At 25.1% G+C, this 51,333-nt stretch overlaps 4 protein-coding genes across 9 annotated transcripts in view; 1 reads left to right on the forward strand and 3 right to left on the reverse strand.

Moving 5' to 3' along the window:
* The window catches only part of LOC126899312 (7-methylguanosine phosphate-specific 5'-nucleotidase), a 15,930-nt gene extending 13,991 nt beyond the window's left edge, over window positions 1-1,939 (reverse strand). The window contains exon 1 of the mRNA XM_050674096.1: window positions 1,915-1,939. Coding sequence (XP_050530053.1) covers window positions 1,915-1,917 — 3 coding nt within the window. The 5' untranslated portion in view covers window positions 1,918-1,939. The remainder of the gene's footprint in view (window positions 1-1,914) is intronic.
* Window positions 1,940-4,020: 2,081 nt separating this feature from the next.
* On the reverse strand, window positions 4,021-23,256 carry LOC126899301 (uncharacterized). 2 transcript variants are annotated; one of them, XM_050674067.1, is made up of 3 exons: window positions 23,090-23,256; window positions 7,043-7,194; window positions 4,021-6,214 (listed from the first exon to the last, which is right to left on the reverse strand). In XM_050674067.1, exon 3 carries the CDS (start codon window positions 6,210-6,212, stop codon window positions 4,569-4,571), a length of 1,644 nt encoding a protein of 547 aa, XP_050530024.1. In that variant the 5' UTR covers window positions 6,213-6,214; window positions 7,043-7,194; window positions 23,090-23,256; the 3' UTR covers window positions 4,021-4,568. The 2 variants fall into 2 exon arrangements, with proteins under 2 accessions (XP_050530024.1, XP_050530022.1); XM_050674065.1 differs by having other exon boundaries at window positions 23,076-23,256.
* A 1,847-nt stretch (window positions 23,257-25,103) lies between these two features.
* On the forward strand, window positions 25,104-35,073 carry LOC126899295 (leucine-rich repeats and immunoglobulin-like domains protein 3). Its single transcript, XM_050674052.1, has 14 exons — window positions 25,104-25,575; window positions 25,894-25,965; window positions 26,051-26,122; window positions 26,185-26,322; window positions 26,395-26,538; window positions 26,725-26,868; window positions 27,179-27,319; window positions 27,632-27,775; window positions 28,133-28,524; window positions 28,608-28,928; window positions 29,027-29,308; window positions 29,923-30,198; window positions 32,563-32,790; window positions 34,232-35,073. Exons 1-14 carry the CDS (start codon window positions 25,406-25,408, stop codon window positions 34,558-34,560), a joined length of 2,853 nt encoding a protein of 950 aa, XP_050530009.1. The 5' UTR covers window positions 25,104-25,405; the 3' UTR covers window positions 34,561-35,073.
* Window positions 35,074-35,650: 577 nt separating this feature from the next.
* On the reverse strand, window positions 35,651-46,129 carry LOC126899316 (uncharacterized). 5 transcript variants are annotated; one of them, XM_050674103.1, is made up of 7 exons: window positions 45,931-46,121; window positions 44,707-44,732; window positions 44,548-44,647; window positions 39,874-39,984; window positions 38,242-38,601; window positions 38,065-38,088; window positions 35,663-36,018 (listed from the first exon to the last, which is right to left on the reverse strand). In XM_050674103.1, exons 4-7 carry the CDS (start codon window positions 39,964-39,966, stop codon window positions 35,887-35,889), a joined length of 609 nt encoding a protein of 202 aa, XP_050530060.1. In that variant the 5' UTR covers window positions 39,967-39,984; window positions 44,548-44,647; window positions 44,707-44,732; window positions 45,931-46,121; the 3' UTR covers window positions 35,663-35,886. The 5 variants fall into 5 exon arrangements, with proteins under 5 accessions (XP_050530061.1, XP_050530063.1, XP_050530062.1 ...); XM_050674104.1 differs by lacking the exon at window positions 44,707-44,732 and having other exon boundaries at window positions 35,651-36,018; window positions 38,257-38,601; window positions 45,931-46,129; XM_050674106.1 differs by lacking the exon at window positions 39,874-39,984 and having other exon boundaries at window positions 35,662-36,018; window positions 45,931-46,120.
* Window positions 46,130-51,333: the final 5,204 nt, after the last annotated feature.

Consider the following 51,333-nt stretch of genomic DNA (forward strand, 5'->3'; position numbering starts at 1 on the left):
CGCAAATGGCTACCATATTGAAAAATATACTATTTTTGTATGATAATTATGGGTTTTGTATTTTATTTTAATAGAAGTTGATGTTGCTTTTGCAATTATCCATCAATTTTTTAAAATTAAACACTATCTACAGATTTGCATCGAAGCGTTTCTTATGATAGTGATTTTAATCACTGTCAGATTAAATCTATACTGGACCCTACTATGCAATGTCTCTACTATGCCGCGACCCCACTGTGCTACCGTTTTTTTTAATTAAAACTGCCATAACATTTTGAAAAATATGTGGATTAATACAATTTTCTTTTTTCATAGATTCATGAGATATTTATCTATCATCTTGTATATTTTTTTATGAATTTAACCCTTTACCTGCCCACAGGGGGGGGATTGAAAATTTCAACTATTTTACAAAAAATTAACTTTTTCAACTTAACTTTTGAAAGTGTTCTGGAAACTGATACTTTGATATATATCTTAAATTAAAGCTAATGTAATGTACTTTATTATGGAAAAAAAAAATTTCGGACTTTATTTTATCTTCATGATGAAAATGGCTACCAAATGCTATTATTGTGTGAAAATTTTCGATTTTGTATTTTACATTTTTAACTTTATAACGTTATAAATTTTTGAAAAGTGTATGGATCAACACAATTTTTTTATGAGAAATAATATTTTTTAATAATCCCTTTTTCATTCGACATACTTTATATTAATAAGGAACTAGCAGATCATGTAGTTTTTGGAATAATCCGCCAATTTTTTAAAATTAAACACTATCTAAAGATTTGCATCGAAGCGTTTTTTTTTTATAGTGATTTTAATCACTGTCAGATATTATTATACTTGATCCAACTATGCCACGTTTAACTGTGCCGTGACCCCCCTGTGCTGGGTTTTTTTTTTATATACAAATACTTATTTTTTAATAATAAGTAATAATATTAACACTTAGAAGTAATAGAAAAAGTTTAATGGCACATTTGAAAACATCGCGAAAAGTTGATTTACAAAAGTATATATTTGTTTTTGATGAAAGTTCCTTTTAGTCTAGTGTATTTATTCATAAGTAACAAAAATTTTTTATTAAAAAGTATTGCATCAATCTCTTTAAATTTTTATACGCCTTAAATGTATATGATTATACAACCTCTTTTTATCTTTATAATATCTCCGTAAAAATTACAATATTATATTATTGAATATCAATTTCATACTAAATTTAATTACTATAATTATTATGTATTCATATATTATAATTATAAATCGGGATAAAATTAAGGAAATAAGAGTTATGGTTGCTTTTGAAATAATCTACCAACCTCTTAACATTAACACTATCTATAGATTTGCATCGAAGCGTTTCTTGTGATTTTAATCACTGTCAGATTAAATCTATTCTGGCCCAACTATGCCTCATCCCCACTGTGCTGGGTTTTTTGTTAACATAAATAAATTTAGCTATATATTTACTGAAAATGGAGTTTCATAGTAATTTGCATATTATTTTATTTTAATTATATAATTGTACTATATTCTCCTCCTCAGAACCCCGCTGCTTTGTATGCCTCACACAAGACACCGCAAAATTACCTTATGAACAAAGAAAAAAAAGTTCTTTTTTACGATAAAAATATATTGAAATCCTCTAAAGATTATCTTGATTGTTGTTGGTTAATAGTCCATACTGTGCCGCGACTCTACTGTGCTACCTTTTTTTTGTAGTTATTTTTCGTTTTTGTTTATTATGTGTTATTCGTTTTTACTGCAATTTATGCATTTTTGTTGCATAAAAAAGAAGCTATATTTTAAAAGTTATCTAATAATTTTTGCAACTTAATTAGTGATTATTCAATAGTAAACAGTATTTTTCGAACATTTAAATAAATATTAACAAGCTCAGTGATGTACCATATTCTCATTAGTGATTAATTTCGGGAAAGAGTAGTGTGCCAATTACATTAAAATAATTATTTCTCATTATCCTTTTGTAATAAAGTTTAAAATATCCATTTCAATCTTGTGATTGTTTTATTTTCCCGACCTAAAAAGAAAAAAAATTATAATTTTATAATAGTTTTAATGATAAAAATTATAATCGTTTTGAATAATTAATAAAAGACGAAATAAACTCGTGAAATTAAAAAAATATCACATTATCTGTGGGTTTTTCTATTTTTTCTCGTTATGTTATCGTTTAAACTAAAAATAAACTTCATCACACTTCCAGTAAAATTTCAATATTAATTGATGAGTCACACTAAAGTGACATTTTTTTCAATTTTTAACCCAAAGTTCAGGAGAGGGCACGAAAGTTACAAAAAATCGAGTGACCACTCAATTTATATGAGAATTTCTCGGAAAATACCGTAGTGATGTTTATTTTTGATCAAAATAAAATTTAAAGTGGAGGAACCGGAAAACTCCCAATTTTGGAGATAGGAAATTTTAGTTTTTGATTTCGCTATTTTTAGATCCTACTGAATATCACCTTACTACTCGTGACAAAGCATTTTCTAATACTCTGTATATATATATATTTAATTGATGACACGCACGCGTGTACGGGTTCGAAAACCAAAAATAAAATTATACAGGAAAATATTGTTATCGTCGAGTGGTGGTGGGGTGGGGTGAATGCGTTACGACAGTCTAGTCTCAAGGCCATAGACGACGGGATAGGCGAGAATAATAACACGTGGCGCGTGGAGAGTACACACAACAAACATTGATGTGAAACTAATATAAGCGTGTTAAAAAGCCCGTTTTGTTTTATTTTTATGCAATTAATGCAGTTATAAAAAGTATATTAAAATTAGGGAAGGAAGGAAGAAATAAATAAATATAATTGAAGGTTATAATTTACATTGTTAAAGGATTTTAAAATCTAAATTTCTGATTTATAGTGGTAACCTAAAGTCAAAATGTTTTAGGTCATGAGTTTCAGTCTTTCTAAGAACTCCTTATATAAAATTAATGTAAATACTATGTTCTACGTTAAGGCTACGTTTAATATAGCCATAAGAAGGTAGTTCTTATTAGTTTTAATTATAGTGACCTTTAAAATTTAGTCAAGTCACATTCATATCCAGATTAACACTAAAATACTTTTTTTTGATTAATTACTTTAAATAAGTCTTTATAATAAAGAAACTTAAATAAATAAGAAAAAATACATTAATTTCAAAAAATTGAAAAAGTCTAAATCAAATTGAAGTAATATTAAAATAATTTAACATAATTATACATTGTTATTTTTTAATTTAAAATATAATTAAATATAAAACTGTACAAAATAATACAATTACAATAAAATATCTGGTTAATAACTGATGTACAGTTATCAATCATAACTTGAAAGTATATTAAAAAAAAACAAATACATTTAAAATTTATATAAATTTACGTATATATATAAACTATCTAACTTTTTTTTATGTTTACTGCTCATAATTTTTTATTTAGTAAAAAGTAAATTTATTATAATAAGTTGCAAATATTTACGGTTTGTAAACTATATATAAGGTTCGCTTAATTAATAGATATTATTGCAGTTTAGAGTTACTATGCTGAGTTAAATTAAACAAAAATATGAGTTAAAGTTGAAAAAAGTTAATTTTTTAAGGGTAACATAAAAAACAGATAAAATTAATGTTTCCTTGAGAATTAAGGTATTCCATAATATAATTTTTTTTTCTATATTAAAGAAAAAAAGTTATATTATTTCATAATTAATAAATACAGTTATATTTTATACATTTTTAAGATATTATTTTGTCATATTTAGTTATGATGTTTAAATACTTTAAAAGCAATTAAAATACTTAAATCAATAGTAAAAGTATAAAAACTAATGCGTGATTTTATAATAAAGTATTAAATTATTAACTGGTTCATTAATGTCATTAATTACGAATTAAAATTCATATGGATTTTCATATATGACTGTTAAACTGAATTTATTAAATTATTTTAAACTAAAATGATTTTATGTTTTAGCTAATATATATTAAATATTGATGTAAAAATTAAATTGTAGAACAAATTAGGGTTAAGTAAAATTTTTTTTTTGATTATAGTTGACAATAATGAACATTATCTAAGTATTAGTAAAATGATAATAATTAATGTTTCCACAAAAATTACTTTTATGCAATTTGAATTAGGTAAAATTTAGAAAGGTATTTGAATGGTAGAAATTTGGAATATTATTACTATATTTTGTTAATCGCATTAAAATGTTTTTGTGAAGTAACAAAATCAGTATCATTAACCAGAAATAACCGAGTTTATTATGATAAAAAATATGTCCTCTTATTCAATTAAAATCAAAAATATTACTACATTTATGACTATCGCTTAAAAAGCTTTTGATTAGTAATTATTAGTTTTTATAATTTTGAACTATATTTTGAAGTTATGAGCAGTAACTTTATCACAAACATTTCAGACTTTAATTTTTATTAATTAATTTTAATAACCTTTATGTTTTTATTTTCAAAAAGTCACAGTAATGTATTACATTCGTTTTATTGATTCAAATGAATGTATGTGAATATAGTGAATCATACTGCAGGGAAAAAACCCAATGACGATAAAGTATTGGAAACTCTCGAAACTAGCTTGTTTTTGTACCTCCATATGGTAGTATCAATGACACTATTTTGACGAAATTCAGTACAAGTCTTTTTAAGCGTCTTAACACAATCAGCTCGATAGTGTTGAAGCTGAGCATCGGAAGTCTCTATAGCGTAAGAAGTGCAACCCTGACTTAAACACGCCAGTGGGAAGTGATTATGTAAAGTGAGCGCCCGTTCAGGGTTATGAAAGCATTTAACATATTGATTAGGCTTTGTGTAGTTCTTACTACGATACACGTGCTGCATCATATGCATGTACTTAGGTATAGTTTTAAACCAACCATGTGTATGTATGAGATCGTCAAGAAAGTATACATTGCGAACATTGTATGATGCCCTAGTTTCGTTGCGGATAGCTAATGCTTTTGGAAGTACTGTATTCATCAATTGTCTCCACGTTGTTGATTTAAGAGGCATTATAACTTCATCAATGTCAAGTAAAGCAATGTATTCATACGTGTACAGATTTCTGTATAGGCAGTCGTTGTATGGTATAAGTTCGTTCTGTCGCTTGTGGTTCACTTTTTTAGTGAGGTAAAGATGTTGAAACCCAGGCACGTTTGGTTGACCACCAGGTAATGTCAGTGGTGTCACGTGTACTTTTCCGGTAGTTTCATAATAATTTAAAACTTTACTAATGTTGGGATGGACTTGTAATTGATAAAAAAATATTTTTTCAGCACCAAGCAAGTGCAGAAGTTCAATCCACTCGATAAGCCTAACAGACAAATCCTCGTATAAAAAGTCTAGTCCCTTAACGCACACTGCAAATCCCTTCTTAGTAGTTTGACGATCGTAGACCACTCGTAAATTGTTTGTAGCTTTATCACACACATTTTCCACTAATGACACTGAAGCGGGTACCATTCGATGGTGTGATTTAGGTATCTGACAAGCAATCAGGTATGGTTGGAATATACCTTGCTTATAGTTACCCCATTTTTTATACCATATGTATTTGTACTCCATTGTCTTGACAATTACTGGTTGTCTAAGCCCATCAAACCACAATTGGCAATGGGTCTTCACTACGGGTTCAATTCTATTAATCATTCCTAGTATCCGAATGGCTGGTCCAATTTTACTTAGTTTTCGAACATCATAATAAGCGCTGTATAAGTAGAATGTTCCGTTAGATGTTTGCAGTGATTGCCAGTAAACGTTATTGAATTCAAGATCGTAAATGCTAGGAAATTTTGCGCAACTTTCGTTTTTGTAGAACATGGCTTTATTTTTATTTTGATTCCAATAACTAACCGGTAAATTGGGCAATCGTTTTTGCACCTGATCCATGATAAGTTGTTCAGACTGCAACGATAACTTATCTATCCAAGGTTCTAATGTCAGGAGACTTTCATAAGGTGGCGTTGTGGTCCGAACACCATGAATATCTAACATGTAATTTTGGAATAACATACCGGCGTTGGCAGTTCCAGATTTAATAGCTATCGACTTGTCAGATTTCCAAAAAGTTATCAATAGCTGCGTAAAACATAACAATATTGCAGCCCAAAATATTAGACGAAATAGCAATTGCCTCATCACTCCTATACCAATAAAAGCTGCCATGCCTGTAATATATTTTTTGATCATTTACCGATTTAATTAAGTAACAAAACTTTATAACTTTATAGTGGCGTAACTATGAATTTGCAAAGGGTCAACTTGCGACTTTTGACTAAATGATAGTGTATTAAAAGTATACTTTTGAGATCCTTATATTTTTATACACATAGATTCAGCTGTTATAATTAAGTCAGAAATAAATTGTAACTTAGAATTTCATACGTGATTTATTTAAAAAAAAAAAGGGTATACATTGATACAGCCTTCGGGGATTGATGGACAGTAATCGATAGAGTATGTGAAATAATTTGAAATGAAGAGGCACAGTACAGTATTAAATCCCGCGACTTAAGGCGTCGTAAAGACAAACCATGCCATTTGGCCACCGTATAATTGTGATTCAGATTTTGATACACTTCTATATAGGTTGATGTGCAACTGAAGGACACATACTACCGTGTCAAAATGTATGATTTGAATATAGATATTTTCTCTTGAAATTATAAATTTTATAAATAGTAAAGTGGGATATTTGTTGTAACTATTTAATTATTATGTATTTTTTGAGCCAAAAATGTATGAAGAACGCTAGTGAAGTAAGAAATTTTTTTAGAGCATTATTCGTGTTTTGTATACTATGAAATATAAATAAATTTATATAGTATTGAGGAGTGGAAGATTCAGAAACGTCTACTGTATCGCACAAAAAAATTAAAAATTGTGAGGAGCCTATAAAATTATACCAAAGTATGCCACTGTAACTTAGAATATTAATACTTTTCTATAAAAAAAATTTTAAAGAAAAATGAAATTCACAATTTTAATAATTATACCTATTTTAATTTAACTTGTGCTACCGCTTGTGCAAACCTCCCATGTAATGACGGAGGAGTATTCCGTCTAAATGGGATGGTTTCTTTGACAAAGTATTGGTCATGGCTTTAAATTGAACTATTTTCACCTTGCCATAGGTAAACGTTTTTCTCTGAAAAATAAGAAAAACAAAACTGTACAAGTATATATAAATTATTTAAAAATACAAAAGGTATTATTTCTAAAAATAACTTAATGTTTAAAAAATTATATACTGTCCACAAAATCAAATATCTCTGCTCAATAAATAATTGATTAGACCATATTTTATAATTTCTTTTTTTAAATCAACCAAGTTTGTAAACAATGGAAATTAACACATTTTTATAAGAAGAGCTAGAATGTAAAGTATTTACTTTAATATAACACAATTTTATAAAAATAACTATAAACAAATTAAAATCTAGAGGCAAATTTGGTGGTTAAATGATTTTACTATTAGAAGAAATAAAAACCCTTTCTATAAAAAAACATCTTTGTGGATGTTTTGTTCATTCAGCCTAAAGATTTTAGCTTCGATGCGAAACTGAGAAGGTATTGGTTTTACTATGATGTGTTTTTTTTTTATGTCTGTTGCCACTTTTTCTCAGCTCTCACTAGACCGATTTCTTTCAAAAATACGTCCAGAAATCACAAATCGTATTTATTTGAAGACATTTTCTTAAAAATTGAAAAAATTCCCTCGTTCTCCGAAAATGGGGGAAATATACAAAAAAATAACAAATTTAAAAATCGATAAATTCTGTCATTTTTTTTTACTTTTTTTTCTTAAAACTTCCATAACTTTTCCAAAAATCAACAAATCAACATAATTTTTTTTTATACTAAAACCTTAGATATTTCCCTTTCATTTGATATCATTTTTTTGAAAATTTATCACTTAACCTGCTCATTGGAGGGGATTTAAAATAACTTTTTCACAAAAAATTAATTTTTTCAACTTGACTTTTGAAAATGTTCCGGAAACTGATACTTTGATATATATCTTAAATTAAAGCTAATGTAATGTACTTTATTATGGAAAAAAAAATTTCGGACTTTATTTTGTCTTCACGGTGAAAATGGCTACCGAATGCTATTTCTGTGTGAAAATTTTCGATTTTTTATTTTACATTTTTAATTTTATAATGCTATAACTTATTGAAAAGTGTATGGATCAACACAATTTTTTTATGAGAAATAATATTTTTTAATAATCCCTTTTTCATTCGACATACTTTATCTTAATCAAGATATTAATAAGGAACTAGCAGATCATGTAGCTTTTGGAATAATCCACCAATTTTTTAAAATTAAAAACTATCTAAAGATTTGCATCGAAGCGTTTTTTTTTTATAGTGATTTTAATCACTGTCAGATATCATTATACTTGATCCAACTATACCACGGCACCACTGTGCCTCAACCCCCTGTGCTGGGTTTTTTTTTTATACAAATACTTATTTTTTAATAATAAGTAATAATGAATGTGTTAAAACTTTCATGGATTGTTTTGTTGTTTGAAGTGCTTGAGGATATATCCATGTTTACAGTTGAGTTCTGACGTTTCGGACTCAACTGTAAACATGGATATATCCTCAAGCACTTCAAGCAATAAGTAATAATATTAACACTTAGAAGTAAAAGAAAAAGTTTAATGGCACATTTGAAAACATCACGAAAAGTTTTTATTGTATAAATCTGCTTTTGAAATCAAAGTATGTGTATAAATTAAATGATAATTGTGCTTGTTTTGAATATTGAATGGTCAATTTTTTTAATTTTTAAAAAGACTGTAAAAATTATGTCTATACCTGTTTTTATAATTTTTAATAAACCTTAAAAAATGGTGTTTTTCCTAGAAATTTAATATTTTATCACTCTTAAAAACTGGAATTAATAAACGTTAAAAAAAAACCTTTGACTCGTTTAATTATAAACATTCAATAAAAAAACTTTACTATACTGGTATCAGAGTTAATGTATTAAAATTATTTGTATCTTATTTAAATGACAAAACGGAATCTGTTAAGTTATGATGTAACTATGTTGCTCAGCGTGAAGTTCCGCAAGATACGGTATTAGTGCTACTGTTATTTTTAATTTATACGAATTGTATTTTTGGACTGAATTTGGAAGCTAATTGAGTTTCTATTGTTGATGGTGCGTTAGTATTAATTGAATGAAGGAGATACAATTAGTTTAGTATATAATAGTTTTAATTGTGCTTAATCATCTAAAAATATGTTTTGACAATAACTTTATGGCATCGATTTCTAATAAATCTATTTTTTAAATATTATAGTAAAATTAATTATGCAGTAACTGAATCACCATTGTTCATTTATTTAAGTAAATGTAATGTTAATTATAATATATGGTTTATAACATTTTAAAAAATGTGGATTTTATTAAATATTTAGGCTTTTTTTGAGGTGGGAGATACATTTGAAAAATTTGATTATCATTAGAAAATTTTAAAACAATTTTAAGGTATTAAAAGGTATTGTAAGTCTCAATGGTTTAAAAACTATATACTTGGCTGTAGTATAGTCAATTATTATATATGGTATCATTATTTAGGGTAATGCTGCTAGAGTAAAATTGAAGAGTTTAACGATCATAAACTTCTTATTAAGATTTATTTTAAATATATGTTCTAAATTTAAATATATTCTATCAATTTCATGTTTAATGATTTATATTAACTTTAAAATATCAAGAATATTAATGGTTTATATTTGCATGATATTTTAAAATTTATTTTTAATCTTAATTTAGAAAAACATATTAGATATAAAAGTAATATCAAATTAAATATCCTACAGCTAATAAATATTTTATTTTATTTAGTTAAATTTTGATTTAAGAAATATTTGTATAATAATATAATATTTGTATTAAGCTTTGTACTATGTTAATATGAATCTCGTTTTATTTTGTAATATTACTTGTAGACTCAAAGTGTTTGTTAATTATGTATATAAATATCTAATTGTGTACGGTCAATGTACTTCTAGCTTTCTTACAAACTTCAACATTTTGGTTATAGTATTGACTTGTTTAGGTTTTTTTATTATTTTAATACTATATCCTTTAATGTCTTGACCACAATAACATTTAATTATTATTGTATGTGATTAATAATATAAGACTTAAAAATTTATAAGATTAATTTATTCATATAGTTATGCTCAATAACTTTTAAATTGAATGTATAAGTATATAAATTTTAATATCGTGACAATTTTATGAAATTATACAGAATATGTAAATATTGTTTGGTGATCTATCCACTTAATATCTTCCCATTTGTTCACCACTGATTCTGTATTAGAAACTACAAAATATTTGTTTTCAAATTTTAAATAATAATTTCATTTAAATTCATTGTGTACAAATGTATAAATGTTATCCCTTTTTTAAATTTTTATTCACTGTGCATGGGTCTAGTATTTTTTTATAATTATACATTTATTAATTTTATTAATTATATTAGACTTCTTCGTACGAGTTTCTAACAGCTAATTATAAATTATAATTGTTAATAATATTACCTAAGTTTAATAATACATCTTTTAATTAAAAGTTTGACTATATACATAGTAAAGAAAAACTTTTAAATAATTTTATAAATTACATACGACCCAAATCTTTAGTGCGTATTGTGTAGCATTTCTAACTTATTAATACAATCATCTATTTTACTTTAAGTGGTTTGAAATAAAAATAATGCTATGTGTAATTATGTGTTTGGCTATTAAAATGTTAAAAAAAAAATACTTTTACAGTTAATCATTAATCATTTTAATAGGGGACATTTGTTTTGGTTATTTCAAAAATTTTAACTTAAAAATTCCTATTATAATTCTTGATAACACAATAAAACAGCAACATTATAATAATTTAATGAAATGATTTTTTACATTGTATTTACTAACACTAAAAGGCTAAAGAGTTGACGAAGGTATAGATAATATGTATAAATATATATTATTGTTATTAGAGAATCTTATAATTTTTATAAAAATGGTTGTGTTTAATTAGTGTAATTTAATAACATTATTTAAAATAATACCAGGAATATATAAACAATTCCTGTTATTTTTAAACACAATTTAACACAAATTGAAAAACGCTTAAAGTACATTTTATCATTTCATAAATTATTTGTTTATTGGATAATTTTGTTTGACAATCGTTTTTTTAAATGTTTCAATATTATTTTTATTAAACTTTTATTATATATAATTTATAAATTATATAAATTGTTTAAAAATCTTAAAAAGAAAATACAAATTTTTATTACTTTTGTTTTGTAATACAAGCATAATTATAGTTTACTTAACAATTATAATTATTGCAACTATCGATAACGCAGTTATATAAATAAATAAAATTAGTAAACCATGTACTAAAAGAAAGTTATTATTATATTAAAAATAATTGTATACGAGAAAAAACTTTTATTTACTATTAAATTATGATACACAAACTCAACTACTAATGCTAACTAGCTTTAAATTACCATATTATTCCAACCATAATAAATTATTCAGAGAAGTTTCTTTTTGATCTATAAAAAATTAAATTCTTGTCTTTATGAATATAAATATTATTATGTTAAACCTAATTAGTTTTCACTGCTAAATAATTACAAGGATACTTATATAGAAAAAAATAATAAAATGATAGTATAAATTTATTGCGAGTACAGCGTTATGATGCTCTATGTCCATGACTATTCCTTGACATTATTTGAGAATTTTTACTGTGAACAATTTTCCTACAAATAATACTTAAGATTTAAAAAGTTAAATAAATCATAATTTATCTATATTTAAATTAAATACCAACACATGTACTTATATGAAATAGTAATACTTAATTGTACTTAATAAAGAAATACGTAGTATTCAAAAAAGGGATTTAGCCTTGAGATATGAGTGAACAATTTGAAATGATTGAATCAGACTAAACAATTACATTTAGCTCGTTTTAATGTAAAGTTTTTTAATAATTTATTCTAAGCTATAATTAAAAATTAACAATAGAAATTCGTTAAATTTTGATTTTTTCCACATTATGATTTTGAAAAAATATTTATTTATTTATTGACTTATACAATTGTATTTTAACTAGTCTTCTGTAAAATTTGTTTTTATATCATAATAAATGATGTTTGTAAAGAAATATTTTTTTATTAATTGTGTAGTATTTTGCTGTCCTAAAATGATGCACATTTACTCAGCCTTCAAACCTCATCGAATAATGTCACTACTAACAACTATATTTTAAATCTAATAGATCTCTGGTACTATCTTTTTCAAAAATTATAATACCTCGGGAGCAATAATTTTTTTTCTCTAATTATATTACTTAACGTTATAGAAGTTTTACGATTGTGCTTGTATGATAAAATTTTTAGAATAAAACTATTTTATAATAATTTGGTAGGCTATTAACTAATAACATTTATTAATGTAAATGTTTCCATATATAAATTTAATTAAATCTTTCTGTTAATACAAATATGGCATTATTTTTATTTTAAAAAAGTTTATAAAAATGCTGAAAGGGAAATTTAATATCATACTCTGTTTAAATATCTTTTAAAACTAAATTAACGCAATAAAGCAGGGGAAACTTGAATATAATGAGTCACTTAAATATTTCATTTGAAACGAACTCATCTTAGATCCAAATTTTGAACTTAAGGATGCCTAAGTTCCTTAGGTTAAAAAAAAAATTTCTCGTTTTGCTCCAAATTATATATTTTTTATATAATAAAAATAAAATATAATTTTAAATTAAAACATTTTTAATTTTATAATGTAATTTTTTTAGATTATATTTTATTTTTATTTAGTAAACGATAACATAATATAAATATTTGTCTATACAGTAATATTTCAACTATAATTGCTAAAAACCAAATGTATATTAACACGTTTAGAGTAAAATATATATTTCTACACACTCGCAATATTACAGAACAGAAATGTATTTAATGAAGGACACTGGGGATTTGTGTCTTGGGCATTGAAATTTCTGATGATGTTTTTTGGGTTTGACTGTGAAGAAAAATTATAATGACTACTATAGTAAATGTATAAAAAATTAAGTCACCTATATATATATATATATATATATATCTCAGTGTTGGGAAAGTTCCTTTTTAAATGGAATTCGTTCCGTTCCCCGTTCATTTTCTAAAATATGAACTCGTTCCAGATCCTAATTCTTTATATTAAGAAGGAACTTGTTCCAGATCCAGTTCCTCCAAAATAAGAACTCGTTCCACTCTTCGTTCCTTTTATAAGTTATTTAAAAAATTGTGGCAATGAAATCATGATAACGGTCATCAATGATTTTCATCAGCAGTCGAATACAAAACAAATTTGTAGTATTCCTTATCTAAAAGTATTCGAAAATTATATTTATAAGCAGGTAGTAAATGCTAACGACTTGTGTCAACGCGACCAATGTCTATTGTCTACATATAAGTTAGAAATAATAAATCAGAAAACCCAAAACCTTTAACATAAATTAGTTAACAAGAAACGACGATAATATTCGGTGCATTATTTAATATATGTACACATATATTAAATATTTACTGTATACCTACATGTGATAATAACTCTATCTATAATCAATTGATTCATTTAAACAGCCTACGATCTCGGCTGGGTATATAGGGGACTTCCATTGTCAAAAGTCAACTAAAAATACCATAATATTTTAATGTCTAGATACGAAGAAAACTACACTAAAACATGTTTATAAAAAATTTTAGGAACTGTAATTTCCGTTCACGTTCCTTAAAAAATGGAATTTGTTCATTTTCCTCGTTCCTTTATTTTAAAAGGAAGCAGTTCCTAGCATCGTTCCTTCAAAAAGAACTCGTTCCAGGAATCCATTCCTTTTGGAACTAGTTCCTTCTCAACACTGATATATATGATAAACGTATTTTTATATACAAAATACTTAGATCTAATCATATGATATCCTTTTATTTAGCTTTGATGCGAAGTTGAGAAGGTATTAATTTTACCATGATGTGTTTTTATTTATTTTTATTTTTTGTGTCTGTCACTACTTTTTCCAGCTCTCACTGGACCGATTATTCTCAACGAATACAATTTTTAAATCGGTAAATTTCGACTTATATTTTTTTTTAAATTGACATAACTTTTTGAAAAGTGAACAAATCAAAATATTTTTTTTTATATTGAAGACTTAGATATTACTTTTTATTTTAAATACATTTTTTGAAAACCTGACACTTAACCTGCCTACAGGAAGGGATTTTAAATATCAATTTCTAAACAAAAACTTAATTTCAATTGTGAAAAAGTTCTGGGAAAATTAGCATACAGTGGTCATTTTCACCGTGATGACAGAATGATGTCTGAATTTTTTTTCAATAATAAAGTATATTACATTAGCTTTAATTTAATATATATATATAAAAGTGTCAGTATTTCCAGAACACTTTCAAAAGTAATATTGATAAAGTTAATATTTTAACTAAAATAACCAATAAAAAAAAAAAAAAATCATAGTGAAATTCGCATCGAAGCTAAAAAATATATCATATGATAGACAAGGATATCATGCATCTATAAAAAAAAAATTATATTGATTTGATTATTTTTGAATAAATTATTTTAAAAAGCTATGGCAAATTTAACATAAATAAACTTTATTTGTTTTTAAAAAATGAATTTAGAGTAGTGTGAACATAATGATAAAGTATTTGAAGTATAATAATTTTGAACTGAATTAAAATATATTGTGAATATTTTACTGAGTCTAATATGTACTTTTTTTACAAAAGTCGGACTAATCTGAAAAATCCTATTAAAAGAACTTTTAGAACTTAGAATTTAGAAGATAATTTTAGTGCTAATTTTAGAACTTTTTAATTTTTTCAAGTTATAGAAGTAATTATGCTATTATTATTTATTTAAAAGTATAGTATGTATTTGTTTGATGAGAATATTAGAATTATACTTATTTCTAAAATTAACTGCATTATGAATCAAAATGCTCGATCTTCTCTGACATAAAGATGTGTAATAATTGAGGGTTTCCACAATAAGGTTCTTCCCCTGTCTAACGCTTTAACGGGTGCCCAAACTCATAGAGTTGGTTTATATTTTATTAAATTATATCTTTAAAGGAATAATGTCGCCGAATTGGTCTCGTAGCTACCGTTATAATCAAATTACTATCTATCTTAATATATATTATAATAATCGTATATATTATAATGAATTCTTAATTTATTTTAAGTAATTAGTTAATATCCTTTTTAATGCAGAAGAATGTAAAGAAACATTATTTATAGGTTTATAACACTTGACCGTGAACATTTCAAACGACAAAATAGCTTTAAAAAATAAATGTAATCATAAGAAAGATCACGTTTACATGAAGGTTATACAATCTTTCCCAGATTTGACGGTCACATATCATACTTGTGCGAACAGATAGAATAATAAATTAGTGGGTTTTAGCAAGCTGCTTTAAACTGTTACGTGAAATACAATTAACCTCAGGGCTGCCAAATTACTATATTTTCTTTATTAAATAATATTTGTAATTTTCAATTATTTCTGCATTTGTTAACTTAAGTTTGAAGTACCTAATTTTTTTTTTATAAAAAAAAGCCAATAATTTGTGGTGGATCATTAGTACTGGGGAATTTATATAATAGTTTCTTGAACATGAATATATTTGTCCTTGTTCACTTCGTAGAAGTTACCTAATAACCTAAACTCGTAAAATTGAAATTTACTCTCAAAAGAGGTAACTGCACATTATTGAACATTGTACAACTTTGTTTAATTCCATTAATGTCTCATAATATTGTACACAAAATTGTTCATTGTCTATTGTCTTCGATAACTTATTGGATAATATTTTTTATAAATATACATTTGCAATGTTACTATTTCAATCTCATTAAAAGTGAACGCTTATGAAAAGATTTACTAGAGCTGTTTAATTGGAATGTGCATATGATGTGTATTTTAATATTCAACCATTTATTTAAACTAGCTAGACATTAAATTAATAACCATTAAGTAATAACATAAGTGTTATAAGAAAACAAACTATATATAAAAATAAATAAAATTTTCATCATTTTTGAAGAGCTATGATTTATTTGGAAAAGTTAATTCCTCCAAATTTTGTCTATAAGTAATAAACCCAATTTTAAGACAAGAAGTTTTAAACATTTGGTAAAGATTAACTAATTAATCGTATTATTTTAGTTGTATCATTTTTCAATAATTGAATGAAATAATTCTAGTGGCATAATAAAGGGTACCGTCGTGAGGCGATTTATATATAAGACATTTTTATTACCCTCTCCAAACGAAAAAAATTGTATCATAGCTATCTAATTATTTTGGTCATAGGGGATATGAAATGCGTATACATCGCGTTATTACTCCGTTGAATAATTCTGTGACTTATATCCAAAAGTTGATAATTCATTATAATACATTTTTTTAATTGTTAATTGAATTTTATCGAGGTTTGTATTTTGTTCTTCAAAAATGACAATTTCAACCAACATTGAAATTTTAAAATAATTTTACTTTTCTTTAGAGATTTTTTAAATTGACGTATCAATTTTTGCCAAAAAGCGACGCAAAATTAGTCAAATTATTAAAATGATTTTTAACTATGGCACATATTGCAATAACAAAATATCCTAATTTGTTTTAATTGAAATTCCTTTTATGTAAAAATAAAAAAGACTACATAATATATTTATCTTTCTTAAATACTATAAAAAATTAAATAAACATGTTAGTATACAAAGGAAAATTCTGTTTCCTTTGTAATGTGAGCACATATTTATTTTTACATTCAATAACTGAATGTGGAATAAACGGTATTAATTATTGGTTCTATTATACACAGTTTTAATATTTTTTCTTTGGTTTTAAATTCTTGGAGGTTTGCAACAAAGAAATGTCAACGTCTTTTTGAATATTCAGATGATGAAGTATTTATAACGTCATTTCAGTCCAAATGCGTGAATTACAGTTGAAGACAGTTGCAGAAATAAATTATACAGCCATCGAGAAAAATTAACACATTTTGAGTAACAATATATTAACTCGAAGCAGACCTTAATATCTTATTCGAATTTATACATAAAATATTGTTTAAATAGACCAATATAATAATGGAAGTGGCGGACCTGATCGCTAAGAAGCGGAAAAACTCCAGATGGCGAAGATGCTGATGTTTATATCAAAAAGTGCATTATGTCCATTTTTATTCATAAATTTTTAACGGTTATGTGATGCAAACACTTTTTGAAATGACATAAATTCACGACCATGTAGCTGCAATTTTTGCGTACTGTTACTTGATTAACCGCACGATTTACTTACCAGCAGTAATATAACGGTCAAAATGTGGATGGCAGATATTTATTATTATTATTAATTCCTAAAGAAGTCAAATTATTTTTTTTCGGTCCACTTACCTAGGTATAGACATTCAAATGTAATAAAACGGACGACTTCATGAAAAAAACCTGAGCTAGTATTAGACATTATTACTAACACAAAATTCAATTTTGTTTGAAGAATTATAAAAGATTGATTTGATTAAATATGCTTCAAATACAGCCAAAATTGCTACACGTATGTGATGTTTACTGTGACTGGCCAATTTCTCTGTATTTTTTTCATATTCATAACAATTTACTTTATATACATATGTTTCCTAATTTTCAAATTAAGTTTAATTGTTGTAAAATAATTCAATAATAGTAACAGTTGTAATCAGAATTGTAGTAGAGTATAATACAATTATCTCGTGTGATATTAAAGTAGAGTGCTAAATGAAAGTTATATATTCAGCAAAAATATTTTGATATAACAGATATTACAGATTTTTATCATCCCCATTGATACATTTGTATTATAGCACCTATATACAGACTGTACTTTTTGAGAGGATAATGAAAGACAAAGTAATTTAGTCAAAAAACTCCTTGTTTATACTATAACTAAATATACTTAAGTAAAAAGTCATATCATATTTTTTGAAGATACATTTTTTAAAATTTAACAAATACCTTTTTTCTCTTTAAAATTTTATCTAAAAAATAATTATATATTTTAAATATAATTATTCAAATTTGTTTAAATTATATTAATTAAATGTTTACTAATGTACAATATCACTACAAATATATGTTCTAGTAGTATTTGAAATAATATCGAAAATGATTTTGAATTCAACTATTTTTTCATTAAGAAATGTTTATTTATTTTAATTCTCAAATTTGTTAAAAATTAAAACAATTATGATTAGGACAATAAGTTATTTTTATTGTGATACACGAAAGAAAAAAAGAAATATGAAATATATTTTTATAGGTTTCTTTTAAATTACTTTTTTATTAACAGATGTTCTAGGTTTAGAAAGTTAAATTGATTACACTAGCTTTGCCAGAAGAAAATGATTTATCAACATTTTAGTATGATATACCTATTGTCTTAGAGTTAATATCCATCTGTTATATTATTGACAGTAATTATTTCCATGTACAGAGGTTACTATTTTCTACTGATTTTATGAAACTAAAAAGAGAAATATAAGAATAACATTCCCTAAAAGTTAAATTTTTGTTCTTATAAGTTATCAATACTTTAATTATCAACTATAAAATCTATGGGGTAATTGTATTTTATTTAAATAAATTATTGATAAATATGCAATTAATTTAATATAAATTATAATTAATAAAACTGAGAAAATTATTTAACTCAAAAACCCATAAAAACACATACTATTATGTGTTTAGCGTTGATAATGGTAACACTGATCCCATAATACGTATCCACGAATTATTTGGCTTTATTTTTATATTTTTTAGTTTTAAATTAATATTTGTATTATATAATAAAATTAATTTCGCTTAAAGAACATTGATATTGTGTAGTTGATAATTTTCCTGCAATGTAAGATAAATATTTTACATTATTTAACTTACATTATTACTGTACTATGATAGTACAGTTTGATAGACTACTATCAAACTTTTATGAAATTATTATGAATCTAGCAGCATTTTTAAAATGAATTTAAAAGGGTTAAGGTTTTTGTAGGTAAATCAACATTTTAAGTAAAAATAACCTAAAAGGTCACTAACATATTTTTTTTGATATAGACCCATTAAAAACCCCTGGTATTCCATTGTAAGAATGGAATTAACAAAATCATGTTTTGTTATTATAAACAATTGTGTCCATTGATTTTTTAAAAGATTTTAGTATACTTTCAAAATTTTTACTCGTATTGAATTACATCACCAGGAAATATTTACAAGATTGTAGAATGCGAAGTGGAAAATTGATTTTATCTGTTAAGACTACTAAGAAAGCTAAAATTGTATTAAAAATTAACATGGCTCTGATGATGACTGATTAACATAGTTTTTTGCGAATACTTCATAATTTGAAATTATTAGCTTGTATTAAATCTATTTGATTTTTAATAGTTACTGTTTTATTTCTTTATAGTTATAACTTTTTTCCAATGCATCTATTCTAGATATCCATCATTTTTTAGCACTCTGTAGTAATTTAATGACATCATAACTGTTTAACAATAAGTCTTTAAATATTAATTCAATATCTCTTTATTATTTGATAAATACATTTATCTGTGCCATATAAAAATTGCATTTAAAATTATCGTTGTATTATTTATAATTAATAACATTATTATTAATATTTCATAAAATTACAGCTGTTGTCCAACCGCTGTGCACAACTTATAGCTTTATAATTATCATTTTACAGATTGCATTCGAAACAGTTTTCTACGGTTCGATTAAAATATATTTTTTTAAGAATATATTTTCTCTCTAAGAACATATAAAGAATATTCTAGTTCTACATAGGTAACAGTTATTTTAAAATAACCGTTGTTGGCTTGTTACTTCCAAGATTGTAAAATCATATTTTTTTTAGGACTTCAAGTTTACTAAGACCGTCAGACAAACAGTAAATTTGATTTTAAATATTAATACATTATACTTATGTTGTACTACGTATCAATATCGACATTAATAATAACATTTCTATCATGATTATTGTTTTATAATCAATCTCACTATGATTTCATTATTTATAAACAATAAATCATACATTTTCAAAGAAATTCTGCAATAGATTTCTGACAAAATAATTCTATTATTAAAAAAAAATCGTTTGACATAGATTTTTAATTGTTTATCATCCAAATGCGATATGTTTTTGTGTTTATAAATTTTAACGGAACTACCAACAACGTTTACTATTAATCTAATAATCACCTTTAATAAAGATTAAAGATATTTTAATTAAATCTGTACATTATTAAAATGTCATTTGAATAAATAAAAAACTAGTTTGGTTGTCTTCAGCAACATTATCAAGGGTTATCTTACACTAATGTATTAAAAATGGTTAATTCGATTTAATAATTTTAACAATACAAATATCTAAATGCTATTTGGTAAGATAATATTAAAAACTAACGTTGCAAATTTATTTCTATGTTAGATAATAAGATAATTACATGAACACAATTGCAATTCCTTTAAATGAATAATTGTAATTCGTACTCAGAAAAGACAAAGTAATATACTTTTAAAAAACGGTTTAGGATTGTTGTGGGCACTATAAATATAGTTACGATTGCGTTTTCAATGTTAATTAAAATAAATATTTCAATACACACTTCAAATTTAGAATACCTCACCAAGGTTCCATTTAATTTTAATAATAATTTTTTACACCATACATTGTGTTAACGTAGCGGTCATGTATTAAAAATGGCCATCTCCATTTGTTCATTATTTAGTACATAGGTACAATTTGAACAAAATTTTCGAGATATCAAAATTTAATTTTTACCGGTTTAAAAAAATATTTTATATCTTAGCACACATATTTGATACATTGATGGGGGTTAAATAGATATTGAAGGTTAAGTTCCCATTTCAATTTATAAAATGAATGACTGGAGAAACCAAAACTACTATGAAATGGTTTTTAAAATTTTAACTTAAAATTTGACCATATAAAGTTTAAAAAACAAAATCAACTGTTGTATATTTTTCAAGTTAATTACGATTTTTAAACTTTTTTATATTCAAATTTAAAGTTCAATAAGGGTTTCGAAGCAAGTCTCGTAATATTTTTGATTTTTGTAATCTTTTTGCAACATTTACTTAAACAAAATTCTATAAAGAAAAATGTCCAAAAACCGAAATTATTTTGATTTTTAGCCCTGTTTCCAAGTTCAATTTTGTGTTTTTGGTTTTTTATTGAAGAAATATATATAACAAATAAAGAAATTTCAACAGTAATTTTATACTCGATAAAAAATATATCAATTGAGTTTACTTTAAAATCAAATATTCCAGGAAAATATTTTTAAACATAATTTTAGACTATTTAAAGAATTTAATGTCATAAACTCTAATTAGTAAAATATTCCTCTAACAATTATCTTATGCATTAAAACTATAGGCAAAAAATTGATTTTATCGAGGGAATTAACCCTTAACTACCGATGTGTGTTCTATCAGATCGCATCAAATTTTTGTTCACAATTTACTATTTATACATTGTTGTTAATTGTATTTTCTTTTAATGTACCTTTAAATGGTTGACACCTAGTTATTAATTATATGAAGTACAAGAGTACAAGAGGCAATCTGGTAGACCGCACGTCAGTATTTATGTCATTTATTTACACATCGGTAAGGGTTAATTATTGTAAATCTTTAACAATATTCAGCCAAATAAAATAAAATAATACTTTCATATTTACGATATTTTCTTTTAATTAAAACTTTTAAATAATTGTAGACCAACAATAAATTAATAATATTTGATAAAATGTCTTTCCAAAATTTAGTGGAAATACGAACCAAATTTTAAATCAAGATATATAATTTTTAAAGTAGCCAAGTATATTTCAGTTTAGAGGAGGAACTTGCATCCGAATAATTTTTGATATGACTAAAAGTATACATAATTTCCTCTGAATTGAACCAGTAATTGACAAAATATTTTTTTATTCTTATCATCTATTTTTATTTACCTTATTTTATTATTATTTCTTATCTATTTATTATTTAACTACTATTCACTATTTTTAATGGAATGTAAAATTCTATAAGAATATTTATAATAAATATATATATATATATATTATTAATATTATTTAAATCATTTAAATAAATATAAATTCTTTATATTAACCCAAAAAGTTTTTTTCACGTAAAAAATTGACGAAGTATTAAAAAAGTTAAATCAAAATTCCCTATATCATCACGTAGTTACAGTGGTGTAGCTTGAAGGGTAAAGAAGTTCTGTTCCTAACAGTCAACGGCAATATTCATCTCTTAACTAAAGTTATCAGTAAAAAAAAAAGGTTAAAAATATAGAATTTTGTAAATATTTCAGTGGCCCCCCTATTGTGAAATCCTGGCTATCACATTGACATAGTATACTAAATCTATCTATTCGTTTTTATAAAAGCTAACAAAAATAATATTTTTTAAAAATAATTATTCAAAAACTATTTTTTATAAATATAAATGAGAATAAGAGCTATCTGAAATCGTTATAAAACGTCCACATATGCCACACTTGTCACGTTTATTTGGTATATTATTTTTTCAAGTAGAATTGCTCAAGACAATATTGCCACCTTTAAAAATGCACATAACTCATTGGGATTTTATAGATAGTCCTCACTTATCGCATGTATAAATATTTTAGTAATGCAATAGTCTTCGCAGAATTATCGGATTAATTGCATAAATCAGTCCATTTCCATGGTGACAATATTATATTATTACTGTATACCTTTGATTAGAACCGGAAAATAATTAATACTTCCTTAAGAAATCCTTAATTTGCGAAATTCAATTAAACTACCCTAATATTTTTCTTGATAATTAAAACTTACCAAAATTAGTATACCTTTAAACGATGATCAGATATCCAATGTACACACTCAAAAGACCAAAAAAGATAACAAGTATAATAAAAACATTAGTTCGTGGTCTTCACAGTTGATGAAGAACACACGGTACACGTAAACTGCGCAAGAGCGGTACCGATGTAACTGGCCTGCGTGCCCGTCGTCTGTTGTTGCCACGGGCTGGTTGGTATTGGTCGGAGGTTAGTGGCGGGTCTCTCCTACCCAAACAACCGCCACCGACACAAAATAAAATCGGCACCGGTGTATGGACTGCCGCCGTGCATGAATTGCTTTCCTTCGTTATTGCGTCCAGTCTCCGGCATTATTCTCCTCAAACGAGTTTTATTTTCTTTTCTTGTCTGATGTGCGTCCGGTATGACGTATACTTAAATGGACGTATCGTAAGCATGACATTGTCCCACGATGAATTCTCCATTCAATCACCTCCTACGACGTATGATGATTTATAATTAGAAAATATTTTCTAAATATTTAAACTCTAGTATAAATGTCAAAATAAAAAATGTATAAAATAAAATGAATTCAATAATACTCGAATCATACTAATATAATTATAAATTAGTCACTTTCTATAACTATATAGTCTAAAGGGGAAACAATTTCAAATTGTTCAAATCCAATCCGGCTTATATGGTGGATGCACTGCACAGATGCATCGTCCGTTAAGGGAATGTCGGTGCAATTATCGTTACTAGCCGTAAAATACTAAAATATATCGTAATGTAAAGCAGATGGTGCACTCATATGTTATCGAATAACTAAAGACTATCGTGTTCGGTTAATAAATTGTTAGTTAGGTATTTAGTACTCAAATGATTTTAAAAGTCGATGGACTTGTTTCAATTTATTGAATTTTGTATCTAAACAACAATATTAAAAAATACTGTTGTTTTCTTCATTTTCCTCTCGTCCTTGATTACAAGCTGAATTAAATTGAATGCGACCAAATTAGCATTGATCCAATACAAATATTTAATTAACAGTTGATGGGAGTCAGAGATGAACGGGGCGACTATGTACTCCCCATTCCCCGTAATATTTAATTCAAAAATGGAGTGATGAGCAAAATAAGATCGTCAAAATGCTTAAGTTTCTTTTTCATTCCAACCAACAGAGTATACGAGTATTTGTGGTTTCAAAGTGACACGGCCCGCGTCGCTAAGACGTAAGTCGTGTCAAAAGTAAATCATTTACAAATGATTTTTAATTCATTTTAACTATTTTAACTCATAGTGTATTTTTAACTATTTTCCCGTTAGTAATAGCACAGCTAGACTATAGCCCCCCGTTACTCACCCATGAGTGCTCTTACTAGTAAACTTTGAACCCTTAAAAAACATCTATATTTTTCTGTATTATAATTAGACCTACACTTTTGATTATTTAAAATTGAGTTTATCCGCCATAATAATTTTTTAGACAATCAAACTAAAAATCAATGTCATCTTGACCCATTCTGTTGCTCGTCAATCACCGGAGTTTTCAAGTATTTTATAATATACCCATAGTTCTATGTTTTTAGAAGGTGCATTATTTCTGTGGTGTTTGAGTTACAGGGATCAAGTTAAAAAAAATAATCATTTTATAGCTCTTTTTACCACCAAATAGATTATTTCTTTTTAAATATTACGATGAATACACGATTTTTGAACTTAAGCTTCTTTCCAGAGTACCACAAATTTTAGTACGCGTAAAAACTCTGAGGGTACAGTCAATTTTCATACTTCTGTTGAATTAGTTATGACAACAATAATAAAAATAATTTTAATGAATAACAATATTGGTTGAGGGATATTTTACAAAGATAAATTATAAATTTACATTAGGATTATTCCTTTACCGAAAATTATTCATTTCGTAACTTTATTGTAGTATAATCTCCTTGAAAACTCAACAACTGAAATTAGAAGGATTTGTTGTTTGTTTGTTATCCTTATCATAATTAGATAAACCCAACCATGATAACTTACGTTTTTGTTGTTATTCCGTCATAATTTCTGGCATCTGAACTCAAAATGTAAATAAATAAAGAGTCAAAAAATTATTATTTTTTTTTACAGAACATGGTACATTTTGTAATTTTCATTACTCTGTATAATATAAATGTAACTACGAATGAAAAACATTTCTTAGTTCATGTGAATATGTAGAATAACTTTTTTTGATATCTATAATTACCCGTTAAAAATGATTTATTTTAGTTTTTACATTCAAAAAATATACTAAGTTGTTCCGCTCAGACTAATTTTATGACTGTGATAATGTGAGATTTTTATTTTTAAAGAAGGATAATCATGTCAATTGTATATTTGTTGTTCTTATTAATATTTTTACAAGAAAACACAGTATGCAATTGCAAAAATGAATGCCCTAAAAAATGTGAGTGTCTTGATACTTATGTAGATTGTAGCGGAAAAAAGTTAAACAAATTTCCTGAACCTTTACCTCTATGGACGGAATCATTGTAAGTTATTTTAAATAATAATAATACAATATTTAAGTTTTAAAAACATTTCTTTTATTTGTTCAATCAAATAAAAAATTGGATGATTAAATAAGTGACATACTTAAAACTATTCACAAAGAACTTTTTTTTATAACATATGCATTATAATAGCAATTATATAAACCTCATTGTTGAAAATGGATTTATAATTTTCTTAAATCTTATTTTTTAAATTTAAAAAAAATATTTTTTTAAATGTTACTTCAATTTCAAAATTATGCAAAATTTAAATCTATAAAATCAATTTAAATGTATTAATATCTTAATCTTTTTCAGAGATTTAAGCTCCAATAAAATTAGTGGGATTATTAAAATAACGATTGATAGCTACTTTCGTCTATTAAATTTGTAAGTATTGTTTTAAGTTTTCTATTATTGTATTACAATACTTAATGATAATAATTGATTTTTACTGTGTAATTTTGTATATTAGAAAATTGAATAAAAATTCAATTATCACCTTTCCATTCTTTATGAATAAAACAAGGATCAATATCCTCAATTTGTGAGTAATGTTTTATTTAAATATTATCTCCAGTTTAATTCTATGCTAGATCTTATTTCCAGAGCACATAACAAAATTGATAAATTAGATTATGAAACACTGAAAAACTTACCAAATTTAACAACTTTAGATTTGAATCAAAATAAGTTAACAGTTTTGAATAACAATATTTTCCCATCTTCCAATCAGTTACGGGCACTGTATGTATAACACTTAAAAATATTTTCAAATATTATAAACATTATACTATTTTAAACATTATGATATTTTAGCAATCTAAACAACAATTATATATCAAGTATTAATGTAAACACATTTGACTCATTAGTACATCTGTTAGAGTTAAAGTTATCCCACAATAAATTGAAAAATTTACCAATTGGACTATTCAAAAAATTAGATAATTTGTTGTTTTTGTAAGTTAAGAGTTTTGTCTAAATAGTAATATATTAGTTTAATATTAAATATTTAATTTAGTTTTAAATTTTTTTGTGTTTAATTAATTTATTGTACTCTATGTCTGATAAGTGTTTATTATTCATAAATATATAAAAATTAGCAAAAATATGAATATTATAATAATTTAGAAATTATTTTTTTAGAGATTTAAGTAAAAATCATATAACAGTTATAGAAGGGTTATTATTCAAAGATTTAGGAAATCTTAAAACCGTTATTTTACGACAGAACAATATTGAAGATTTATTGGATGGATCGTTTTATGGTTTATCAAGTTTAAAAGCTTTGTATGTGTAACTGAAATGAATAATATCTATTTTAAGAAAAAAAAATGTCTTTCTAAAAATTAAAGGTTCAATAATAATGTAGCTTTATTTTTCAAAAATTCTTATGAAAAATATAGAGGTTATTGTATAGAATGTAACTGAAAAGTATTATTCTATATCTTATTTCTAATAAATTTATTGAATATTTTTCGTTTTCATAAAAATAAATCTTATTTTTCTCACCAAATTACATTTTTAAACCCTAGAGAAAATCAAATAATGATAAAATGTTTTGATTTAAATTTTTCATTTGTTTTTCTTATTTATCTAGACACTTAGAAAGTAATAGTTTAAGCAAAGTTTCCAAAGGATGGCTTTATGGACTTAATTCACTTGTCTATTTAAATATTAGTCACAATAAAATAGACGAATTAAAAAATGGATGGGAGTATTGTCCTACATTGGAAGAGCTGTAAGTAATATAAAGTAATATTACTCACATTTATGTGTAGACTAGTCAGGTAGGTAAATGGCAATCGTAATCTAAATTTTCTAGAATTGTTATAATTTGGTTATACTGTATTATAAAGGATCAATAAAACGATGAGTAAAAAAAAAAATTCTTCAAAATATTACTAAGTGAATCTTTAGAAAACTTGTAAGATTACAAGTAACTTGTACCCTTGTAAGACTTAGGATCTTGATTTGTTCATATATTGATGAAAAAATTATACTTAAATTATTTTTTAACTTCAATGATTAATTATTATTGTGTCTTCAATAGAGATCTATCAAACAACAAGTTACAATCTATTGAAGAGAATAGTTTAGAAAATTTAGGGAAATTACAAAAGTTATATTTGGATATCAACAGAATATCTTTTATTGAAGAAGGCTCTTTTAACAATACACCATCTTTGCAAATGTTGTAAGTTGATATATTTTGTATTAAATTAAATTGTTGTCAGCTTCACTACAGATATTTATAAGTTATTATTTGAAGCAAACATTTTTTTCTCAGAAGGTTTCCTTTTCTGTCTTACCTAACTGAGTGATTTGCAATACCATTTAGTTATTATTTTAGGAAGGAACATATGATATTATAATATGTTAAATTATAATTTCATTCATTTAATAATTTTATAAAAATTACTTATAGTTTTGTAATGAAGATGATGATGATAATTCTTACAAAATAATATTTCAGTTAACTTATATAAGACATACAAATAATTTACTTTCTTCTAAACGTTTTCGTTATACATGGTGTATTTAATTTTTTTAGAAATATGGATAATAATCATTTAGCTTGGATGGTTGAAGATGTTAGAGGACCCTTTAATGGACTTAAATACTTGAAAAAATTAAGTTTAGCTGCAAACAATATATTGTACATTAAAAAAGATGCTTTTTATGGTTTGGAAAATCTGATTGAATTAAATTTACTTCACAATAATATTGTGGAAATTCAAGAAAGTTCTTTTAAATATTTGCCTCGTCTTGTTTATTTATATCTCAACACATCATCTCTTGTATGTGACTGTTCATTGTTATGGCTCAAACAACCTTCGATTAATGAACCATTATCAATAAATTTTATCAATGCTTTTTGTGGATTTCCTGAAAAAAATAAAGGGAAAAGCTTAGGTCAAATACCAGTGACTGACTTTTTATGTTGTAAGTATTACAAGATCTTATTTATATAAATTACATCTAAGATTAAAAAAAAAATTGATTGTAAAAATTCTACTTTATTTTAGTAAGTGAAAGTCCAAAACCATCAGTTGTGCTTCATCCAGAATCAAAGATGGCCCTAGAAGGCCAAAATATTACTTTGAAATGTGGAGTGAACTCATCTTCATCAGAAAAAATGCATTTTATTTGGAAAAAAGATAATCATGATTTAGATTCTTTGTCTATTAATCATTTTCATTATTCTTCTTTTGAATACAATGGAGTTACTCAATATTCTATTCTTACTTTAACAAATATTTCTATGTCTCAAAGTGGGAAATATCAATGTGTTGCATCTAATGAATTTGGAATTGCATATTCAAATCGTTCTTTGTTATCAATTGTTGGTATGTTTATTATTTATAATTTATTAATCATTAATTATTTTAAGTTTTATGATTGAAATTATAATTTAATTTTATATTGAAATAATTTTATTTTTTAGTATTTCCATTTTTTATCAAAGTACCTGATAATAGTTCAGTTAAAACGGGTTGTATTGCTAGATTAGAATGTGCAGCAAATGGCTATCCTATTCCACAAATATCATGGCAAAAAGATGGCGGAAATGATTTTCCTGCAGCTCAGGAGCGTCGTATGAAAGTTATGGCCAAAGATGATGTGTTTTTCATTGTTGATGTTAAATTAGTTGACATGGGTGTGTACAGTTGCACAGCTAAAAATATAGCTGGAACAACTGCAGCAAATGCAACATTAACAGTTCTAGGTACTAATTTATGATAAAATTATACTAAATAAATTGTTTTATCACTTATTGTCTATGGGCTTGTTAGAAATCTAATTACAACCCAGTAGTTACTATACCATAAGATATCAAAATGTTTTCCTTGAGCATATTAGCTATCTTAATTTTGCTATAATAAAAAGTGATAGGAAACACATTGTGTGTCCAGATTTGAATACTCATCAACTTATTCAAGAGCCAACAGAAATAATGTAGCTCAAAATCAGTATGATAATATTTTGGCCGATTCCCTTTACCATGCTACATCCTTAAAATCAATTTATTTCTATTATTATTTAATTAGTACTTAAAGTCCTCTTGTTATAGAGAAACTATACAAGAGAATGTAACTCAATGGCTGAATGGTAAGATAGATAAGCCCTATATTATCTAACAGTCATTTGCGTTTCTCTTGACCCTCAATATGGAAATTCTATATAATAAAGTGCAATGAAAATAAAATTATATAACCATGTAATGGTAAATAAAATAAAATATTTACTTAGGCTTATAATTATAAATATTTTTTCATGTAGACTTATATTAGTAATCTTCTATTGTTAATTATCATTATTTTTTTACAAAATTTTATTTAGAACCTCCATCATTTGGAAGTATAATGTATGATAAACGAGTGAAAGTTGGAGAAGAAATAGTTTTAGAATGTTTCAGCAAAGGATCTCCAAAACCAAAAATAAAATGGATGAAAAATGGAATTTCCCTCAATTCAAGTAACAGGCATTTTTTCACTGCCGATGATCAACTCTTAGTTATTATGGAAACAAATGTAGAAGATTCTGGTAATTATCAATGCGAAATAGCAAATTCCTTAGGGATAAAAATACAAGAAGCTGAAATTATAATTATGCCTTGTAAGTAATATTTTATTTATTGAATCATATGAGTAGCTAATATTCTTATTTTCTATTTATGGCCAATTTTATCTATTATCAGTTTTATGTCTAGTTTTGGTTAAGTATTATTTGTGTTAAAGATATTTGAATGTAAAAAATAGTGCAATGATATTGGATGGATATTCCTTGTATTATGCACAATAAGAAGCTATGTATTCAATTGCATTCAGCTTATACAGGACATTATATAATTTTTACTAATAAAAAATCAAGGGGATATTAAAATTTGTCACTCACACGGTGGATCACTTGCTATAAATCTTAATTAAAATAATTTATTTACTTGACAAAATTTATTAACCCAACAAATATTTAATATTTTCATAAAAATCTCTGTATTTTTATAGTTTTCAAATGTTAAAAACTAATAAAGCAAAAATATTTTTGTGAATAAAACATTTTTAGTTATGCAACATTTATACAGGTAATTGATTTATTATTGATCACTAAATTTCTCATGAAATAAAAACTAATTTTAAGAATTTTTGGATTTGTTAAGGGTTAAGGGTGGGTATGCTTGTTTTTTTTATTTTAATTTTTTTTTTCAATAACAATATAAATATTTAACTGTTTTAAATGTTAAAAAATTATTTAAACCAAGAAATGGCTGGTCGAACACAACTTATTAATTGATAAATAAATATTGTTCAATGAAGCTAAAAATATTTTTTTATCATTATTATTTTAGGAGAAATCTAGTGGTCAATGATAAATCAATCACTCTGAATAAGATCAAGAACTAATTTGTTTAAATAAGCTGATATTGTTTAACTTCTTAAACATGTAAAACTTCATGTTGATACAGATATTATCTCCATTTATAACTATTTGTCTTTGGTTTATTCAGGAAATATCATTATCTTTTATTCTAAACTCAAACTTCTTATACTTTCACATTTAAAATTATGTTTTATTTCCTACAATATTAGTGAATATCAGAATCTGATCTATAAGTTAAATAAGTTATAATATGTGAATCTAACAAATTCAGAGATTCTCTTTTTAACTTTCTTCCAATTAGGAAGAACTCCCAATCCCTACATTAACTAAAAAATGCAAAAATGACTGGATATAAAAAAAAGAAGAAGATTTACAAATACATTTAACTTTTGCTCTAACTCTATTCTATAATTTTTTTTGTGAATAAATAAATAAAGTTATTTAGTTACTAAAATGGATGGTGCACAGTTTAAGGTCATAACAGAAGTAAAATACATATAGGTAAAGGCAGGGTTTTATGTGAACCTTGTCATTAAATAGGTCTAGTTGTAAAATTCTGACCCTGTCATATATTAATATATATGTATATTTATCTAAATAACTATTGTATAAGTTATTTACAATATTGGTATATCATTGTGTAAATAAAAAATTTATTAATATTATTTTTATTTTTCGATTAAGTGGTTCATAATAATTAAATCACCTTGAATATTAAATAAAAAAAAGTTTTTTTTTTTGCTAATACTCCACTCTTACTGGTCTGATTTTGCTCAACAATATGTCAAAAGAATACAAAACATATCTAGTTGAAGCTATCAGTTCCATTATTTCAAAAAATTTCCCATAATCTTAGTAGTAATGAGAAATGTCTCAAAAAATTACTATTATTATGACAATGTTAATGTTAAAATTTTTAGTTTTGACTTTTTGTCAATTCAACATTTTGAATATTGGCCGTATAATTTGCAAGTTTCTATTGACAATATTGAGACTTTAACCTTGCTGACAAAATGCTTATTTTAAAATTTCAATCGTTAACTAAAAGTACTGTGGGATTTTAAAAATCATGAAAAAATTTTTTTTTAAGATAATGTACCAAAAATCAGATATTTTCAATCTTACATTAAATTAAAGCTAGTACAATGTACTTGAATTGTATTAAACACGAAAAGAAAAAATATCCGAAATTTCGATTTCTAAGAGTTGTTGTGTAATAAATCCAAAAATCGGTAAAAACGGCCAATTTTGTAATTTTTTTAAAAAGCAAAATATTCTAATCATTCTAAATTATTTAAAATTAAAGATAATTTAATGTAATATATGATTAAAAAAAGGAAGATATCCTAACGACTTATCTTTTATGAGTAATCGTCTTCTAAAAACAATAATCTTGTAATTTTTTGTGATCATTATAATTTTTTTTTTAATTTGTTATGCATAAAATATGCATTGAAGCATTTTACGACATAGAATTTAATCACTGCCAAATTTCAATCAATATTAATCTAAAAAAATACTGCAACTCCATTACATTGGGTCCTAGCTATACTTAACTTTTATATAAAATTATTAAATATCTAATTACATTTTATATTTTAGATTATCGAAGTTTAATCCATGACTATGCTCTTGGATTGGTTATTATTGCAGTAATTGTGTGTATTGTTATTACTTCTGCTATTTGGGTACTATTCATTTATCGTACTAGACGCTCATCCAGCTTAATAAATAATAGTTCTGACAACAAATCAATTAACTCTATGAATAGCAAAGATAGTGGCACAGGTGAATCACCAAAAAGAAGTGAAGAACAACTTTACACAGAATGTAAGTTATATTATAATTAACTATTGTTTTTAACTATTAGTTAATGTTTACATATTGCCAATTTTTCCTTAAAAATTATCTTTTTATAATAATTTAAAAAATAACCTGAACGATATTTTAAAATAACAAATTATTTGTTATAATATATAAAACAAAAGTACAAGTTAAGTAGAAAATATGAGGACATTAACTTAATCTTTCAAATATCATTATACATTTTTAATTAGCTTACATGATACTTTATAATCACTCAAGAAACTAGTATTTTGAAAGTTGTATACTAATAAATTGTTCATATTATTAACGGGGCTGCTACAAATCTTAACAAAACAGGTAATGGCAGAGAATTTTATGAAAGTACCTGGAATTTAAAAAAATAGTTTTATAGTGTAGAACAGGGATGTTGACTCGCAAATTAACAGACGAGGGGGTATAATAACTATGGTTATAGCTGTGGTGGTACAGCTTGCTCTAAAAAATTTGGCTATTGCTCCTTATAAAAATGTGATGAGCAAAAAGAAAAAGATCAAAAATGAATGCTACGAACGATATTATGCTAATTATAGAGGCTCTCATCACTCTATAGGCATCAGTCTAGGGGACTATTGCCCTCTTGCCCCTGTGACCAACTTTCTTCTAGTGTAGTGGATTTTTGTTAAAATTTAATAAAACATTGAACTATTTTAATTTAGAAGATATAGAATAGGTGAAATTGTTACCATTATTGTGATAATACTTTATTATTTCCATGAGTACTCTTTTTCATTTTTATTTATTTAAATAAATAAGTGTATTATCTAATATTTTCTTACACTATTAACTACAGTACTAAATTTTACATTATTAGGTGAGGTTATTTTAAAGAACCTTTTTTTTGTGTGTTGCCTCCTTGGAAAAGTCTCTGAAAAGTAAAGGAATTTTAAAATTGTGACAACTCTGATTAAACAACTTAAGTAACCCTATTTTTTTTTTAATTATTCAGTGATCTTTAAGGTGTCAAATAAATACATTAAAAAAGCAATTACTGAGGATTTGTGGTGTTTATGTTAGGTATAAGTTATACATATGATGTGGAATTATGTGCATCTATAAATTTTGTTTCTGTCACTATAAAAAGTTCCATGTTTGTGCAACTTCGTTTAGGATAATATAGTAGTGATATATAAAAATATTTTTCGTTTAGGGGTAAAGCCCCCTAATACTATAACCTCAATAAAAACATATTACTAAGCTCATGTCTATTAATAAAAATTGTGTACTGTATAATGATTTGTTTGGAATAACTTAACAAAAAATGCATATAATTTTGCGCTCTACTTATAAAAACAAAAATATAATCTGCTTTTAATTATCAATACTACAATCTATAATAATTATTTATAAATGTTCTTTTGAGAGAATTTAATTATAATTAATGTACTGTTTTCTATAATAATTGTAGGTTTAAATTCATGTTCCAAATCGAATAATGGTAAAAGCGACTTAACTCCTGAAATAACGATACCATTATTACCTAGTGGTACCGTTGTATTGGGTGATAATTCAGTTAAATACTGCACGAATAATGAATTAGCCATGCCTGTGCAATTACCAATTCAAGAATGTAATCATGATGATCGTAAATGTGGCAAAATTTATTGTTTTAATACTTCACCAAATCGTCCATGTTCTATTCCTATTTATCCTGCTAATGCACCTCAGTATTCTTCATCATTCGTTCAACAACCAAATTCTTATGTTTGTCTATATGTTCCAACAGAAAAAAACTAAGTAATATTGTTCTTACGTAATATAGTTTATAATTTATTATTGCTGACTAGTATTATAACAAATATTTTTAAATTACTATATTTTATCCTATTTAAAGTAACTTAAATATGTATAGTATCGAAATGGTTCCTGTTTTATATATTTTTTTAAACGTATTTTTTATATAATTTTTGTATTATTATTTGTATTGAACAAATAAGTATTCATTAACTTTTTTTTTTATGGAAGCATATTTTTTTTTTTTTTTTTTTTGGTCCTATAAATATACATTTTATTAAGTGTTAATCATTAATTGAATTTATTTCTAAAAAAATCCCATGTTATTTAAAAGTTCTTAAATTTTCAGTATTTTATTGTTATCCCTCAAATTGTTTTAATTAGTTAATTAATTTGCTTCAAAAACTGATAACAAAATATGTTCATAAAAATTTTTTTAATTGACGTTATTACTAGATGCACTATTCAGTAATTTATTTTTTTATTTTTTTATAGCCTAAAATATATTGTTAAGTAATTTGAATTTTTTCAAGTTTTAACTATATAACTATTTTTGAAGTAATAAATATATTTATAATTATTACATCTTGATTTTTCTAAATTAATTCAATGAAATCTTGTGATGTTAATAATATTTTAAAGTATACAGATATAATTATGATTACACGAAGATTAATTATATATATTTACATATTAAAAATGGATTAAAATATTTTTCGCAGTAATTTTTTAAAGGAATTGTTATAAAATTATGTATTTTTTCATTATAAAATGGTGATAAAGTTTATAGTATAGTACATACTCAATATACAATTGAGTATGTTCTATATTATAATACTCATTTGTATTTTGTATTATTGAAGTGAAATTTCTTTTTTTTATAACTATGACTAATTTTTTTCTTTAATTGAATTTTAATTATTTATCATATTAAACTTGAGATTTTCAAAAAAATGTCGATGTTTTATTTAAGATTCTATTATATTATATTTTTGGTAAATTTATAAGTAATAAAATTTTTAATTTGTTTTACATCATTTTGAAACTGAGCTTCTTTAAATCAATTAAAATAAAAAGGCTAAAATATTTCTAGTGATATGAACAATAACCATGTAATTAACTAAATAAAAATATACATTATTCAATTATTATATGTTTAGCAATATATACAATTTACACAAATGTTAAATCTAATAATTTTTGTTTTTAATCATTATCACAATATTATTTATATTCAAAAAATAGCCTTAATAGTGAAATAAAATAGGTCGTTTATATGTACAAACAAACTGTAATCATACTAATTTTAAATAAAATTTGAGTTTCATTTCAAAGAATAGATGAATCAATAGGTCTATACATCCATTCGGTAGATTTAATAAATTCTAGCTCCTTTTGAAGTTCTTTTAATCTCTTTTCATGTTCCTCTTCATTAATCAATTCATTGACAATTGAATTCACCTAAAATAAAATTAGTTATTCATTAGTTCATTATTTTATTAAATTAATTTTATATTTTAAAACTATAAGTTTTAAAATCAAAAATAATTGATAAATCTTGATGTGTATATTTTTTTAAAAGAGGTGGTTTTTATCCTCTTAGATTAAATATCTAATTAAGATTAGATATTTAATCTAAGATAATAATTTAGAAAAATTACTTTGCTATAACAATATTCTAGCAAAAATTATTAAGGCATTTGCGTACTGATCGTTTTTTAGTCAAAATTAACCCACTTTTTTCCACCAGTACAACGGAACTACAGGTGTAATAAGAATTTCAAAAATAGATCTGAATTCAGTATTATGTATCATTCATGTTACTTTTTTTAATTTATTATTTTGACCCTTAAATATAGTTTACATTTTTGAAAATTTTCATTTTTTCAAAATAAATTGTTGAGTTGAAGAAATGAAAATTTAATTATTTATAATTATTTTATTAATTATAAAAGTAAATTAATTTATGAATAAAAAAAAAAAGAAGGAAAATCATTTTTTAAAAAAGCTGGTCAGACATGAATTTTAATGAAATATAACCTTAGTATAATAGGATACTCTTAGAATGTAAGGGATATAAGTGACAATTTAAATTAAAAAAACCCAGTACAATGGGATCGCCGCATAGTGGGGACGTGGCATAGTTGGGTCCAGTATAGATTTAATCTGACAGTGATTAAAATCACTATCATAAGAAACGCTTCAATGCAAGTCTGTAGAGAATGTTTAATTTTTAGAAATTGGTGGATAATTACAAAAGCAACATTAACTTCTATTTCCTTAATTATATCCAGATTAGTAATTCTTAGATTCAAAAATATAATATTGACACGGTACCATGTTTCCTTCAGCCGCACATCACGTTATTAATCTAAATGAAAGTGTATCGGGATCTGAATCATAAGTGCACGGTGGCCTAGTGGTAAAGTTGGTCTATACAACACCTTGGGTCGCGGGTTCTAATCCTGTACCGTGTCTCTTTTTTTCACATGATTTCTGGTACACTTTCTATAACCGGCCATCAATCGCCGGCAGACGTGATAATATAAAATTATATATTATATAAGTGTTATATTGAATTGTTTTCAAATTATTATTGATTTTGATTTTTAATATGTTAATGGTAATATAATTTAACCTATTATATTTCGTCCTTTAAAGTGAAAGTTTATAATAAAAAAAATGAATTTATTACCATAACTTTTAGCTCAACTTAGAAGTTTGAAATTAACATTATTAAATAGCAAAAAATGAAATTGTTTAGATTAATATGCAGTCAACAAATTTTATAATTACTATTTACAGTAGATTTATCAGAAAAGTTCGATTTTTTTACATTTTTATCGTAATAGATTACTTAAATAAAAATCATAGTAATCATTTTTAATTGACTTTTGGTGTTTAAAAATATTCTACAATGGAAATATTTAGAACTTAATTAATTTTAATGATTTACTTTAACTAAAAGAACCAATAAAAAAAAAGTTGTTAAAAAGATTTACTCAATTGAGCGTATTATAAAATTTGATTATAATTGTAAAAATTCATCGTTAAATTCAGGTGAAACTAAAAATCATTTTTTTTTAAATTTATGATTTATATAGCAACATGTTACAAAAAAATTTGAAATATTATAGACTGGTAATAGCACACACAAATAGAGTTAAAAAATTAATAAATTACAAAGTAAAATTATTTACTTTTGTAGTTGAATACTTTTATCATATCAAATCTAATTAGACAATAAATACTTTAAAAATATTAGAAATGAATGATTTTAATTGTTTGTATGGAAAATTACTCTCTTGCTCCTTATATCATTTTACAGTTTCAATCTATTATAGTAATTTACTTTATTGTTTTCTTTCTCCAGAGCATGAGTATTATTATTTAAATGAAATTACTTAAAATTTAGTACTTATAACAAGCTGTCAAGATATAATATTTTTAAAAATAATATCTTATTAAATAAATAAATAATAGTGTATTAAATTTAAATTTCATTACCTGTTCATTAATTCCATATGAATGCTTAAAAAAAAAAAATCATTAGTTTGATTTCATTATAAAAAATCAAAACAATTTGTAGTAAAAAAAAAACAAAATAGATTATAAATTAAAGTGAATTAAGCTAATTTTTAAATTTAATTTATAATATTAGAAATTGCTATTAAAATTACTCACTGGTTTTACAAATACCTTAACGCGTATTGGTGATGTTGAAGAATCTGTTGATTTTTCTTCATTGTTACTTAAAGATGATTGAACTTTTGATGTTTTTTCTAATTCAGAATTCTCAGATATTGATTTTTCTGAAGATGCTGTAGATCTCCAAGAGTGTGAAGAAGATTCATCAATTTCATCATTTTCACTATCACAATATTGAACATTTTCATTTGAATTGTTTGAATCTTCATCTAGAACATACAACTCTTCATGACTAGAATCATCACTTGTTTCTAATTCTTCATCTAACTGGAAAGTAGGGCGACGTCTAGGTCTTGAGCTTGATGGTATATCACTCATTGTTCTGGTTAATAAAGCCTTTAAATAAACATTATTAAATGTATTATTTAACAATATGTTTACAAAAAATAAATTAATAAAAATAGACAGCACTAAAATATCAAGACTCTACATTACTGTTGAAATTTCATGAAATTCTCAATAAAAAAAAAAGTACATTTTATTTTAATTAACTGTTTCTTTACAATTAATATAATTTGTAGCTTTTTAATTACAGTAAATAAAAAAACAAGACAGAGCCAATAACAGTATAAAAATTATCACAAAATAAGTTTGTTATTGTATGAAATGTTTAAAAAAATGATGAAGATTATTCTATGCCTTGTTAGTTTTGAAAATTTTAAGAATTCCCTGGGTAGTTCCAAATACGATTTTTTAGAATTAATTTTTATCCACTTTTTTTTATATATAAATTATCATGCAGTTATATTCTAAAAGTATAAAAATAAAAAAATTCTTATATAGTTTTGTTTAAATTAACTTTTATATGTATAAATTAAAATTTTTTCTTTATAATTATACAGAAGAATAATGAAAAATGAAAAAGTTGTATGCTTTAAAAACGTAATGATAAAATTCTTATTTTACTAATCAGTAGTTAAAACTAAAACTAGGATAATTAGAATTGCTTATAGAAGAAGTTTAAAATTTTATAAGGTGAATAATTTACTCTAAAAATAAGGTATGTTTATGTGTCTAGTTGACATTTATGTCAAGAAACCAACATGATTTTTTTTAAACAACTAATCTTTATATAACATATAAAGATATACATACCAAGTAAATTAAAACATGAAGTAAGATATATTTAAAGAGGGTCATGTACTTGAGACATTGATATTGTTGAGGCATGAATTTAAAAATATTTTAATTATTAATGTGTTTAATCTTTATAAAAAATATTACACTTATTACTATTAATGATTGGATTTTTATATATACCTTACATGGTTTTAGATTCTAAGGGCAGCAAAAAATACATTTGTTACATCATAAGGTGTCTTATTATAATATGAGGAAATTAGGGTCAAAGGGACCATTTTTACAGAACTGTAAAATGTTTAAATATATCACTAACATAGACTAATTCAAATGGACATCCACATATAATGATAAAACAATGAATATATCAGTTTTTATTATTTTTATCAGATACCGTTCATATTACTATAAAAATAATATATAAAGATTCATATTTAATTTAAGTCATAGTAAAAATTATAAGTGCTATATTCAAAACTATACATCCTTTTTAGTAAAAAAAATCCACAATATCTATTTTGTAATTACATTAAATTTATGAAGCATCCAATCAAACAAAGATTGTTTTAATGTCTTTGAACGTTTTCTGATAAATCCATATCCATTTGATAGCAAATCCATATAACCACACTATATTGCCTATCAATAAAAATATTATATTACATAAAATTAATAATTAAAGTTGAATACTCATGAAATCTATACTTTATAAAATTGTTTAAATTTATATAAATTTTAATTTTATAAATTTACCAACACCAGTCATGATTTTTCCGTTTTATATTAAATTTAATTTCTACAATTTATTTTCTCTTATTTTTCTAAAATTAAACACTAATTTAGAAAAATAAAATATTATTTGTATATATTCGCTAAGTATATTAATAAAAATATACTTTACATTTAATTGGTGATTAAACTGGTAAAAAACAAAAAAAGTTTAAGATCTTATTATTACTTTTTATAATTATTGAAGTATCAAATTTTAATATACATATTAAAAAATGTTTAATTGTATGGTACATTATAATTTTAACTATTTAATTAATTTAATAATTATATTAGATTCAAAATATTATAATAAAATAAACTTCAATTATTACATTTGTTACTAATTAAATAAACATAAGTTATTAAAATATAATTTATCAAAAGAATAATAAATTGAATAATTAAAAATGTGTTTACAAAATGTACTTTTGTTAATGTTATTTTTCACGTGAATTTAAATTATTAATAAATAATAGAATAAACATATAAAAGGGAAAGAAAAAATTAACAAATATCAGCTAAAAAAAAGCAATAATAATAATAATAAGTTTTTAACTTAACAAAAATATCTTTAAGCTTGATGGTAGAAAAACAAAGATAGCTGAGTTATTATATGAAAAAAAAATTCATTAAATATTAAATTTTAAGACTACAATACAGTTAACAGTAGAAAAATTCTCTATTAGAAGTGTGTCTTGGTTTATAAGTACAAGGGTTCATTTCTCTAACATTAGGCTATGTTGGATTTCTTGTTTTTTTTTTAACACAAGTATAGCTTTTAAGAGAATACATTAAAACATAAAACGAATAATAATATTAATATAATAAGATCTATTATTATTTCGTGTTAAACTACCTTGTATATTAATATAATAGAATGAAATTAACATTAAAAGGTATGAATCGGTAACATAATTAAATAAATAATAATAAATAGTTAATTTGGTATCAGTTTGGTTTGATAACGTAGTTTAATAATATTGGGAGTTTTATATCAAATTCTTTCAAACCAAAACTTGGTAACTTCTATTCCTTCCTTGGTCACTGACATCATGTCAACCAATATGCAAGGGGTAGAGCAGCTTGGGCAGTTTATTAGGTGGGTCACGGTCAGAGTCTGTCCGCAAACACAATATGTACAGTAGCGCTCAAAAGTATTTTGACAAACACGTTAATGGCGATTTAAAAAAAATCTGAACAGGAGCAATAAATCTTATGACTCTGAATTGTGATTAAACGTAAAAAAAGCAAGAAGAAACAAAAAAATGTACAAAAACGTAAGTATAAATATTGGAAATTAGCTTTATAGGAGTTTACCGCGCTCAATAGTATTTTGACAAAAATAGAATCAACAAAAATAAATATTTTCTTAAAAAATAATTAACAAAAAAACAAGCAAAATCACAGAAATTAGTGACTGAAAGTTCAATATTTGGTAGTGTATCCCTTAGACCTGATAACCGCTTGACAACGAGCTGGCATAGAGTCAATCAGCTTTTCAATTGTGGAAAGAGGAATTTTGGCTCATTCTATACGCAATGTTTGAAGTAGAATTGTCTTGGTGGTTATTTCTCGTTAACGGATCCTTCTATCTAGCTTGTCCCAGAGATGTTCAATTGTATTCAGATCTGGACTTTGACTAGGCCAATCCAACACGAAGACTCCATTCTTAGACAAAAAGGTTTTAACATGTTTTGAGGCATGTTTGGGATCGTTTCATGTTGGAATTGCCAGTCACCCTCGAAAATTTCTTCGGCATGTTCCAACATATTATCTTTTAGTATGTCAGCTTATTTAAAGCAGTCCATGATGCCTTCTATGTTGACCAAAGGGCCAATACCAGCACGTGAAAAGCATCCCCAGACCATAACATGTCCTCCGCCGTGATTTACGGTTGGAACTTAGTAGCGGACATTGTCTCGAATGTTGATAGGACGTCTAACATACCATATTCCGTCTGATGAAAATATATAAAAGTTGCTTTCATCGCTAAATAGAATGGTCGACTACTGCTGTGTTGTCCAAGACTTGTACTTAATAGCAAATGAAAGTCTGGCCTTCCAGTTCTTTACAGAAACCAATGGCTTCTTGCTGGGGCATTGACCATTCAAACCCAAGTGGTTCAAGCGACGTTTTACAGTTGATACATGAACATTAACACCGTGTGAAATGTTTATATCACGAGTAATGTCTACAGCTGTAAGGCGGGGATTTGCAACTGATCTCCGTCGAAGGTCCCTATCGATTCTCTCGGTTGTTTTTCATGGCCTTTCCGATCTTTGAGCATTCTTTACTATGCCATGGGATGGAAATTGTTGGTTCCATACACTGATAATCTGTCTAGATAGTCCAAAATCTCTTGAAACACTAGCTTGTGAACGAGCACTTGGTAATTCTGCATTAACCGCCTCTTTTAGATCAGTAGAATACTTTTTAACCTTCGGCATTTTGGTTAGAATGGTCCATGCAATGTATAAAAACGGCAATTAAATACCAAAACAAAGTAATTACAAAATAAATTAGGTGTTAGCGCTAACAAATACACCTGTCAAAATACTTTTGAGCGCTGTATTTTGAAAAAAACAGACTTTTTTACTTATGCCTACGTTGTCAGCTTCTTTTCCAGAGGATAACAGCTGCAGATTGCTGCACTCTTCACTTGAAAATGGTCGGCTACTTACTGTCATGCAGTTCCATGCCATTTAGTGGTCTAAACTAATTGTCAAAATACTTTTGAGCGCTACTGTATCTTCATCAGAAATAACTCTTAGTCTATTTATTATTGTTTACACTGCCCACTCTACATTTTTTCATGCGGGTAGATCATAGCCGGCCCCATTCACTTCTTAGTCTTCTTGCCTAAAGTATCCATCTCTTCTTATTCTTGTTTTCACAATATGAATTTTTCAGATGTTAGTTGTGAATGAATTTATTGTTTTCATGTTAGTATGAAATTTGAAGAAGGTGTTACTTTAGACATATCTTTCCTTTCAAAGTTGTATTTTTGAGGTATAATTAACCCAAAAAACATTTAATGGATTTATAACTCCATCAAAACAATTATTTTACTCTTTCATTTGCATATCAATATTGAAAATTGAATTTTCCTATAAAACAATAGCCGTAAGATGTTGTATGCCCGTTATAAATATTTACATTTGGTATTTTGGTATTGTTCATGTTAGATTAGATATATTAAGAAGTTATCATTCATAACTTTGAAAAATTAAGTGCAGCGGTAGACTGCTTCCTTACAAAGTATCCCGGGCAATGTTTATCGGCTAAAGATCTACCACAAAACACGGAGAGAACCTTTAAGCTTTTCGTTAAAAGGTGTGCACTAATATATCTGCGCCATAAGCAACCATCATTTTATATTTATTTAAAATAAGTATAATTAAATAATACAGATTTAACACTAACACTACTCGAGAAGTTTAGGACATAAATACACAACTATTTTACTTTAATATCGTTTAACAACAATAAATATTATCATAGAATATTGATATAACTAAAATAAAAACAAATTTTATAAGAGAGGAAAAATTAAGTTATCGATTCTATGCAATTTAATAAATAAATTTTTGCAATAATCTCTAGCGGAAACTATTATACTTAAATTAATGAAATATTTCTGGCTTAAAATATAACACAATAGAACCTCATTAATCTGGACCCCATTAAATAGGACTATGCTTAATCTGAACAGTCATTTATTAAATAAAGACCTACAAAGCCCCCCCCCCAAAAAAAAAAACAGCCCGGCTCAGCATAAATAAATAAATAAAATATATAATTTGCAATTTGTTTTACATAATACTGTCAGGGTTATGCAAGACATACAAAATAAAATTTTCTAACACTATCTTAACCAGTGAGCATTGTTTTACCTATTCATAGAGCAAAAAATGAATGCCAAAATTAAATTAAAATTCTTTATTTTTAATTATTTGTTTTGTTTAATTCAGATTTTCATCATAACAGACAACCTAGAGACTTAATTGGTCCAGTTAATGAAGTTCTACTATATATGTTTATTTATACTGGTATGAAAATCACAAAAATGAAATTTTTTAAATTTTTTAAATTTTGTCACTAATATTGGCTATATATGATATATCAGTAAAGTAAGATCTCAATAACATGGGATAAACCTCTAAAATTAGGGTGTATGAAACCATAAAAGTGCTGGATTTAAAAAAAAAGTTATGTTACCAGAAGTTATAGTTAAAATAATTTCAGACTATTGAAATTCATCTAAATTCAATATAATAAATATGCAACAAAAAAACTAGAAAGAATATTCTTAGTATAGCTATTATTTTAGGAGAAAGTGAGTGTCTAATGTAAAAAGGATAGATTATCATCCTATAGAGATGCCCAATTAAATTTAAATAAATGAAAAGTATGAATTATTAAAATAATTACCTCATAATAAACATTCAATCATTGATTCATATTAATCAGAAAATTTTATGAAGTCCAAGTCCAAAGAGAAAGAATTTTCAATAAAAATGTAAGGATCGTGCTGCAAAAAAAAAAAAGAATTTAGATTAATGTTACTCGGACATAATAAATAATTCATACCATATTTCATGATATACATCATAGATCTATAACATAAATAACAAATCAACTAAAGTTAGGACTTAAATTGCTCATAATATCAAAATACACTGAAACATGTTTAACTTTAATTTGATTTCTTCCATATAGTAGATAAATTTTTTTTTTGTCTCAAGTATTTTTTATTTTAGCTCTGATGATGTGTAGCTGAGAAAGTATTGGTTTTATTCTACTTTTTTTAAAAATTTTTTATTATGTTCAAAAAACTCTAATTTCTTAAAATCTACATCAAATTAAAGCTATTATAATATACTTTAAGATGAAAACGTATCCGAATTTCGATTTATAGGAGTTATCTGATAATAACACATAAATTTATACAATTTTCGGTAAAAATGGGTGGTTTGTTGTTTTTAGTAATAGAATACCTACATTATTCTTAATTATTTCAAGTTAAAGCTTACAAAGTAAATATAATATATAATTAAAAAAAAGTAACAACAACTTGTTCTCTATAAGTATTTCGCCCCTTTTGTTTTACATATAGTCAATATTTAGAGGAATAATTAGCCAGAGCTATTAATATAGTCATCACAGGTTTGTAAGTTGATTGCAGATGGCTTTGTTTGCTAAGTAGCTGACAAATTGGAGTCATCATCCATTTGTCTGAAGAGGACCAAACTATTTTGTTCCAAAATATATAAAGTTTAGAAACTACTTTAATAAATTTACACCTATAATAATATAACTTATCTCCCTAGCAAATCCATAGCATCAAACACTACTGTGGTGGATCTTTCTGAGCTTCTTTTTAATGGAAATTGAATAGATATACTGCAAGATAGTCTTGTGAAATTTGTAATAAATTAACTGTCAATTTTTAGTATGCAAGTTCATGTATTGTAACTGCTTATTGAGGTTTATGTAAATAATTTTGTGCATATATATTATATTTTCCTATTTTCTCATATTTAGATATGATAAGTGTATTTTTGTATTTCTTATTTTATTCCTTTTTCTACTGTTTGTGCTTAATAATTTTGATCAATATTACTGTATATACTCATGTTCTTAATTTTTAATTGTTAAATTAATCTGTCACAAATAGTAATTTTGGGTTAAAGCCCATTTGTATATAAAAACAAAATAAGTAGTATATTACTATAGAATCTAAATTTTATTAAAATTAAAAACATAAGGCGTGAAATTAAAATATTATAACATAAGATTAATATGTTTGCTTACCCTTATCTCAAAAAAATGTTGAATATTTTTTGTTTCAGTTTTAAAGAAATTGTGATTATTGAGTCATTATAAGTTAACTTAAAGCAAATAACATAAAAATGAAACTATATTATAGATAAAAAAATGTATTATATTACAGGGATAAACAAAAATTAAGGTAAGATAGATAGCAAAAAAAAACCATTATTATAGTTGTATTTAGGATAGGATTGATAGATCAAAACATAAAGATATTATCAAAATGTCGATACTATCGTGTCTATATTTTGATATTGAAATTTTTTTAAATTGATAACCATTTTTCAATATTATGTTTCAAGTTTAATTTGCTAGAGTGCATTATTAAAAATACTATCAATCTGAAATATTTTATAATAAATCGACGTTAAGGCGAAAAATCAAAATATCATTAAGTGTACAACAATATACTTGATTATTAGATTATAGTCTAAATTAGACTGTCTAATAATTATAAATTATAATTAGTGGTATACTTGATTATAATTCCTGTCCATTGTTAAACATAATTATTTATATTTTTATAATGTAAATAAATTAATCAATGCTTTTAAAAACCTCAATCACCAATCCTCGAATGAAATAATTTAGAGACCATAGTAAAATTCATTTTTCTATGTTAGAGACTATACGATATAAAATTATGCGATTGTTCTCATAATTTACCATTAGTTACAAGTATAGATTATAAGTATATAGATGGAATGCTCTATGCATTTAGAATAGTATTTTTAAACTAAAAGTATATAATTAAAATATCATTGATTATTTCTAGGTGGTCGAGAAAACCTTTGTATTCCTAAATTAAAGTAATTTAGATAGGAAATTCGATACAAAATTTTATAAGCTTTAATTTGGTATATAATTATTGCCTGGACTCGTCTCCGAACTTGGTCAAAAGTACAAAAAACCGAGCGCAAGTCGGAGAATATAGTTTTATTAGGGCAGATATTGCCCAGCAATTTTTTTCATACGTGTAACTAGGGATACTCGAGTACCATTTTTGACTTATGCTTTACGATGAAAAATTTTATTAGCTTTAATTTGGTATATAATTTTTATGTTAACACCCTACATAACTCTGTCAAAAGTCCAATATATTAAAACATATTTTTTTAACTAAGTAGCGCACTCTAGCGGTTTATATTAGTGGTGTGAATTTTCGTTCCTTTAGTGGAATCGTTCTTTTCGGTACAGTTACTTAAAAGTAACGATTCCAAAGTACTCGGTACACCGGTACTTTTACTTTTTTGTAATTGAGTACCTTCATTGCGACCCGTTACCAAAACCAAACCAGTATTTATTCATCATATAAACAGTCGTATCTACGCGGGACGTTAGTAGATACAGTACAAATTTTAAATCCCTGAATACATCTATGCCATTTACTCATCAGGTAATGTTTTAAAAGGCGCGAATGAATGGTTTTCGGAAAATGTTTAAATAAGGATTTTTTTTTTTAGCAATATATATATACAGAATTATTGATAGGGATAATATTAAATTTTAATGAAAAAAATAGATACCTTACCACAAAATAAATATATAACCGTATTTTTTAGACACGTACAGAATAATATAACATCACTTAAAATTCGCCTTGACTATTATTTCCTTATTTTAATCAGATATTTTTACTATTTATGCACAATTAAACTTATTAATGTATAATATTATATTATAATAAATACAATATAAATCGTTCAGTTATGTATAGGAATATATTTGACTATATATGTATTTGTTTATATATACAGATATATTTGTATAATCAACTAGACAAATGAAAAATAAAGTATACCTAATTCGAATTATTTGGGCCTAGCAAATATGAGGTATAATCAATCATAACAGTTTAAACTATCATGTTATTAACCAATATGTTTAATAACATAGTGTTTTTTTTTTAAATTATGTATATTGCAAGATTAAAAATATCTTCAAAACAATATTTATTTTAAAAAAACTAGCACAGTGGGGTCGTGGCATAGTTGGGTCCAGTATAGATGATATCTGACAGTGATTAAAATCACTATCATAAAAAACGCTTCGATGCAAATCTGTAGATAGTGTTTAATTAAAAAAAAAAAATTTGTCAAAAAAGTAGGTAAAATGAGAGCTGAGAAAATAAATGATAGCTACAAAAAAAAACTACATATACACATGTAAACTAATATTAATATGAATTTCTTCTCACGAGAGGAGACTACAGTAATGGAATCCTTGATATTTATTGAAGTTATTGAATCTAAATGAGATAAAAATCAAATGAGTTAAACATTTTTTTTTAACTCAAAAGTATTAAAAAAAAATTTAGTGCCACAGTCGTGAAAGACCCAAGTGTTACCGTCTCAAAAACCGTACGTCTCATTCGTCACTTAATAAAAATGGAAATTTAGCTAGTTCAAATTTTAAAGTTATTTTTCTCGACTTCAAAGAAACAAAAAAATTTAAATATGATTATGTCATTTAGATTGATATAATATTTATGAAAATCAGTGTAATCCCCTTATAATAAAATAAAATACAAAACCAAGAATTTTAACACAATAATAACATATTTTTAAATACGGTAGCTATTTTCACCATGTATTCTCCTAATAAGATATTTTAAAATAAAATAAAATACAAAACCTAGAATTTTAATAGAAAAATAGCATATTTTTGAATACGGTAGCCATTTGCGCATAGAAGGTCGTCGGGACAAATTTTTTTTTGATTTTATAGTACATAAAATAAACTATATTTTGATATATGTTTAAAGGACGCAGTATTTCCGGAACATTTTTAAAAATTAAGTTGAAAAAGTTAGTTTTTGTAAAAAAGTTGCAATTTTAAATCCNCCGGAACATTTTTAAAAATTAAGTTGAAAAAGTTAGTTTTTGTAAAAAAGTTGCTATTTTAAATCCTCTTTGTGAGCAGAATAAGTGTTAGATTTTCAAAAAAAATGATATCAAACGAAAGGAAATTACCTAAGGTTTCAATATAAAAAAATATTATTTTGATTTGTTTATTTTTGAAAAAGTTATGGAAGTTTTAAGAAAAAAAAGTGACAAAATTTACCGGTTTTTAAATTTGTAATTTTTTTCGATATTTCCCCCATTTTCGGGGAACGAGGGAAAATTTTTCAATTTTTAAGGGTAATTTCTTCAACTAGATACGATTTGTGATCTTTTGACGTATTGTTGATAGAAATCGGTCCAGTGAGAGCTGAGAAAAAGTGATAACAGACATAAAAAAAAAAAAAAACATATTATAGTAAAATTAATACCTTCTCAGCTTCGCACCGAAGCTAAAAAAATTTCGGACTTTATTTTATCTTCATGGTGAAAACAAACATCAAAGTTAATTAAAAAAATACAATTTTTGTAAAAAAATTCTTTTTTATATTTTTAACTTTATAATGCTATAACTTTTTGAAAGATGTATGGATCAATATAATTCTTTTTTTTTATAGATGCATGATGTCTTTACCTATCATTTGGTATATTTTTTTTTATACCTGACCCTTTACCTGTCTACAGGGGGGTATTTAAAATGACAACTTTTTCACAAAAAATTTACTTTTTCAACTTAACTTTTGAAAATGTTCCGGAAGGTCTGACACTTTTATATATATCTTAAATTAAAGCTAATGTAATGTACTTTAATTTGAAAAAAAAAAATTTGATCTCTGGACTTGTTTTCATGGTGTAAACGGCTACCGAATGCTATTATTGTGTGAAAATTCTTGATTTAATTTTTTACATTTTTAACTTTATAATGCTATAACTTATTGATAAGTGTATGGATCAACATAATTTTTTTATGAGAAATACTATTTTCTAATAATCTCTTTTTTATTCGACATACTTTATCTTAATCAGGATATTAATAAGGAACTAGCAGATCATGTAGCTTTTGGAATAATCCACCAATTTTTTAAAATTAAACACTATCTAAAGATTTGGATCGAAGCGTTTTTTTTTTATAGTGATTTTAATCACTGTCAGATATCATTATACTTGATTCAACTATGCCACGTCTGCACTGTGCCGCAACCCCCCCCTGTGCTGGGTTTATTTGTTGTTATATTTGAGAGTCAAACTGTTTCCAAATGTCTACGGCTTCAGTTTCACTTTGACTATTATCGTTCGCGTGGTGGTCCTGTTGTTCTATATCTGTTTGATGTATTTCTTTTTGTTGCTTTGACAAAATAAATCCAGCTACTCGATGTACAATCTTGTCATAAATACGTTGATATGTAAAATGATTAACAAAACCTTTTTTCTTTAAACGCGGATCTAAAAGAGTAGCATCGGTTAGAACTGGCTGATCTTCAATACCTTGAAATTTTTTTTCGGCTTTGACGATCATTTTGGCAAGCATTGTATGAATTACTTCGGGTAATTTAATATCATTAAATTTTTCTTTAATATGACAGAATAATACATTTGTTAAAATTAATACTTTGGATATTGACACAGCTCTTTCAATACTCAATTCAATAGTAATTTCTTTAAAGGATTTAAAAATATCACAGTAGTATTGCATGTATTATATCACAGTCTTCATAAGATATATTCTCAATATTACCTAAAATTGCTACTGTAGATATTATTGATTCTTTCATTCGAATACACCTCTCAAACTCATCGTACGTAGAATTCCACCTCGTAGTTATGCCTTGAATTTGTTTTAAATCTGTATAACCCATTTGTTTTTGCATATTTTTTAATTTACTGTAAGCTTGAGAACTACATTTAAAATGTTCAACTATGCGTTTAACTTTTTTATAGACAATTTGTATTGCATCTAATCCGCTTTGAGCAATAGTATTAACACTATGAGCTAAGCAAGGTATATGACACCAATTTTTATTCATATTTATTGTAGCTGTAATATTAGCGGCGCTGTCACTGCAATTTTAACTTTTTCAGTTATTTCCCATTCTTTAAAACAATTATTTAAAAAAATTGATAAATTATTTGCCGTATGCGATTTTTCAAAATAATAACATCCTAGTAAAAATAGCTTTTAAGTGTATTCATTTTTGTCAATATAATGAATAGTTAATGCAACAACTGTCATTATTAAGGGATGTCCACCCATTAGTTGTAAATGCAATATAATGCGAATTAATTAAATTCGTTATAACTTTTTCTTTAGCTTTTGCGTATAATTGTGACGAAATTTATTTAGAAAAATTTCTAAAAGATTGGCTGTTGAACCTCCCTTATAAGAAAAAATATTAGTGCAGCAGTATGAACACTTGGCTTTTTCATCACTTATGACCGAAAAGTGGTTCCATACTACACTCGTCTTTTAGCTTCGATGCGAAGCTGAGAAGTTATTGGTTTTACTAAGATGTGTTTTTTTTTTTTTTTTTTTTTTTTTTTTTTTTTA

The sequence above is a fragment of the Daktulosphaira vitifoliae genome, unplaced genomic scaffold (genome assembly GCF_025091365.1).
Source record: "Daktulosphaira vitifoliae isolate Bord-2020 unplaced genomic scaffold, ASM2509136v1 Scaffold_2, whole genome shotgun sequence".
Taxonomy (NCBI): Eukaryota; Metazoa; Arthropoda; class Insecta; order Hemiptera; family Phylloxeridae; genus Daktulosphaira; species Daktulosphaira vitifoliae.

What these genes read in the sequence shown, in the direction of transcription:
- LOC126899301 (XM_050674067.1), bottom strand. Translation starts at nt 6,212, where the DNA reads ATGGCAGCTTTTATTGGTATAGGAGTGATGAGGCAATTGCTATTTCGT.
- LOC126899295 (XM_050674052.1), top strand. Translation starts at nt 25,406, where the DNA reads ATGTCAATTGTATATTTGTTGTTCTTATTAATATTTTTACAAGAAAAC. An exon ending in TACTTTCGTCTATTAAATTT is followed by an intron (nt 25,966 to 26,050) that starts GTAAGTATTGTT and finishes TTTGTATATTAG; the next exon opens with AAAATTGAATAAAAATTCAA. An exon ending in AGGATCAATATCCTCAATTT is followed by an intron (nt 26,123 to 26,184) that starts GTGAGTAATGTT and finishes TCTTATTTCCAG; the next exon opens with AGCACATAACAAAATTGATA.
- LOC126899316 (XM_050674101.1), bottom strand. Translation starts at nt 39,966, where the DNA reads ATGGATTTGCTATCAAATGGATATGGATTTATCAGAAAACGTTCAAAG. An exon ending in TTAAGGTATTTGTAAAACCA is followed by an intron (nt 38,089 to 38,241) that starts GTGAGTAATTTT and finishes TTTTTTTTTAAG; the next exon opens with CATTCATATGGAATTAATGA. An exon ending in CATATGGAATTAATGAACAG is followed by an intron (nt 36,019 to 38,064) that starts GTAATGAAATTT and finishes ATTTTATTTTAG; the next exon opens with GTGAATTCAATTGTCAATGA.